This window comes from Salmo trutta, chromosome 17 (genome assembly GCF_901001165.1).
Source record: "Salmo trutta chromosome 17, fSalTru1.1, whole genome shotgun sequence".
Classification (NCBI taxonomy): Eukaryota; Metazoa; Chordata; class Actinopteri; order Salmoniformes; family Salmonidae; genus Salmo; species Salmo trutta.
Genome location: NC_042973.1, coordinates 617,756 through 684,668, shown reverse-complemented (window position 1 = coordinate 684,668; position 66,913 = coordinate 617,756). Strand labels below are relative to the sequence as shown.

The 66,913-nt window shown below is 46.4% G+C and overlaps 1 protein-coding gene across 1 annotated transcript; it reads right to left on the bottom strand.

Moving 5' to 3' along the window:
* Positions 1-7,952: 7,952 nt before the first annotated feature.
* On the bottom strand, positions 7,953-33,743 carry LOC115151409 (mitochondrial import receptor subunit TOM70). Its single transcript, XM_029695321.1, has 12 exons — positions 33,213-33,743; positions 27,417-27,590; positions 25,929-26,055; positions 24,162-24,271; positions 22,193-22,341; positions 21,680-21,887; positions 19,799-19,933; positions 18,549-18,656; positions 17,064-17,180; positions 14,653-14,750; positions 12,499-12,621; positions 7,953-9,480 (listed from the first exon to the last, which is right to left on the bottom strand). The coding sequence occupies exons 1-12, from the start codon at positions 33,444-33,446 to the stop codon at positions 9,327-9,329; spliced, it is 1,737 nt and encodes a 578-aa protein (XP_029551181.1). The 5' UTR covers positions 33,447-33,743; the 3' UTR covers positions 7,953-9,326.
* Between the last annotated feature and the right edge of the window lie 33,170 nt (positions 33,744-66,913).

The window sequence follows — 66,913 nt, the reverse complement described above, 5'->3', positions numbered from 1 at the left end:
CGGGTCAGTTGCTGGACTGACGCCATTAGTGTCATTGTAAGGGGTGACAGTCCCCCACAAAGTGGAAGGTGTATCATTGGAAGCAGAATACACTCTGTGCATCAATGTTTTTACTGCTGAGACGGCCACAGTGCTTGTGGAAGTGTCCGAAGGGCAAGAGAAGTTCATCTCAACTAACGTATTGCACGACTGCAAGGAGGAGGAAAGTTGCTCATTCACAGAGACAGCTGGCTCAAAATCATGAAAAGAATGGTCAATCGGGTTTGCTGATGGAATGTGTCGAGATATCGTAATATCTTTTTGGATCGGATTCTGCACCAAGAGGTTTCGAAACATCTTTATCCCAAGGGGTGCTTTCGACAGATACCCCTCATGAATGGCTGCATTGCAGCTAGCGTATGGGGAAGACAGTGTGGTAAGTGGAGAAGGCACTGTGGCCTGTGACCATACCTGGTTGGTTTTCCAATCCATCAGTGGGAGTAACCGATCCATCAAGTCTGCTCCAAGTAGCAGGGGTACAGTTTCGAGGCTGGTAACATACACAGGGTGGACGAGCGATACGTCCTTGAAGTGTAGTTTCAGCATGACTCTCAATGTGAGAGGCGAGGTAGTCGGAGTGACCCCTCGAAGTGTAGTGTCGCATCGTTCCACTTTTAACCAACGTTTAGTTTTTTCAAAGCCCTTTTGAGATCATCGAACAATGTTTGAGAGATGAGCGATATTGCCACACCTGAATCAATTAGCGCATGACAAGTTAAGCAGTCCTCCAGGACTGTTTCCAGGTATGGCCGTTTAGATTCGTGGTTAGTGGACATATTCCCCACAAAGTGGAGTGGTCGTTTGCAATGACGTGATGTGCCATTTCTGTTCAAGGTGAAAGCAGATCGACTTTTCAGATTTTGAGTGGGCTTGGCTTTAACGAAGCGTTTGACCTTTTTCTTCACAACCTTTGTATCAGAGTCTATAGACAAAGCTTGTTTCTTGATCAAGCTGGCCCTGGATAGGGTCTCGAGTGAAAGTGGGAGAAATTTGAATTTTAACGTCCTTGCTGGTGTCCGGTAATTCCCCGTCTAGTCCTTGTGACTTATCGTTTACCCTTTTCTCAAACTTCTGGAGAACATTGGTATACGTTTTGATCGTCCTTTAACCCTTTGTTACCCTTGTGCTCTGACACTTTGTGTGGGTTGGGTGCAGGAACGTAGCAAGGTTTTTGGAATCATGGTACAAACTGTTGTTGTGCGTCATCTCTCAACGCTCCAATACCTGATAATGCACCCTCTAACTGGAGTGAGTGCTCCTGGTCAAACTTCAAAACCGAGTGGTCAGGGCTCTTGGCGTTACGAACTTTTGATGCCTCAAAAGCTGTGCTTGTAAGCTCTCTGAGTTGTAAGATAGGCAAGCCAACGTGGGCTGCAGGACCCAAGTAGGTAATGAAGGTGGGATACATGTTCGACAGAAACATTTGTTTGAATGGTAACAGCTCTTCCATTCCTGTTTCAGTGAGTAGGCCAAAGTAAGCTGAACGAAGCCTATGATAGTAAGCTTGTGGGTGTTTGTTCCGAGCTTGTTTGACAGTGTTAGCCAGTAAGCTATCGTGTTTGTGAGTCACAGAACCACTGAATTCTAATTTCAAAGCTGTGGCAAGTTTAGCATAGTCATCTGTCAAGGTATTCTGCGCTAAAGGAGGGGAGAGGGTTCATCCTGTGGGGAAATTGGGGCCGAAAGGCCAAGAGGAGAAGCCAAGCATTGTTGTTGTTGGCCAAGAGGCTCCATATTACTCAGTGCCGAATGGCCAAGAGGAGAAGACTGAGGGACACTCGAGGGAGGCAATGTCTGAAACCTATCGTCTTCACTCCTTTGAGTACCGGACTCCGGTTGCTTGGATGGATAGTCATGTTGTAGAGCGTGACCATTCTGGACTTCCTCCAGATGGTACCTAAGGGTGGTATTCTGCTGCATTGCAGAGTCCGCTTGAGCGCTTAGAGTACTGATTTTGGACACGTGAGTGCCGCACTTGCTCCTTTCGGTCTCAAACTTATCTGTCATGGTTTGCAGATAGAGGTCTTGAGTACGGAGCGAGAGATCCAGTGAAGAGATTTCCTCCGCTTGCTAAGAAAACAATATTTCCATCACCTGAGTTCTCTCATCATTCATTTGGTCAGCGACTTCAATGAGTTCTGCTGATTTGTCATCCAACTTAGTCATTGTGTTCATTAACTTATTGTCTTTGGTCTGCAGCATTTTGAGTAGAACCGCGTTACTTTGAGTAACGTTCAACAAAACGGCATGCATGTTATCAAGTTGAACTCTCCTGTTTGTAGATAACTCGTCAGATTTGACTAAAATGCTTGCTTGCTAGCCTAACTTCCTTTCATGGGGAACGATGCGCCAGGCCAGCTAGTTAACATTAGCCTTCTACATCTAGCTACATTTCAAATCAAATTTCAAATCAAATTTATTTATATAGTCCTTCTTACATCAGCTGATATCTCAAAGTGCTGTACAGAAACCTAGCCTAAAACCCCAAACAGCAAGCAATGCACATGTAGAAGCACGGTGGCAAGGAAAAACTCCCTAGAAAGGCCAAAACCTAGGAAGAAACCTAGAGAGGAACCAGGCTATGAGGGGTGGCCAGTCCTCTTCTGGCTGTGCCGGGTGGAGATTATTACAGAACATGGCCAAGATGTTCTAATGTTCATAAATGACCAGCATGGTTAAATAATAATAATCACAGTAGTTGTCGAGGGTGCAACAGTTCAGCACCTCAGGAGTAAATGTCAGTTGGCTTTTCATAGCCGATCATTCAGAGTATCTCTACCGCTCCTGCTGTCTCTAGAGAGTTGAAAACAGCAGGTCTGGGACAGGTAGCACGTCCGGTGAACAGGTCAGGGTTCCATAGCCACAGGCAGAACAGTTGAAACTGGAGCAGCAGCACAGCCAGGTGGACTGGGGACAGCAAGGAGTCATCATGCCAGGTAGTCCTGAGGCATTGTCCTAGGGCTCAGGTCCCCCGAGAGAGCGAAAGAAAGAGAATTAGAGAGCATACTTAAATTCACACAGGACACCGGATAAGACGGATAAGCCCCCCGACACATAAACTACTGCAGCATAAATACTGGAGGCTGAGACAGGAGGGGTCAGGAGACACTGTGGCCCCATCCGATGAAACCCCCAGACAGGGCCAAACAGGTAGGATATAACCCCACCCACTTTGCCAAAGCACAGCCCCCACACCACTAGAGGGGTATCTTCAACCACCAACTTAACATCCTGAGACAAGGCCGAGTATAGCCCACAAAGATCTCCGCCACGGCACAACCCAAGGGGGGGCAGGAAGACCACGTCAGTGACTCAACCCACTCAAGTGATGCACCCCTCCTAGGGACGGCATGGAAGAACACCAGTAAGCCAGTGACTCGGCCCCTGTAATAGGGTTAGAGGCAGAGAATCCCAGTGGAGAGAGGGGAACCGGCTAGGCAGAGACAGCAAGGGCGATTCGTTGCTCCAGTGCCTTTCCGTTCACCTTCACACTCCTGGGCCAGACTACACTCAATCATAGGACCTACTGAAGAGATGAGTCTTCAATAAAGACTTAAAGGTTGAGACCGAGTCTGCATCTCTCACATGGGTAGGCAGACCATCCCATAAAAATTGAGCTCTATAGGAGAAAACCCTGCCTCCAGCTGTTTGCTTAGAAATTCTAGGGACAATTAGAAGGCCTGCATCTTGTGACTGTAGCGTACGTGTAGGTATGTACGGCAGGACTAAATCGGAAAGATAGGTAGGAGCAAGTCCATGTAATGCTTTGTAGGTTAGCAGTAAAACCTTGAAATCAGCCCTTGCCTTAACAGGAAGCCAGTGCAGGGAGGCTAGCACTGGAGTAATATGATAAATGTTGAGGGGTTCTAGGCAGGATTCTAGCAGCCGTATTTAGCACTAACTGAAGTACATTTAGTGCTTTATCCGGGTACAACCATCAAGACTAATTGTCAGATTCAACAGAAGATCTCTTTGTTTCTTGGGACCTAGAACAAGCATCTCTGTTTTGTCTGAGTTTAAAAGTAAAGTTTGCAGCCATCCACTTCCTTATGTCTGAAACACAGGCTTCCAGCGAGGGCAATTTTGGGGCTTCACCATGTTTCATTGAAATGTACAGCTGTGTGTCATCCACATAGCAGTGAAAGTTAACATTATGTTTCCGAATGACATCCCCAAGAGGTAAAATATATAGTGAAAACAATAGTGGTCCTAAAACGGAAGCTTGAGGAACACCGACATGTACAGTTGATTTGTCAGAGGACAAACCATTCACATAGACAAACTGATATCTTTCTGACAGATAAGATCTAAACCAGGCCAGAAGTTGTCCGTGTAGACCAATTTGGGTTTACAATCTCTCCAAAAGAATGTGGTGATCGATGGTATCAAAAGCAGCACTAAGGTCTTGGAGCACGAGGACAGATACAGAGCCTCAGTCTGACGCCATTAAAAGGTAATTTACCACCTTCACAAGTGCAGTCTCAGTGCTATGATGGGGTCTAAAACCAGACTGAAGCATTTCATATACATTGTTTGTTTTCAGGAGGCAGTGCGCAACAGCTTTTTCTAACATTTTTGAGAGGAATGGGAGATTCTATATAGGCCGACAGTTTTTTATATTTTCTGCGTCAAGGTTTGGCTTTTTCAAGAGAGGCTTTAATACTGCCACTTTTAGTGAGTTTGGTACACATCCGGTGGATAGGGAGCCATTTATTATGTTCAACATAGGAGGGACAAGCACAGGAAGCAGCTCTCTCAGCTCTCTCAGTAGTTTAGTTGGAATAGGGTCCAGTATGCAGCTTGAAGGTTTAGAGGCCATGATTATTTTCATCATTGTGTCAAGAGATATAGTACTAAAACACTTGAGTGTCTCCCTTGATTCTAGGTCCTGGCAGAGTTGTGCAGACTCAGGACAACTGAGCTTTGGAGGAATACGCAGATTTAAAGAGGAGTCCGTAATTTGCTTTCTAATGATCATGATCTTTTCCTCAAAGAAGTTAATGAATTTAGCACTGCTGAAGTGAAAGCCATCCTCTCTTGGGGAATGCTGCTTTTTAGTTAGCTTTGCGACAGTATCAAAAAGTTTCGGATTGTTCTTATTTTCCTCAATTAGGTTGGAAAAATAGGATGATCGAGCAGCAGTGAGGGCTCTTCGATACTGCACGGTACTGTCTTTCCAAGCTAGTTGGAAGACTTCCAGTTTGGTGTGGCGCCATTTCTGTTCCAATTTTCTGGAAGCTTGCATCAGAGCTCGGGTATTTTCTGTATACCAGGGACCTAGTTTCTTATGAGAAATGTTTTTAGTTTTTAGGGGTGCAACTGCATCAAGGGTATGCGCAAGGTTAAATTGAGTTCCTCAGTTAGGTGGTTAACTGATTTTTGTCCTCTGACGTCCTCGGGTAGGCAGAGGGAGTCTGGAAGGCCATCAAGGAATCTTTGGGTTGTCTGAGAATTTATAGCACGACTTTTAATGCTCCTTGGTTGGGGTCTGAGCAGATTATTTGTTGCGATTGCAAACATAATAAAATGGTGGTCCAATAGTCCATGATTATGAGGAAAAACATTAAGATCCACAATATTTATTCCACGGGACAAAACTAGGTCCAGAGAATGACTGTGGCAGTGAGTAGGTCCGGAGACATGTTGGACAAAACCCACTGAGTGATGATGGCTCCGAAAGCCTTTTGGAGTGGGTCTGTGGACTTTTCCATGTGAATATTAAAGTCACCAAAAATTTGAATATTATCTGCTATGACTACAAGGTCCGATAGGAATTCAGGGAACTCAGTGAGGAACGCTGTATATGGCCCAGGAGGCCTGTAAACAGTAGCTATAAAAAGTGATTGGGTAGGCTGCATAGATTTCATGACTAGAAGCTCAAAAGACGAAAACGTCATTTTTTATTTTGTAAATTAAAATTTGCTATGGTAAATGTTAGCAACACCTCCGCCTTTGCGGGATGCGCGGGGGACATGGTCACTAGTGTAACCAGGAGGTGAGGCCTCATTTAACACAGTAAATTCATCAGGCTTAAGCCATGTTTCAGTCAGGCCAATCACATCAAGATTATGATCAGTGATTAGTTCATTGACTATAACTGCCTTGGAAGTGAGGGGACTGTGCTAGTGGCAGACTCCACTAAGCTGACAGGCTGGCTAACAGCCTGCTGCCTGGCCTGCACCCTATTTCATTGTGGAGCTTGGGGAGTTAGAGCCCTGTCTATGTTCGTAGATAAGATGAGAGCACCCCTCCAGCTTGGATGGAGTCTGTCACTCCTCAACAGGCCAGGCTTGGTCCTGTTTGTGGGTGAGTCCCAGAAAGAGGGCAATTATCTACAAATTCTATCTTTTGGGAGGGGCAGAACACAGTTTTCAACCAGCGATTGAGTTGAGAGACTCTGCTGTAGAGCTCATCACTCCCCCTAACTGGGTGGGGGCCAGAGACAATTACTCGATGCCGACACATCTTTCTAGCTGATTTACACGCTGAAGCTATGTTGCGCTTGGTGACCTCTGACTGTTTCAACCTAACATCGTTGGTGCCGACGTGGATAACAATATTCCTATACTCTCTACACTCGATAGTTTTAGCTTTAGCCAGCACCGTCTTTAGATTAGCCTTAACGTCGGTAGCCCTGCCCCCTGGTGAACAGTGTATGATCACTGGATGATTTGTTTTTAAGTCTATTACTGCGGTTAATGGAGTCGCCAATGACTAGGGATTTCAATTTGTCAGAGCTAATGCTGGGAGCCTTCGGTGTCTCAGACCCCATAACGGGAGGAGTAGAGACCAGAGAAGTCTCGGCCTCTGACTCCGACTCGCTTAATGGGGAGAACCGGTTGAAAGTTTCTGTCGGCTGAATGAGCGACACCGGTTGAGCATTCCTACAGCATTTACTTCCAGAAGCCATGAGAAAGTTGTCCGGCTGCGGGGACCGTGCGAGGGGATTTATACGAACGTTACTATCTGTACTTACTGGTGACACAGACGCGGTTTCATCCTTTCCTACACTGAAATTACCCTTGCCTAACGATTGCGTCTGAAGCCGGGCTTGCAGCACAGCTATCCTCGCCGTAAGGCGATCGTTCTCCTGTATATTATGAGTACAGTGACTGCAATTAGATGGCATCATGTTAATGTTACTGCTTAGCTTCGGCTGGTGGAGGTCCTGACGAACCACGTCCAGATAAAGCGTCCGGAGTGAAAAAGTTGAATGAAAAAAAAGTTGAGTGAGGGGAAAAACTAAAAATATAAACGTTAATTAAAAGTAAAAACCATAAAGTTGTCAGGTAGCAAAGTAAGGTTAGCAACAAAACGCACAACAGCACATAAACAAGTCTGCAAGTTGTCACTGGAAATTATGTCTATTCAACTTCTATCCTCTCAGGCCAGGGGCACAACAATGTATGAATTAATGGTGAGATCAGAATCGCCATTATAATCATTGGCCAGTATGGAGAATTACTTAAAACCACAAGTCCAAACCCCTGTCTCCATCCATGGCTAATTAAGGAAAGGGACCATTTTAGGTAGCTAGCCACCAGAGGACAACACAATGAGATGCAACAATTCAAGTTTTTCTGTCAGTGAGGTATGCTCTCAATGGGATTTGATGGAAACCAAAATCTAAGCTGGCTTCCTTTCCCACTTTTTTTTGGTGCGCCGGGACTTTTCACAGTTGAGCTCAATGCTAAACTGGCTAATTTACTTTTTTTATCAAGGGAGGTCAAATGATCGCTGGCTTCCCTTGCCTTCAATGCAACAACGTCATACTCGTTTGGACCAGACAGCATCAAATACATGGCCTATACATACAGACACAGGGGGGTGCTGTTTCGCTCACTCTTTCTCTGTTGAGATACATTCAGCCTCTTTCGAATTGAAGGAAAATTATATAACACAGAGGCAAAATAAATTATGTAGTTTTTTTTATTGGTCAATTTTTTAGGGAAGCCTGGCTTCCCTTGGCATCCATGAATACACGCCACTGGGTGTGAATACTCTCTGTAGGCACTGTATGATGGCATACCTGCCCCCTGCAAAGTAAAAGTTGACTGAGCCTGAAAAAAATATTAAAATAATTGTCCCTTCTGACATTTTCGGAATCTACAAGCAGTTGGGAAAACAACCACATAAAAATAAAAGCGGTACATTTTGAGAATTGCTGAATTAAAAGGTGTCATTTTAGATCTAAATGTTCATTCTTATTCAGTCTAGCCTTTCCAAAATGGCCAGATAGTTTCAGAAACAGTATTTCAGCACGAGCATTGCATTAACATTTACTTAGAAAGAGAAATCTCACATGCTGTACAGAATATATAAAAAGGAAAAACAGGCAATCCCCCGAAATAAACAACACTTTAGGACCCGAACTTCACCTGGACTCTCCTATCCCACACACTGTCATATCAGCTGCAGCATTACATCAAACACAGACATCCATCATTACACACACACATTTCACTAACATTTTAATCCTGCATTTAAATTTGCCATCTAATGATAATGTTACGTTATCTCGAGGATATGGAGGCGTCTGGACAGAAATATTTGTTAGAGAACAAGAAGAACATATATAGTAACAAATTAACAGTCCATTAGAACTCTATACAGGTCTCTGTGTGGAGGCAACATAAAACATTTATCTTAAAAAAACGTCCAAATATGGATAAGTCAGCAATAAGATGGCAAAATCTATTGAGTGAATCCCCCTTTGATTTTAGAAGATTTAATTATTTCTGGATGGATACCTGGCCATTCACATGTTCCTGATAGAGAAAACAAGACATTCTGACTGGTACAGGAGGGCCAATAGTGGTCACGGTCCGGCTCAAACTAAATATCAGGAGACGGGGGTGTGTGGGTCAAGTGCCCTGAAGAAGAGGGGTGTGTGGGTCAAGACCACCCTATTTACCAGTGGCTTGAGGCCCTGGTTTGAATTCCAATCCAATGTGACATAAACATGATAATAATGTATGGTCAGACAGGATTGCAAAATTCCAGTTACTTTCCTAACCTTCCCTCCCTGGGTTTTCTAGAAATCCTGGTCGGCATGTTCATGGATTTCCTGCTTATTTCCCCGTAATTCCTGGATTTCAGGAAAACCGGGGAATTTTGGGAAAGTTAACGTAATTTTGCAACCCAGGTCACATATTTTTCTTTCATCTTTAACCACCGGTAGTTCTCAGGTCTTGTACAAAACTAAATGACTCAAACATCTGCAGTTATAATATGATCAGGCTCAGCAGTGGAGAGACTTGGGTAAGGTGGATCATGTGACAGGAGAGTTACAGCGTGGGTGGCTTCAACCCGTACTTCCTGGCTACCTCAGTCTGGGCGTAGGCTGCATCACACAGTGAGTAGAGGTGGGCCATCTCCATCTCTGACTTGGCCAGGTTGATGGCCTTGTTGAACATGTCTATCGCTTTTTCCAGGTTTCCCCTGTAATGAGAGGGAAGTTTATTTAAGTGATAATGCTCTCAAAGCCGGTGTTTGTAGGATATTTTGGCAAGGTAGCGGCAAACCGTACCAATATATCCTCCAAACACCGGTTTTGAGGGCATTCCAAGATATTCGCTGTTGAAAACTAAATGTTAGTCTAAAGGAAATGTGAGATAATGTCTAGATGCTTTTTATAGTGGAGATCAAGTTAATAAATTGCCTGGCTGGGCTGAGACAGTGGATTGCGCAGTCAGATGGAACTGAGTAAATAGGCATTTTAACGTCATAGATTTAACCGGTGGTAACTTGTGGAATAGACACCGGCTGGAATGCGCTTTTAACCAATCAGCATCCAGGATTAGACCCACCCGTATATTATTGGTGCGTTCGTAAATTTGTTTTGGCGATCTACTCCGGTTTCAGAGCACTCTCGTCTGAGTGTGCGAGAGCGCAGGTTAACTGATGAATTTACAAACGCTGAACACCTGTTGAATATGGCCGTTGTCAGTAAACATTGGCAAAAAATAGTAACTAAATTGTTTCCAGCAGCACAGTTACAGTCACCAACGCTCTGGATAAAATAAAAACAGCCTAACCAGCTCTGCTACGGCGAGTAAAATGATCAGTGAGGTGTTCCCTCATTTGTGTCTGGAAGTAGCTAGCAAGCTAGCCAACGTTAGCCAGTTAGTTTGGGTGCTTGACTACAGTTGTGAGGTCAAAAAGCTTGGATCAACCCTACTCCTCGGCCAGAGGGTCTAGTGTGGGCGCTCTGAACGCTCCGAGAGCGAAATTCTCTGAATTTATGAACGGACAATCTGACAACACTCTATATTTACGAACACCCAGAGCGCACTCTGGCACTCCAGATTAAATTTACGAACACACCCTATATAGTTTTTACATGTGTCTTATGTATTTTATGACATTACACTTTATGTATGTGTCTGCATATGTACAAAGATGTACTGGATGCCCCTAATCCTAACTAATCCAAGACATTCTGTATGCCCCTGATCCTAACTGAACCTAGATGTTCTGGAAGGACCCTAATCCCCAAATTTTTATTTTACCTTTGTTTAACCAGGTAGGCAAGTTGAGAACAAGTTCTCATTTACAACTGCGACCTGGCCAAGATAAAGCAAAGCAGTTCGACACATACAACAACATGGAGTTACACATGGATCCAAGACGTTCTGGATGGACCCTAATCCTAACTGATCCAAGATGTTCTGGATGGCTCTGACCCTAACTGATCCAAGATGTTCTGGATGCCCCTGACCCTAACTGATCCAAGATCTTTTGGATGCCCCTGACCCTAACTGATCCAAGATGTTCTGGATGCCCCTGACCCTAACTGATCCAAGATGTTCTGGATGCCCCTGACCCTAACTGATCCAAGATGTTCTGGATGGCAGTTACCCTAACTGATCCAAGATGTTCTGAATGGCCGTGACCCTAACTGATCCAAGATGTTCTGGATGGCAGTGACCCTAACTGATCCAAGATGTTCTGGATGGCAGTTACCCTAACTGATCCAAGATGTTCTGGATGGCAGTGACCCTAACTGATCCAAGATGTTCTGGATGGCAGTTACCCTAACTGATTCAAGATGTTCTGGATGGCAGTGACCCTAACTGATCCAAGATGTTCTGGATGGCAGTGACCCTAACTGATCCAAGATGTTCTGGATGGCAGTTACCCTAACTGATCCAAGATGTTCTGGATGGCAGTTACCCTAACTGATCCAAGATGTTCTGGATGGCAGTGACCCTAACTGATCCAAGATGTTCTGGATGGCAGTGACCCTAACTGATCCAAGATGTTCTGGATGGCAGTTACCTTAACTGATCCAAGATGTTCTGGATGGCAGTGACCCTAACTGATCCAAGATGTTCTGGATGGCCGTGACCCTAACTGATCCAAGATGTTCTGGATGGCAGTGACCCTAACTGATCCAAGATGTTCTGGATGGCAGTGACCCTAACTGATCCAAGATGTTCTGGATGGCAGTGACCCTAACTGATCCAAGATGTTCTGGATGGCAGTGACCCTAACTGATCCAAGATGTTCTGGATGGCAGTGACCCTAACTGATCCAAGATGTTCTGGATGGCAGTGACCCTAACTGATCCAAGATGTTCTGGATGGCCGTGACCCTAACTGATCCAAGATGTTCTGGATGGCAGTTACCCTAACTGATCCAAGATGTTCTGGATGGCAGTGACCCTAACTGATCCAAGATGTTCTGGATGGCAGTTACCCTAACTGATCCAAGATGTTCTGGATGGCAGTTACCCTAACTGATCCAAGATGTTCTGGATGGCAGTGACCCTAACTGATCCAAGATGTTCTGGATGGCAGTTACCCTAACTGATCCAAGATGTTCTGGATGGCAGTGACCCTAACTGATCCAAGATGTTCTGGATGGCAGTGACCCTAACTGATCCAAGATGTTCTGGATGGCAGTGACCCTAACTGATCCAAGATGTTCTGGATGGCAGTTACCCTAACTGATCCAATATGTTCTGGATGGCAGTGACCCTAACTGATCCAAGATGTTCTGGATGGCAGTGACCCTAACTGATCCAAGATGTTCTGGATGGCAGTTACCCTAACTGATCCAAGATGTTCTGGATGGCAGTTACCCTGTATGTCCCTGTCCCATAATTAATCTCTGTATTATGTATGGTACTTATTCTATACGTACTATAAATGCAACTGGGCTACAGAAAAGCCAAGAGACTTACTTTTAAAAACTGAACTAAATGGCTTTTTTTATGCTGCATAAATATAAAAAAATTATAAAGCAAAGCGAACCTTAAATGCCTGTGAAGCCTTAAATGCCTGTGAAGCCTTATGCATTTTAAATGCATATACCCCTGTGTATAAAGTTAGTATTTTTTGTTATATTTGTTGTTAATGTAAAAACATTTCTAATGTACCAAGATGTTATTTAATGCCTTCTTAACCAAACTCTAAAGTTATTACTGGGAAAAATTTGAAAAAGTAGTAAACTAACCTTTGAACTTCAATAGTTCCCATGGTTTCATAGGCAAAGTCACATTTGTTGTCGATCTCAATGGCCTTGCTGATGAGGTCCAGACCCAGGTCCAAGTCCTGCTTCCACTGGAGCTGCAACAACCTTGACACACACACACAGGAATTAGCAACTTACTGGACTAGCACTAAAACATTACTCCTGAACTACAGGCCACTTCCCCTCACAACCTCATCACACCAGGGGCCTCATTTATAACTATTGCGTAAATCTAACACTACATATCTGCGTGCATGAAACTGTGCGTACGCACGGTCTACAGTTTCCGGGACGATAAGCACATCCTCATGTCAAGTTCAGTTTTTATAAATGCCAACTTTGCCTGAAAACTGGCACACGCATGTTTTACGGCATTATTACACAAAGTTTATAAAATGAGGCCCCTAGGACGCCGCTCCCATCCACCTCATCTCAAGGACCAGGGACGCCGCTCCCATCCACCTCATCTCAGGGACCAGGGACGCCCCTCCCATCCACCTCATCTCAAGGACCAGGGACGCCCCTCACATCCACCTCATCTCAAGGACCAGGGACGCCCCTCACATCCACCTCATCTCAAGGACCAGGGACGCCGCTCCCATCCACCTCATCTCAAGGACCAGGGACGCCCCTCCCATCCACCTCATCTCAAGGACCAGGGACGCCCCTCCCATCCACCTCATCTCAGGGACCAGGGACGCCCCTCCCATCCACCTCATCTCAAGGACCAGGGACGCCCCTCCCATCCACCTCATCTCAGGGACCAGGGACGCCCCTCCCATCCACCTCATCTCAGGGACCAGGGACGCCCCTCCCATCCACCTCATCTCAAGGACCAGGGACGCCCCTCCCATCCACCTCATCTCAGGGACCAGGGACGCCCCTCCCATCCACCTCATCTCAGGGACGCCCCTCCCATCCACCTCATCTCAGGGACGCCCCTCCCATCCACCTCATCTCAGGGACCAGGGATGCCCCTCCCATCCACCTCATCTCAGGGACGCCCCTCCCATCCACCTCATCTCAAGGACGCCCCTCCCATCCACCTCATCTTAAGGACCAGGGACGCCCCTCCCATCCACCTCATCTCAGGGACGCCCCTCCCATCCACCTCATCTCAGGGACCAGGGACGCCCCTCCCATCCACCTCATCTCAAGGACCAGGGACGCCCCTCCCATCCACCTCATCTCAGGGACGCCCCTCCCATCCACCTCATCTCAGGGACGCCCCTCCCATCCACCTCATCTCAGGGACGCCCCTCCCATCCACCTCATCTCAAGGACGCCCCTCCCATCCACCTCATCTCAAGGACCAGGGACGCCCCTCCCATCCACCTCATCTCAAGGACGCCCCTCCCATCCACCTCATCTCAAGGACCAGGGACGCCCCTCCCATCCACCTCATCTCAAGGACCAGGGACGCCCCTCCCATCCACCTCATCTCAGGGACCAGGGACGCCCCTCCCATCCACCTCATCTCAAGGACCAGGGACGCCCCTCCCATCCACCTCATCTCAGGGACCAGGGACGCCCCTCCCATCCACCTCATCTCAAGGACCAGGGACGCCCCTCCCATCCACCTCATCTCAAGGACGCCCCTCCCATCCACCTCATCTCAAGGACCAGGGACGCCCCTCCCATCCACCTCATCTCAGGGACGCCCCTCACATCCACCTCATCTCAAGGACCAGGGACGCCCCTCACATCCACCTCATCTCAAGGACCAGGGACGCCCCTCCCATCCACCTCATCTCAGGGACCAGGGACGCCCCTCCCATCCACCTCATCTCAAGGACCAGGGACGCCCCTCCCATCCACCTCATCTCAAGGACGCCCCTCCCATCCACCTCATCTCAAGGACCAGGGACGCCCCTCCCATCCACCTCATCTCAGGGACGCCCCTCCCATCCACCTCATCTCAAGGACGCCCCTCCCATCCACCTCATCTCAGGGACGCCCCTCCCATCCACCTCATCTCAAGGACCAGGGACGCCCCTCACATCCACCTCCCATCCACCTCATCTCAAGGACCAGGGACGCCCCTCCCATCCACCTCATCTCAAGGACCAGGGACCCCCCTCCCATCCACCTCCCATCCACCTCATCTCAAGGACCAGGGATCCCCTCTTAACTCACCCCTTGTGGACGTATGTTGTAGCGTTGTCTGGCTCCAGGTCAATACACTTGTTGTACATCTCATCTGCCTTGCCAAACTGCTGCTGGTCAGTCAATGCCTGAACAACACAAACACAGGAGAAATGTTTCAGGATGATTCACATACTCAAGTACCTTATTGGACAAATTTGACTTAATAAAACAAATCAAATTGTAAGAAGAGATTTGAAGTTCTGTTAACCTGTTGGGGCTAGGGGGCAGTATTTGCACGACCGGATAAAAAACGTACCCGATTTAAACTGGTTACTACTCTTGCCCAGAAACGAGAATATGCATATAATTAGTAGATTTGGATAGAAAACACTCTAAAGTTTCTAAAACTGTTTGAATGGTGTCTGTGAGTATAACAGAACACATATGGCAGGCCAAAACCTGAGAAGATTCCATACAGGAAGTGCCCTGTCTGACAATTTGTTCTCCTTCTGTGGCATCTCTATTGAAAATACAGCATCTGTGCTGTAACGTGACATTTTCTAAGGCTCTCAGAAGGCGCCAGAAAGTGGAATGAAGTCTCTCCAGTCTCTGGGCGAAGAACAGCAGGAGATTTTGTGAGTGGTCAGGCTGAGAACAGTGACACTGGAGATGCGCGTTCATGTGAATTCTCCATTTTTTTCTTTCAGCCTTTGAATGAATACAACGTCGCCCGGTTGGAATATTATCGCGCGTCACCCTTCGTATACTGACCTGAACGCACGAACAAAACGGAGGTATTTGAATATAACTATGGATTATTTGGAACCAAAACAACATGTGTTGTTGAAGTAGAAGTCCTGGGAGTGCATTCTGATGAAGAACAGCAAAGGTAATCCAATTTTTCTAATAGTAAATCTGAGGGCCAAACTTGGTGGGTGTCAAATTAGCTAGCCGTGATGGCCGGGCTATGTACTCAGAATATTGCAAAATGTGCTTTCGCCGAAAAGCTATTTTAAAATCTGACACCGCGATTGCATAAAGGAGTTTTGTATCTATAATTCTTAAAATAATTGTTATGTATTTTGTGAACGTTAATCGTGAGTAATTTAGTAAATTCACCGGAAGTTTGCGGTGGGTATGCTAGTTCTGAACATCACATGCTAATGTAAAAAGCTGGTTTTTGAGATAAATATGAACTTGATTGAACAAAACATGCATGTATTGTATAACATAATGTCCTAGGAGGGTCATCTGATGAAGATCAAAGGTTAGTGCTGCATTTAGCTGTGGTTTTGGTTTTTGTGACATATATGCTAGCTTTGAAAATGGCTGTGTGATTATTTTTGGCAGAGTACTCTCCTAACATAATCTAATATTTTGCTTTCGCTGTAAAGCCTTTTTGAAATCGGACAATGTGGTTAGATTAACGAGAGTCTTCTCTTTAAAATGGTGTAAAATAGTCATATGTTTGAGAAATTGAAGTTATAGCATTTTTGAGGTATTTGTATTTCGCGCCACGCGATTCCACTGGCTGTTGACGCAAACGTCCCACCTTGCACAGGGAGGTTAAACAAGAGGTTTTTCAAGCAGCCATAATCTACTGCAGGTAAGATGTGATTTATTACTAGAACATGGGTGGTTCCAGCCCTGAAGGCTGATTGGCTGAAAGCTGTGGTATATCACAGGTACAAAACATGTATCTTTATTGCTCTAATTACGTTGGTAGTCAGTTTATAATAGCAATAAGGGTGTGTGTGATATATAGCCAATATACCACGGCTAAGGGATGTATACAGGCACTCCTCACTGCGTCGTGCAAAAGAACAGCCCTTAGCCGTGGTATATTGGCAATATACCACACCCCCTCAGAGAGACCGTGTTAATGACAGCACACCTGACAGGTGAGACGGTGTTAATGACAGAGCGTACCCCTACCTGTGCACACAGAGCGTACCCCTACCTGTGCATACAGAGCGTACCCCTACCTGTGCACACAGAGCGTACCCCTACCTGTGCACACAGAGCGTACCCCTACCTGTGCACACAGAGCGTACCCCTACCTGTGCACACAGAGCGTACCCCTACCTGTGCACACAGGGCGTACCCCTACCTGTGCACACAGAGCGTACCCCTACCTGTGCACACAGAGCGTACCCCTACCTGTGCACACAGAGCGTACCCCTACCTGTGCACACAGAGCGTACCCCTACCTGTGCACACAGAGCGTACCCCTACCTGTGCACACAGAGCGTACCCCTACCTGTGCATACAGAGCGTACCCCTACCTGTGCACACAGAGCGTACCCCTACCTGTGCATACAGAGCGTACCCCTACCTGTGCACACAGAGCGTACCCCTACCTGTGCATACAGAGCGTACCCCTACCTGTGCACACAGAGCGTACCCCTACCTGTGCATACAGAGCGTACCCTACCTGTGCACACAGAGCGTACCCCTACCTGTGCATACAGAGCGTATCCCTCGGCACACTTAGGGAACCTCCTGGTGATGTCCTCAAAGCCGTCCATGGCCGTCTGCACCTGGGACTGGCTGTTGCCAGTGTATGCCTGCCTGTACTGGACACACACAGACTAGCTGGTTAACACACATTTAGAACGCTTCATACGGCACCAACCTTAGATCGCTGACTAACTAACTTCCTCCCAGTTCATTAACAGCACCTTGGTGAGATCCAGTCTCAGCTGTATGAAGTGGATTAACAGCACATTGGTGAGATCTAGTCTCAGCTGTATGAAGTGGATTAACAGCACATTGGTGAGATCCAGTCTCAGCTGTATGAAGTGGATTAACAGCACATTGGTGAGATCTAGTCTCAGCTGTATGAAGTGGATTAACAGCACATTTGTGAGATCCAGTCTCAGCTGTATGAAGTGGATTAACAGCACATTGGTGAGATCCAGTCTCAGCTGTATGAAGTGGATTAACAGCATATTGGTGAGATCTAGTCTCAGCTGTATGAAGTGGATTAACAGCACATTGGTGAGATCCAGTCTCAGCTGTATGAAGTGGATTAACAGCACATTGGTGAGATCTAGTCTCAGCTGTATGAAGTGGATTAACAGCACATTGGTGAGATCTAGTCTCAGCTGTATGAAGTGGATTAACAGCACATTGGTGAGATCTAGTCTCAGCTGTATGAAGTGGATTAACAGCACATTGGTGAGATCCAGTCTCAGCTGTATGAAGTGGATTAACAGCACATTGGTGAGATCTAGTCTCAGCTGTATGAAGTGGATTAACAGCACATTTGTGAGATCCAGTCTCAGCTGTATGAAGTTGATTAACAGCACATTGGTGAGATCCAGTCTCAGCTGTATGAAGTGGATTAACAGCATATTGGTGAGATCTAGTCTCAGCTGTATGAAGTGGATTAACAGCACATTGGTGAGATCCAGTCTCAGCTGTATGAAGTGGATTAACAGCACATTGGTAAGATCTAGTCTCAGCTGTATGAAGTGGATTAACAGCACATTGGTGAGATCTAGTCTCAGCTGTATGAAGTGGATTAACAGCACATTGGTGAGATCTAGTCTCAGCTGTATGAAGTGGATTAACAGCACATTGGTGAGATCCAGTCTCAGCTATATGAAGTGGATTAACAGCACATTGGTGAGATCTAGTCTCAGCTGTATGAAGTGGATTAACAGCACATTGGTGAGATCTAGTCTCAGATGTATGAAGTGGATTAACAGCACATTGGTGAGATCTAGTCTCAGATGTATGAAGTGGATAAGACAGTCCATTCACCAGAGCATGTCTGTACTGCAGGCACAGCCAGTAGGATGAACCTTTTAACACATCTCCAACACATCCCAAACCTACACCTACACTAGAGGACAGGGAAACTGATCAGATTCATGTTTATAACAGATATCCATTATAGTAGTGAGCTCTAAACCTACAGTCTCCTGATCCATACTCACCAGGGCGAAGCATTTCTGAGCCTGTGCCAGAGCAGAGTCAGGTCTGAGCAGGATGCACTCATCAAAGTCTCCGACGGCTTCCTCTACCTGGTCCAGAAGGATCTTCAACTGAAGGGGAAACACTTCAGTCTGTTAGTGTAAACCAATGGCAATGATGTGACTTAATGCATCTTACTGTTTACTTGCAAGTTAACCCCAAAGGGCATCCTATTCAACCCATTCCTTATTGAGAGGCCTATGGGCGCTGGTCAAAAGTAGTGCACTAAATAGGGAATAGGGTACCATTGGGCTGTGGGCTGTGCCGTGGCGGAGATCTTTGTGGGCTATACTCGGCCTTGTCCCGGGATGATATGTTGGTGGTTGGAGATATCCCTCCAGTGGTGTGGAGGCTGTGCTTTGGCAAAGTGGGTGGGGTTATATCCTACCTGTTTGGCCCTGTCCGGGGGTTTCATCGGATGGGGCCACAGTGTCTCCTGACCCCTCCTGTCTCAGCCTCCAGTATTTATGCTGCAGTAGTTTATGTGTCGGGGGGCTAGGGTCAGTCTGTCACATCTGGAGTATTTCTCTTGTCTTTTTCGGTGTCCTGTGTGAATTTAAATATGCTCTCTCTAATTCTTTCTTTCTTTCTTTCTCTCTCTCGGAGGACCTGAGCCCTAGGACCATGCCTCAGGACTACCTGGCTTGATGACTCCTTGCTGTCCCCAGTTCACCTGGCCGTGCTGCTGCTCCAGTTCCAACTGTTCTGCTCGCAGCTATGGAACCCTGACCTGTTCACCGGACGTGCTACCTGTCCCAGACCTGCTGTTTTCAACTCTCTAGAGACAGCAGGAGCGGTAGAGATACTCTCAAAGATTGGCTATGAAAAAGCCAACTGACACTTACTCTTGTGTTACTGACTTGTTGAACCCTTGACAACTACTATGATTATTATTATTTGACCATGCTGGTCATTTATGAACATTTGAACATCTAGGCCATGTGCTGTTATAATCTCCACCCGGCAATGACAGAAGAGGAATGGCCACCCCTCATAGCCTGGTTCCTCTCTAGGTTTCTTCCTAGGTTCTGGCCTTTCTAGGGAGTTTTTCCTAGCCACCGTGCTTCTACACCTGCATTGCTTGCTGTTTGGGGTTTTAGGCTGGGTTTCTGTACAGCACTTTGAGATATCAGCTGATGTAAGAAGGGCTATATAAATACATTTGATTTGATTTGGGCAGGGCCATAAGGGATAGTGATAGAGACAGCCCTACCTGTCCCCGGTGGTGGTAGACGTCTGCGTTGCGCGTGTCGATCTCAGCGGCCATGTTGAAGTCCTGTGTTGACATCATAGGCTGCTGCTGCTGCATGTACATACTGCCACGCTTGATCAGAGCATTGGCCCTGAGCTGCAGTCCCAGGACAGAGACAGGACAAAAACAGGGTTTCAGTCAGAGCATTGGCCCTCAGCTGCAGTCCCAGAAATGAGCTGCTAATAGCGACTAACCGAGAAGAGGAGGAGCTGAGCTGCTAATAGCGACTAACCGAGAGGAGGAGGAGCTGAGCTGCTAATAGCGACTAACCGAGAGGAGGAGGAGCTGAGCTGCTAATAGCGACTAACCGAGAGGAGGAGGAGCTGAGCTGCTAATAGCGACTAACCGAGAGGAGGAGGAGCTGAGCTGCTAATAGCGACTAACTGAGAGGAGGAGGAGCTGAGCTGCTAATAGCGACTAACCGAGAGGAGGAGCTGAGCTGCTAATAGCGACTAACCGAGAAGAGGAGGAGCTGAGCTGCTAATAGCGACTAACCGAGAGGAGGAGGAGCTGAGCTGCTAATAGCGACTAACCGAGAGGAGGAGGAGCTGAGCTGCTAATAGCGACTAACTGAGAGGAGGAGGAGCTGAGCTGCTAATAGCGACTAACCGAGAGGAGGAGCTGAGCTGCTAATAGCGACTAACCGAGAAGAGGAGGAGCTGAGCTGCTAATAGCGACTAACCGAGAGGAGGAGGAGCTGAGCTGCTAATAGCGACTAACCGAGAGGAGGAGGAGCTGGGCTGCTAATAGCGACTAACCGAGAGGAGGGGGAGGAGCTGCTAATAGCGACTAACTGAGAGGAGGAGGAGCTGAGCTGCTAATAGCGACTAACTGAGAGGAGGAGGAGCTGAGCTGCTAATAGCGACTAACTGAGAGGAGGAGGAGCTGAGCTGCTAATAGCGACTAACTGAGAGGAGGAGCTGAGCTGCTAATAGCGACTAACTGAGAGGAGGAGGAACTGGGCTGCTAATAGCGACTAACCGAGAGGAGGTGGAGCTGAGCTGCTAATAGCGACTAACTGAGAGGAGGAGGAGCTGAGCTGCTAATAGCGACTAACTGAGAGGAGGAGGAGCTGAGTTGCTAATAGCGACTAACCGAGAGGAGGGGGAGCTGGGCTGCTAATAGCGACTAACCGAGAGGAGGGAGAGCTGAGCTGCTAATAGCGACTAACCGAGAGCAGGGGGAACTGAGCTGCTAATAGCGACTAACTGAGAAGAGGAGGAGCTGAGCTGCTAATAGCGACTAATCGAGAGGAGGAGGAGCTGGGCTGCTAATAGCGACTAACCGAGAGGAGGAGCTGAGCTGCTAATAGCGACTAACTGAGAGGAGGGGGAGCTGAGCTGCTAATAGCGACTAACTGAGAGGAGGAGGAGCTGCTAATAGCGACTAACTGAGAGGAGGAGGAGCTGCTAATAGCGACTAACCGAGAGGAGGGGGAGCTGAGCTGCTAATAGCGACTAACTGAGAGGAGGGGGAGCTGAGCTGCTAATAGCGACTAACCGAGAGGAGGGGGAGCTGAGCTGCTAATAGCGACTAACCGAGAGGAGGAGCTGAGCTGCTAATAGCGACTAACCGAGAGGAGGAGGAGCTGAGCTGCTAATAGCGACTAACCGAGAGGAGGAGCTGCTAATAGCGACTAACCGAGAGGAGGGGCTGAGCTGCTAATAGCGACTAACTGAGAGGAGGAGGAGCTGAGCTGCTAATAGCGACTAACCGAGAGGAGGAGGAGCTGGGCTGATAATAGCGACTAACTGAGAGGAGGTGGAGGTGCTAATAGCGACTAACGGGGAGGGGCTGAGCTACTGGACCCCCCCCACACCGACCCCAGCTCATCTCCACTACCTTGACGTTGGCGTCCTCCATGTTGATGACCCGGTCCAGGTCAGGCTGGGCGCCGGTGGCGTTGCCAATCAGGAGGTAGAAGGTTGCCCGTAGCAACAGGGCCTCAGCAGTGTACCGGCCCTCAGACTCCACCTCCTTAGTGCACTCACTGATGATCTTATCATAGTTCTCCTCCTCCATGTACTGCTTGGCCTTCAGGTAACCAGAACTATGGACAGGACAGAGGTTAGAGGTTAAGGACAGGGTTAATGTACTGGTTGGCCTTCAGGTAACCAGAACTATGGACAGGACAGAGGTTAGAGGTTAAGGACAGGGTTAATGTACTGCTTGGCCTTCAGATAACCAGAGCTATGTTGAACCCTGGTAGAGACACTAGTTCAGTATGTTGAAATCTGGTACAGACACTATGGCTGCGTTTATAGGGAATAGTGTGCCATTTGGAACGCAAATGTAGCTTTTTTTATCCAGAGCAACATACAGGACAGGAAGTGACATCACAGTGTGACCTCTGACCTTTCTGTGACCTCTGCGGCCTCGCCCTCGTTGTCCTTGTCCTCGTCCTTCTTCTCACCCTTCTGGAGCGGTTGGGAGATAATGTCATCGGTGAAGGAGCTGAAGTAGGACTTGATGAACTGAGGAGAAGGCATCAGGGGGTCACGGTTCTGGAGAGAGAGAAGACATGATGAATTGAGGGAGAAGAGAGAGACAGCGAGAAGAGAGCAGAGGGAGGGAGAGGGAGAGAGAGAGCGAGAAGAGAGAGCGGAGGGAGAGAGAGGGAGAAGAGAGAGAGGAGAAAGAGGGAGACTTGATGAACTGAGGACAAATCATCATGGCGCTCACCGTTCTGAAGAGAGGAAAAAGAGGCAGACGAAAGAGGGAGAAGAGCGGCGCGAAAGAGAGAGGAGCGAGAGATATAGATGAGAGAGGTATAGAGAAGAGAGGGGGAGAGATGGTACAGTAACTTTTTGTATTGTTTGTTGGTTTGACAATGCCACTGTCAGCCAGATAAATATGCTGAGAAGGATTATCACCACAGCAAGCAAGGTACTTGGAGTCCAACAGACAGGCCTGGATGAGATCTTTAAGGTCAGGGTCTTCCGTAAGGCTCACAAAATCATTTTAGACCCAAGCCATCCCCTGTACCCGGACTTTGAACTACTCCCCTCTGGGCGCAGGTATAGGGCACCCCTCAGCAGGAAAAACACAACTAGACAATAATTTGTGCCAGGTGTGATATCCCTCCTAAATAGCTCGGGCTAATGTTCCTATCCACCCAGTATGGCCAGCAGGCAAATGTTCCTATCCACCCAGTAAGGCCAGCAGGCTAATGTTCCTATCCACTCAGTAAGGCCAGCAGGCTAATGTTCCTATCCACCCAGTAAGGCCAGCAGGGTAATGTTCCTATCCACCCAGTAAGGCCAGCAGGGTAATGTTCCTATCCACCCAGTAAGGCCAGCAGGCTAATGTTCCTATCGACTCAGTAAGGCCAGCAGGCTAATGTTCCTATCCACCCAGTAAGGCCAGCAGACTAATGTTCCTATCCACCCAGTAAGATCAGCAGGCTAATGTTCCTATCCACCCAGTAAGGCCAGCAGGCTAATGTTCCTATCCACTCAGTAAGGCCAGCAGGCTAATGTTCCTATCCACCCAGTAAGGCCAGCAGGGTAATGTTCCTATCCACCCAGTAAGGCCAGCAGGCTAATGTTCCTATCCACCCAGTAAGGCCAGCAGGCTAATGTTCCTATCCACCCAGTAAGGCCAGCAGGCTAATGTTCCTATCCACCCAGTAAGGCTAACAGGCTAATGTTCCTATCCACCCAGTAAGACCAGCAGGCTAATGTTCCTATAGACCCAGTAAGGCCAGCAGGCTAATGTTCCTATCGACCCAGTAAGGCCAGCAGGCTAATGTTCCTATCCACCCAGTAAGGCCAGCAGGCTAATGTTCCTATCCACCCAGTAAGGCTAACAGGCTAATGTTCCTATCCACCCAGTAAGGCTAACAGGCTAATGTTCCTATCCACCCAGTAAGGCCAGCAGGCTAGGCTTTTTTTTTTTTTTTTTTTTTTTAAATGTTGTGTTTTATTTATTATATATATATATTTTTTTATTGGTATGTAACTGTTACGAAAGTTGTATTGTCAATTTTGTTTTGTATTTAAACGCCACTTTAAATGTGTACATGACACTGCAACAACATTTCCCCATTGGGACAATAAAGTCAGTAAGTTGTTATTGAGAAAGGTCGCTGTAGGCAGACCTGGCTCTCAAGAGAAGACAGGCTATGTGCACACTGCCCACAAAATGAGGTGGAAACTGAGCTGCACTTCCTAACCTCCTGCCCAAATGTATGACCATATTAGAGACATATTTCCCTCAGATTACACAGACCCACAGAGAAGGAGAACCTTTCAGAGCAGTTAAAACCCAACATTACTCAATGCCTTCAGTAAGGAGCAGCAGGAGAGCTGGGACATCCTCTCACCTTGTATTGGTCTTTGGCCTTCTCCTTCCCCAGCAGTTTGAGGACTTTGTCTGCTAGCAGCATACTCTGCTGGTTCTGGAAGGCCTCTAGGATACACACCGCCGTCACATCTACAGGAACGGAGGGGGGGAGGGGGTATATGGGGGGTCCCTTGTTACTTGACCTGCTGTGGTATCATGTGCCTTTAAAGGAGAATCATTGATCACGTTCCAACTGGCACTCTATTCCCTCAACTATAGTGCACTATATAGGGAATGGGGGCTCTGGTCTAAAGCAGTCCACTATATAGGGAATAGGGCTCAGGTCTAAAGTAGTGCACTATATAGGGAATAGGGCTCTGGACTAAAGTAGAGCACTATATAGGGAATGGGGGCTCTAGTCTAAAGTAGTCCACTATATAGGGAATAGGGCTCTGGTCTAAAGTAGTGCACTATATAGGGAATAGGGCTCTGGTCTAAAGTAGTGCACTATATAGGGAATAGGGCTCTGGTCTAAAGTAGTGCACTATATAGGGAATAGGGCTCTGGTCTAAAGTAGTGCACTATATAGGGAATAGGGCTCTGGTCTATAGTAGTGCACTATATAGGGAATAGGGCTCTGGTCTAAAGTAGTGCACTATATAGGGAATAGGGCTCTGGTCTATAGTAGTGCACTATATAGGGAATAGGGGCTCTGGTCTAAAGTAGTCCACTATATAGGGGATAGGGCTCTGGTCTAAAGTAGTCCACTATATAGGGAATAGGGCTCTGGTCTAAAGTAGAGCACTATATAGGGAATGGGGGCTCTAGTCTAAAGTAGTCCACTTTATAGGGAATAGGGCTCTGGTCTAAAGTAGTGCACTATATAGGGAATAGGGCTCTGGTCTAAAGTAGTGCACTATATAGGGAATAGGGCTCTGGTCTATAGTAGTGCACTATATAGGGAATAGGGGCTCTGGTCTAAAGTAGTCCACTATATAGGGAATAGGGCTCTGGTCTAAAGTAGAGCACTATATAGGGAATGGGGGCTCTAGTCTAAAGTAGTCCACTATATAGGGAATAGGGCTCTGGTCTAAAGTAGTGCACTATATAGGGAATAGGGGCTCTGGTCTAAAGTAGTCCACTATATAGGGAATAGGGCTCTGGTCTATAGTAGTGTACTATATAGGGAATAGGGCTCTGGTCTAAAGTAGTCCACTATATAGGGAATAGGGCTCTGGTCTAAAGTAGTGCACTATATAGGGAATAGGGCTCTGGTCTATAGTAGTGCACTATATAGGGAATAGGGGCTCTGGTCTAAAGTAGTCCACTATATAGGGAATAGGGCTCTGGTCTAAAGTAGTGCACTATATAGGGAATAGGGCTCTGGTCTATAGTAGTGCACTATATAGGGAATAGGGGCTCTGGTCTAAAGTAGTGCACTATATAGGGAATAGGGCTCTGGTCTATAGTAGTGTACTATATAGGGCTCTGGTCTATAGTAGTGTACTATATAGGGCTCTGGTCTAAAGTAGTGCACTATATAGGGCTCTGGTCTAAAGTAGTGCACTATATAGGGAATAGGGCTCTGGTCTATAGTAGTGCACTATATAGGGCTCTGGTCTATAGTAGTGTACTATATAGGGCTCTGGTCTATAGTAGTGTACTATATAGGGCTCTGGTCTAAAGTAGTGCACTATATAGGGCTCTGGTCTAAAGTAGTGCACTATATAGGGCTCTGGTCTATAGTAGTGCACTATATAGGGAATAGGGCTCTGGTGAACTGTAACAAGTCTGATCTAAGCCGCACCTTCCAGGCACTCCTTCTTGTTGTCCAGTCTCTCCAGGGCCTTGGCCCTCCTGAACAGGGCCTTGATGTAGCGTGGGTTAATCACCACAGCTTGGGTACAGTCCTGCACCACCTCTGTCCACTTCATCTGGAAACAGACGTAGTTCATGTTAACACACACAAACACACATGCATTCAACACTTCTAAACTAGAAACCAGTGGTGGCTGGTGACACTTGAAAACCAGAGGATGGGCTCATGGTCTGGATTCACTGAAACGGCATCAAACACAAGATGGTCTGGATTCACTGAAACGGCATCAAACACACGATGGTCTGGTTTCACTGAAACGGCATCAAAACACACGATGGTCTGGATTCACTGAAACGGCATCAAACACACGATGGTCTGGTTTCACTGAAATGGCATCAAACACAAGATGGTCTGGTTTCACTGAAACGGCATCAAACACACGATGGTCTGGATTCACTGAAACGGCATCAAAACACATGATGGTCTGGTTTCACTGAAACGGCATCAAACACACGATGGTCTGGTTTCACTGAAACGGCACCAAACACAAGATGGTCTGGTTTCACTGAAACGGCATCAAACACATGATGGTCTGGTTTCACTGAAACGGCATCAAAACACATGATGGTCTGGTTTCACTGAAACGGCATCAAAACACATGATGGTCTGGTTTCACTGAAACGGCATCAAACACAAGATGGTCTGGTTTCACTGAAATGGCATCAAAACACATGATGGTCTGGTTTCACTGAAACGGCATCAAACACACGATGGTCTGGATTCACTGAAACGGCATCAAACACACGATGGTCTGGTTTCACTGAAACGGCATCAAAACACACGATGGTCTGGTTTCACTGAAACGGCATCAAACACAAGATGGTCTGGTTTCACTGAAATGGCATCAAAACACATGATGGTCTGGATTCACTGAAACGGCATCAAACACATGATGGTCTGGTTTCACTGAAACGGCATCAAAACACATGATGGTCTGGTTTCACTGAAACGGCATCAAAACACATGATGGTCTGGTTTCACTGAAACGGCATCAAACACAAGATGGTCTGGTTTCACTGAAATGGCATCAAAACACATGATGGTCTGGTTTCACTGAAACGGCATCAAACACACGATGGTCTGGATTCACTGAAACGGCATCAAACACACGATGGTCTGGTTTCACTGAAACGGCATCAAAACACACGATGGTCTGGTTTCACTGAAACGGCATCAAACACAAGATGGTCTGGTTTCACTGAAATGGCATCAAAACACATGATGGTCTGGATTCACTGAAACGGCATCAAAACACATGATGGTCTGGTTTCCATGTGTTTGATACCATTCCATCAATTCCATTCTAGCTATTACTATGAGCTGTCCTCCCCTCACCAGCCTCCACTGCTATAAACCCACGCGAACACATACAGAGCATCATAATGAATGGTTGCCATGGTGATAGTTGTCACTAACCTGCTGTTCGTAGGCAGCAGCTCTGTTCTGGTAGAAAGTGGACAGGTCTGTCTGGTTTTCTCTAGGACACAGACCGATGGCCTCTGTGTAACAATGGATGGCCTGCTCATACTTCCCAGCCTTGAAGTACTTGTTGCCCTTGTTCTTAGCACCCTGGGCCCGGTCCAGAGGACTCTACAGGATGGATGGGAGGGAGACAGAGTTAGTATCACCCTGGGCCCGGTCCAGAGGACTCTACAGGATGGAAGGGAGGAAGACAGAGTTAGTATCACCCTGGGCCCGGTCCAGAGGACTCTACAGGACGGAAGGGAGGGAAACAGAGTTAGTAACACCCTGGGCCCGGTCCAGAGGACTCTACAGGATGGAAGGGAGGGAGACAGAGTTAGTAGCACCCTGGGCCCGGTCCAGAGGACTCTACAGGATGGAAGGGAGGGAGACAGAGTTAGTAGCACCCTGGGCCCGGTCCAGAGGACTCTACAGGATGGAAGGGAGGGAGACAGAGTTAGTAGCACCCTGGGCCCGGTCCAGAGGACTCTACAGGACGGAAGGGAGGGAGACAGAGTTAGTAGTACCCTGGGCCCGGTCCAGAGGACTCTACAGGACGGAAGGGAGGGAGACAGAGTTAGTAGCACCCTGGGCCCGGTCCAGAGGACTCTACAGGACGGAAGGGAGGGAGACAGAGTTAGTAGCACCCTGGGCCCGGTCCAGAGGACTCTACAGGACGGAAGGGAAACAGAGTTAGTGGTGAAACACATGAGAACAAAGATGATTGCCATGTTGTATTGTTATTTGATGGCCACATTGTTTCCACAGTAATTAAATTAAAAGCACAACCTTGTGGATCGATGTGAGGCATGTTCTGATTCACAACTCATAAGTTACCATCTACAATCAGTGGACAAAACATTAAGAACACCTGCTCTTTCCATCACATAGACTGACCAGATGAATCCATGCGAAAGCTATGATCTCTTAAATGATGTCTCTTGTTAAATCCAATTTGATCAGTGTAGATGAAGTGGAAGAGACAGGTTAAAGAAGGATTTTTTTAAAGCCTGGAAACAATTGAGACATTTCACATTTAACATTTACATTTAAGTCATTTAGCAGACGCTCTTATCCAGAGCGACTTACAAATTGGTGCATTCACCTTATGATATCCAGCGGAACAACCACTTTACAATAGTGCATCTAAATCTTTCGGGGGGGGGTAGAAGGATTACTTTATCCTATCCCAGGTATTCCTTAAAGAGGTGGGGTTTCAGGTGTCTCCGGAAGGTGGTGATTGACTCCGCTGTCCTGGCGTCGTGAGGGAGCTTGTTCCACCATTGGGGTGCCAAAGCAGCGAACAGTTTTGACTGGGCTGAGCGGGAGCTGTGCTTCCTCAGAGGTAGGGAGGCGAGCAGGCCAGAGGTGGATGAACGCAGTGCCCTTGTTTGGGTGTAGGGCCTGATCAGAGCCTGAAGGTACGGAGGTGCCGTTCCCCTCACAGCTCCGTAGGCAAGCAGCATGGACTTGTAGCGGATGCGAGCTTCAACTGGAAGCCAGTGGAGAGAGCGGAGGAGCGGGGTGACGTGAGAGAACTTGGGAAGGTTGAACACCAGACGGGCTGCGGCGTTCTGGATGAGTTGTAGGGGTTTAATGGCACAGGCAGGGAGCCCAGCCAACAGCGAGTTGCAGTAATCCAGACGGGAGATGACAAGTGCCTGGACTAGGACCTGCGCCGCTTCCTGTGTGAGGCAGGGTCGTACTCTGCGAATGTTGTAGAGCATGAACCTACAGGATCGGGTCACCGCCTTGATGTTAGTGGAGAACGACAGGGTGTTGTCCAGGGTCACGCCAAGGTTCTTAGCACTCTGGGAGGAGGACACAAGGGAGTTGTCAACCGTGATGGCGAGATCATGGAACGGGCAGTTCTTCCCTGGGAGGAGGAGCAGCTCCATCTTGCCGAGGTTCAGCTTGAGGTGGTGAGCCGTCATCCACACTGATATGTCTGCCAGACATGCAGAGATGCGATTCGCCACCTGGTTATCAGAAGGGGGAAAGGAGAAGATTAATTGTGTGTCGTCTGCGTAGCAATGATAGGAGAGACCATGTGAGGATATGACCGAGCCAAGTGACTTGGTGTATAGTGAGAATAGGAGAGGGCCTAGAACAGAGCCCTGGGGGACACCAGTGGTGAGAGCACGTTGTGCGGAGACAGATTCTCGCCACGCCACCTGGTAGGAGCGACCTGTCAGGTAGGACGCAATCCAAGCGTGGGCCGCGCCGGAGATGCCCAGCTCGGAGAGGGTGGAGAGGAGGATCTGATGGTTCACAGTATCAAAGGCAGCAGATAGGTCTAGAAGGATGAGAGCAGAGGAGAGAGAGTTAGCTTTAGCAGTGGGGAGAGCCTCCGTGACACAGAGAAGAGCAGTCTCAGTTGAATGCCCAGTCTTGAAACCTGACTGATTAGGATCAAGAAGGTCATTCTGAGAGAGATAGCAGAGGAGCTGGCCAAGGACGGCACGTTCAAGAGTTTTGGAGAGAAAAGAAAGAAGGGATACTGGTCTGTAGTTGTTGATATCGGAGGGATCGAGTGTAGGTTTTTTCAGAAGGGGTGCAACTCTCGCTCTCTTGAAGACGGAAGGGACGTAGCCAGCGGTCAAGGATGAGTTGATGAGCGAGGTGAGGTAGGGGAGAAGGTCTCCGGAAATGGTCTGGAGAAGAGAGGAGGGGATAGGGTCAAGTGGGCAGGTTGTTGGGCGGCCGGCCGTCACGAGACGCGAGATTTCATCTGGAGAGAGAGGGGAGAAAGAGGTCAAAGCACAGGGTAGGGCAGTGTGAGCAGGACCAGCGGTGTCGTTTGGCTTAGAAAACGAGGATCGGATGTCATCAGCCTTCTTTTCAAAATGGTTGACGAAGTCATCCGCAGAGAGAGAGGAGGGGGGGGAGGGGGAGGAGGATTCAGGAGGGAGGAGAAGGTAGCAAAGAGCTTCCTAGGGTTAGAGGCAGATGCTTGGAATTTAGAGTGGTAGAAAGTGGCTTTAGCAGCAGAGACAGAAGAGGAAAATGTAGAGAGGAGGGCGTGAAAAGATGCCAGGTCCGCAGGGAGGCGAGTTTTCTTCCATTTCCGCTCGGCTGCCCGGAGGCCTGTTCTGTGAGCTCGCAGTGAGTCGTCGAGCCACGGCGCAGGAGTGGAGGACCGAGCCGGCCTGGAGGATAGGGGACAGTTTCACTTTTGACTAGGATCCCCATTAGCTGTTGCGAAAGTAGCAGCTACTCTTCCTGTGGTCCACACAAAACACGACACAATACAGAACATTTAAAGACAAAAACAGCTAAATGACAGAACTACATACTTAAAAAAAAAGCACACATAGCCTACACATCAATACAAACACACAAACTATCTAGGACCAATAGGGGAGAGGCGTTGTGCCGTGAGGTGTTGCTTTATCTGTTTTTTGCTCGTCATCTGACCGTAAGGCGCTAGCGGGTAGTGCGTACAGCCCAGTCCATCACTGGGGCCAAGTCTCCTGCCATCCAGGACCTCTATACCAGGCGGTGTCAGAGGGAGGCCCTAAAAATGAGCAAAGACTCCAGCCACCCCAGTCATAGACTGTTCTCTCTGCTTCCGCACGGCAAGCGGTCCCGCGCACCATGTCTGAAACCAAAACCCTGAACAGCTTCTATCCCCCCCAAGCTATAGCACTGCTAAATAGTTAGTTAACCAATAGTTAGTTAACCAATAGTTAGTTAACCAATAGCTAGTTAACCAATAGCTACCCAGACTATCTGCATTGACCCCTTTCTGCACTAATCTCTTTTGACTCATCACATAAGCTGCTGTTATTGTTTATTATCTATCCTGTTGCCTAGGCACTTTATCCCTACCTATAAGTACATATCTACTACCTCAATTACCCGGTACCCCCTGCACATAGCCACGTTATTACCCGGTACCCCCTGCACATAGCCACGTCATTACCCGGTACCCCCTGCACATAGCCACGTCATTACCCGGTACCCCCTGCACATAGCCACGTCATTACCCGGTACCCCCTGCACATAGCCACGTCATTACCCGGTACCCCTGCACATAGCCACGTCATTACCCGGTACCCCCTGCACATAGCCACGTCATTACCCGGTACCCCCTGCACATAGCCACGTCATTACCCGGTACCCCTGCACATAGCCACGTTATTACCCGGTACCCCCTGCACCTAGCCACGTCATTACCCGGTACCCCCTGCACATAGCCACGTCATTACCCGGTACCCCCTGCACATAGCCACGTCATTACCCGGTACCCCCTGCACATAGCCACGTCATTACCCGGTACCCCCTGCACATAGCCACGTCATTACCCGGTACCCCCTGCACATAGCCACGTCATTACCCGGTACCCCTGCACATAGCCACGTCATTACCCGGTACCCCTGCACATAGCCACGTCATTACCCGGTACCCCCTGCACATAGCCACGTCATTACCCGGTACCCCCCTGCACATAGCCACGTCATTACCCGGTACCCCCTGCACATAGCCACGTCATTACCCCGGTACCCCCTGCACATAGCCACGTCATTACCCGGTACCCCCTGCACATAGCCACGTTATTACCCGGTACCCCCTGTATATAGCCATGTTATTACCTCGTACCCCTGCACATTGACTCAGTACTGGTACCCCAGTGTATATAGCCATGTTATTACCTCGTACCCCTGCACATTGACTCAGTACTGGTACCCCAGTGTATATAGCCAAGTTATCATTATTCATTGTGTATTAATTCCTTGTGTTATTCTTTTTCAAATCATTTTTATTTGTTTCTCTGCGTTGTTGGGAAGGGCCCATAAGGAAGCATTTCACTGTTAGTCTACACCAGTTGTTTAAGAAGCATGTGACAGGTAGCATTTTATTCTAATTGAAATGGGTTTGATCGCCTCCATCTTCCGGATGTTCTGGCATTCAGGTACAAAATGTAACTTTCTGATCGTTTCTTCCATGGGAACACATGTACGTAAAGTTGTTTACATCAAAAAGGGAAACTGTCAAGAAGTGACTGAATTATCAGGGGCTCCCGAGTGCAGCAGCGGTCTAAGGCACTGCATCACAGGGCTAGAGGTGTCACTACAGACCCCGGTTCGATCCTGGGCTGTATCACAACCAGCCGTGATCGGGAGTCCCATAGGGCGACGCACAATTGTGTGTGCCAGAGTGATATCTAGAGTGATATCTAGAGTGATAGCTAGGAGTGATATCTAGGAGTGATATTTAGGAGTGATATCTAGAAGTGATATCTAGAGTGATATTTTTGTACATTTTTTTAACATTTTAGTCATTTTAGCAGACACTCTTATCCAGAGCGACTTACAGTAGTGAATGCATACATTTCAATTCATTTCATACATTATTTTTTTTTTCCGTACTGGCCCCCCGTGGGAATCGAACCCACAACCCTGGCGTTGCAAACACAATTGCAAACACCATGCTTTACCAACTGAGCCACAGGGATATCTAGGAGTGATATCTAGGAGTGATATCTAGGAGTGCTATCTAGGAGTGCTATCCAGAGTGATATCTAGGAGTGCTATCTAGGAGTGATATCCAGAGTGTTATCTAGGAGTGCTATCTAGGAGTGATATCCAGAGTGTTATCTAGGAGTGCTATCTATGAGTGATATCTAGGAGTGTTATCCAGAGTGTTATCCAGAGTGTTATCTAGGAGTGATATCTAGGAGTGATATCTAGGAGTGATATCTAGGAGTGATATCTAGGAGTGATATCTAGGAGTGGTTGAGAGTCATACCATGTCCTCCTGCTCGCAACGGGCTCCTTCTTGGCCCTGGACGGGGTTCGCGCTACCTTCTGGAGTTGTCCGTTCCCCGTTGCTTTTCCCCGGTGTGTTCTTCGTCTTGTTTCGTTTCCATAGGTAAACGGCTCCTACACCCAACACTATGGGGGTTCCGACCAGGAGGGCCAGCTGCCAGCGGGGGAAACCGCTCCCGGAGTGCGGCTCGACAGGCTTTGAAGCGGCCATCATCCACCATATAATGAACAGAAGCGAGTAGAACACGCACCAGTTGTCACTAGTTACCACAACCACAAAGTCAAAATTGGCTGTATATCGTTTATTTAATTTGTATTTTTTAGAATTCCCTTTTTGGTCTTAATTTAAGGTTAGGCATAAAGTCAGCAGTGTGGTTAGGTTTAAACCCAGATTTAAGGATATACCTTGTAGAAATAGGCTAGTTTTGGTCGTAATAAGGACTTTATGGCTGTGGTAACTAGTGACGTCCAGTACCCACTCCGTAATCCGCGAGGTGAAAGCAGAAACAGCGGAATCTTGGGATACTGGCGGGCGCTGTGTTATTGCATCCAGGGCGGGGAACTCTTTACTTCCGGACTACACGGACGACGACAACATTACATGGAGTGCAATGTCCCCATCTACTGTATGTATTAAATAATGCAAGGCTTAAAACGTTGATTTCAGTAAACCTACTTTTGAGTGTTATCAAATATGTTGGGATTGGGATTGTGTATTATAGATAACATTTATTGACTATGACTGTTTATACATGTTATGAGAGTATTCTAGTGCTTTGCCATTACATGATACTGTTTTTTACACTATTTTCAAATGAACGTTGTATTACCAGTATGTTTATGTTTAACATAAATAATGGACATTCTCTGTATTTAATGACCCAGATGTGCTATCACGTGATCCCAGAGTGTGTGGCATGGCCTCGTTTCGATCTATCCTGGGTCACATTCCTGCGTGTAGCAGCCTGGTGCTGCCTGCCTGCCTGGTTGGACTGGTCTGGGTGAGCAACCGGCCCAACCACGCGATCGGATCTCTGCCCTCAGGGCCGTAAAGGCAGGCTGTCCTCAAACACTAGCCTGCCATCAAGTCAACAGGGCCTGTGTCCCAAATGGCTCCCTATTCCCTTTATAGGGGTCTACTTTTGACCAGGGTCTATACACTGTGTGCACAATTATTAGGCAAATTGTATTCCTCGGGATTCATTTTATTGTTGAACAAACACAATGCTCTCAGTCAATCCAAAATGTTATTGAACCTCAAACCTGTATGTTTAACAAAGGAAAAGTGAGTTTTGTCTTTCTCAGGGAAATATATAAGTGTGCACAATTATTAGGCAACTATTAGTGTGCAGAATATTAGGCAACTAAATTACAAAAATAATTTCTCTCAACTCACTTGTTTATTCTCAATTTTTAGAGTAAGTGTAACAGATAAGTAACACAAAATGACAATTATATAACATTTTTGGCCTTTCAAAAATATTCAGTGACCAATATAGCCACCCTTATTTTCAATAACTGCCATGAGCCTTCCATCCATGGAGTCTGTCAGTTTCTTGATCTGTTCACGATCAATTTTCACTGAAGCAGCAACTACAGCCTCCCAAATGCTGTTCAAAGAGGTGTATTGTCTTCCCTCACTGTAAATCTCACGTTTGAGAAGGGCCCACAAGTTCTCAATAGGATTTAAGTCAGGTGAGGAAGGGGGCCAGGTCATTATTCTGGCATCTTTGAGGCCCTTGCTGGCTAGCCAAGCAGTGGAGTACTTGGATGCATGTGATGGAGCATTGTCCTGCATAAAGATCATGGCCTAGAATGCTGAGGACTTCTTCCTGTACCACTGATTGACGAAAGAATCTTCCAGAAACTGGCAGTAGGTTTGGGAGTTGAGTTTCAGTCCATCTTCAACCCGAAAAGGTCCAACTACCTCATCCTCAATGATAGCAGCCCATACCAGTACCCCTCCGCCACCTTGCTGGCACCTGACTCAAAGTGGTGCCCTGTGTCCATTACTGATCCAGCCACGGGCCCATCCATTTGGTCCATCAAGAGTCACTTTCATTTCATCTGTCCATAAAACCTTTGAAAAATCTGTCTTCAGGTATTTCTTTGCCCAATCTTGACGCTTCAACTTGTGAATCTTATTCAGTGGTGGTCTTGTTTCAGTCTTCTTGACCTTGGCCATGTCTCTGAGCACTTGACACCTTGTACTTCTGAACACTCCAGGTAGGTTACAGTTCTGGAATACGGTGGCGCTGGAGGATAATGGGTTCCTGGTAGTTTGACGTTTAATTCTTCTCAAGTCTTTTGCAGTTAATTTGCGCCTTTTCTTCCCCATGCGTTTTTTGCACTTGCCTAATAATTGTGCACGCAGTGTAGAGCTATATAGAGAATAGATAGGGTATTTCTTCAGACACACCCAGGGCCTATAGAGCTACGCTACAGTTCAAAAGTTTGGGGTCACTTAGAAATGTCCTTGTTTTTGAAAGAAAAGCACATTTTTTTGGTCCATTAAAATAACATCAAAATACCAGTCTCAACGTCAACAGTGGAGAGGCGACTCCAGGATGCTGGCCTTCTAGGCAGAGTTCCTCTGTCCAGTGTCTGTGTTCTTTTGCCCATCTTAATCTTTTCTTTTTATTGACCAGTCTGAGATATGGCTTTTTCTTTGCAACTCTGCTTAGAAGCCCAGCATCCCGGAGTCGCATCTTCACTGTTAACGTTGAGACTGGTGTTTTGTGGGTACTATTTAATGAAGCTGCCAGTTGAGGACTTGTGAGGTGTCTGTTTCTCAAACTAGACACTCTAATGTACTTGTCCTCTTGCTCAGTTGTGCACCGGGGCCTCCCACTCCTCTTTCTATTCTGGTTAGAGCCAGTTTGCACTGTTCTGTGAAGGGAGTAGTACACAGCGTTGTACGAGATCTTCAGGTTCTTGGCAATTTCTCGCATGGAATAGCATTAATTTCTCAGAACAAGAATAGACTGACGAGTTTCAGAAGAAAGGTCTTTGTTTCTGGCCATTTTGAGCCTGTAATCGAACCCACAAATGCTGATGCTCCAGATACTCAACTAGTCTAAAGAAGGCCAGTTGTATTGCTTCTTTAATCAGAACAACAGTTTTCAGCTGTGCTAACATAATTGCAAAATGGTTTTCTAATGATCAGTTAGCCTTTTAAAATTATCCACTTGGATTAGCTAACACAACATGCCATTGGAACACAGGAGTGATGGTTGCTGATAATGGGCCTCTGTACGCCTATGTAGATATTCCATAAAAAATCAGCCGTTTCCAGCTACAATAGTAATTTACAACATTAACAATGTCTACACTGTATTTCTTATCAATTTGATGTTATTTTAATGGACAAAAAATTTGCTTTTCTTTCAAAAACAAAATACTTTTCTAAGTGACCCCAAACCTTTGAACGGTAGTGTATATAGAGAATAGACAGGGTGTTTCTTCAGACACACTCAGGGTCTATATAGCTCTGGTCAAAAGTAGTGTACTATGTAGGGGATAGGGAGACATTTTGGACAAGAACTGTAATGCTCCCATACCACCTTTCAGGAATAAAAATCCACCTTACCGGCAGTTTATACTATAAAAGCGTCACTCACCTAACCATGCTAGCCTCACCCTTATGTGAGTACTAACAAGCTAGCAAGCAAGTGCTACGTATCAACAGCCATCGTCAGTCAATCCAGGAGGGATTGGAAGTTATGATGAACTTCAAATAGTCTCTCACGTCGCGATATCGCAGAGGATTCTAGATAAGTTCAGTTTTCTCCAACTTTCAACCCGCCCTGTTCAGCTCCCTCGACCATGCTCGCTTCGCTCAACAGTCCCCCTGCACACTCCGTTTCTCTCGCTTTCCTTCCATTGAAAGTGAATGGCTTCCAATGTTTCACAGCGTGTAATGAAATTGGTGTAAATGGCACTTTAGATGAAACATTTCAATAAAGGCATTATATATGAGGAATACAATGTGTTGGGCTTTTCTTTATGAGGACCAAAGTAAGCAGTAGTTGTTTACATCCCACTTCTGGCTTACTTCTGAAGCTAAGCAGGGTTGGTCCTGGTTGGTCCCTAGATGGGAAACCAGATGGTGCTGGAAGTGGTGTTGGAGGGCCAGTAGGAGGCACCCTTTCCTTTGGTCTAAAAAAATATCCCACTGCCCCAGGGCAGTGATTGGGAACATTGCCCTGTGTAGGGTGCTGTCTTTTGGATTTGATGTTAAAAGAGTGTCCTGACGCTCTGTGGTCACTAAAGATCCCATGGCACTTATCTTAAGAGTAGGGGTGTTAACCCCGGTGTCCTGGCTAAATTCCCAATCTGTCCCTCATACCATCACGGTCACCTAATCATCCCCAGCTTCCAATTGGCTCATTCATCACCCCTCCTCACCCCTGAAACTATTCCCCAGGTCGTTGCTGTAAGTGAGAATGTGTTTTGTCAACTTACCTGGTAAAATAAGGGTTAAAAATATAAAATAAAAATATATATGTAGCAGTTAGGGTAGGACTGATATATCTAGTAGTAGTAGTAGTAGTAGTAGTAGTAGTAGTAGTAGTAGTAGTAGTAGTTAGGGTTGGGATGATATATGTAGTAGTAGTAGTAGTTAGGGTTGGACTGATATATATAGTAGTAGTAGTAGTAGTAGTAGTAGTAGATAGGGTTGGACTGATATATGTAGTAGTAGTAGTAGTAGTAGTAGTAGTAGTAGTAGTAGTAGTAGTAGTTCGGGTTGGACTGATATAATATCTAACAAGTAATCTAACAATTTCACAACAACTACCTTGTACACACAAGTGTAAAGGAATGAATAAGAATATGAACATATAAATATATGGATGAGCGATGGCCGAACGGCATAGGGAAGATGCAGTAGATGGTATAGAGTACAGTATATACATAAGAGATGAGTAATGTAGGGTATGTAAACATTATATAAGTGTCATTGTTTAAAGTGACTTGTGATACATTTATTACATCCAATTATTAATTATTAAAGTGGCTAGAGATTTGAGTCAGTATGTTGGCAGCAGCCTCTCAATGTTAGTGATGGCTGTTTAAACAGTCTGATGGCCTTGAGACAGAAGCTGTTTTTCAGTCTCTCGGTCCCAGCTTTAATGCAGCTGTACTGACCTCACCTTCTGGATGGAAGCGGGGTGAACAGGCAGTGGCTCGGGTGCCCTCTTGAAGCATGTGGGCACAGCCGACTGGGATAGGGATTGATTGAATATGTCTGCAAACACACCAGCTAGCTGGTCTGCGTATGCTCTGAGGACGCGGCTAGGGATGCCGTCTGGGCTGGCAGGCTTGCAAGGGTTAACACGTTTAAATGTTTTACTCACGTTGGCTGCAGTGAAGGAGAGCCCGCAGGTTTTGGTAGCGAGCCCTGTCAGTGGCACTGTATTGTCCTCAAAGCAAGCAAAGAAGTTGTTTAGTTTGTCTGGGAGCAAGACGTTGGTGTCTGTGACAGGGCTAGTTTTCATTTTGTAATCCGTGATTGACTGTAGACCCTGCCACATACATCTGGTGTCTGAGCCGTTAAATTGCGACTCTACTTTGTCTCTATACTGACGCTTAGCTTGTTTGATTGCCTTGCGGAGGGAATAGCTACACTGTTTGTATTCGGGGATGTTTCCGGTCACCTTACCGTGATTAAAAGTAGTGGTTCGCGCTTTCAGTTTTGCACGAATGCTGCCATCAATCCACAGTTTCTGGTTGGGGAAGGTTGTAATAGTCACCGTGGGCACAACATCACCGATGCACTTGCTAATAAACTCGCTCACCGAGTCAGCGTATACATCAATGTTGTTGTCTGAGGCTATCCGGAACATATTCCAGTCCGCGTGATCGAAGCAATCTTGAAGCGTGGAATCCGATTGGTCAGACCAGCGTTGAACAGACCTGAGCACGGGCGTTTCCTATTTTAGTTTCTGTCTATAGGCTGGGAGCAACAAAATGGAGTCGTGGTCAGATTTGCCGAAAGGAGGGCGGGGGCGGGCTTTGCATGCGTCGCGGAAGTTAGAGTAGCAATGATCCAGAATGCTGCCAACTCGAGTTGCGCATTCGATATGCTGATAAAATTTAGGGAGCCTGTTTTCAGATCAGCTTTGTTAAAATCCCCAGCTACAATAAATGCAGCCACAGGATATATGGTTTCCAGTTTACATAGAGTCCAATGAAGTTATTTCAGGGCCGTCGAGTTGTCTGCTTGGGGGGGGGGATATATATACGGCTGTGATTATAATCGAAGAGAATTCTCTTGGTAGATAATGCGGTCGGCATTTAATTGTAAGGACTTCTAGGTCAGGTGAACAAAAGGACTTGAGTTCCTGTATGTTGTTATGATTACACTATGAGTCGTTAATCATAAGACATACACACCCGCCCTTCTTCTTACCAGAGAGATGTTTGTTTCTGTCTTGCGATGCGTGAAGCAACTGGGTGGCTGTACTGACTCTGACAACATATCCTGAGTGAGCCATGTTTCCGTGAAACAGAGAATGTTACAATCTCTGATGTCTCTCTGGAAGGCAACCCTTGCTCAAATTTCGTCTACCTTGTTGTCAAGAGACTGGACATTGGCAAGCAGTATACTCAGGAGCGGTGTGCGATGTGCCTGTCTACGGAGCCTGACCAGAAGACCGCTCCGTCTGCCCCTTCTGCGGCGCCGTTGTTTTGGTCACCTGCTGGGATCTGATCCATTGTCCTGGGTGGTGGACCAAACAGAGGATCCTCTTCGGGAAAGTCGTATTCCTGGTCGTAATGTTGGTAAGTTGACGTTGCTCTTATATCCAATAGTTCCTCCCGGCTGTATGTAATAAGACTTAAGATTTCCTGGGGTAACAATGTAAGAAATAATACATACAACAACAAAAAAATTCTGCATAGTTTCCTAAGAATGTAAAGCGAGGCGACCATCTCTGTCTGCGCCATCTTACCAGTCACATGTTCTGACACACCTACTCATTCCAGTGGTTTTCTTTTCTTTTTTACTATTTTCCTTCTTGTGGAATAATAGTGAAGACATCAAAACTATGAAATAACACATATGGAATCATGTGGTAACCAAAAAAGTGTTAAACAAATCAAAATATATTTCAGATTTTAGATTCTTCAAAGTTGCCACCCTTTGCATTGATGACAGCTTAGCACACTCTTGGTATTCTCTCAACCAGCTTCACCTGGAATACTTGTCCAACAGTCTTGAAGTAGTTACCAGATATGCTGAGCACTTGTTGGAAAGAAAAACCCTGGAATGAGTAGGTGTGTCCAAACTTATGACTGGTACTGTATACATAAAAAAATCTTGCATATTTTCATTTATTTCCACAATTAACAAATAATATGCGTAATAATGTTGGCAGTTCATACGAAGGATTGTTCCCTATAACCAGGATTGTTATCTATATCCAGGATTGTTCCCTATATCCAGGATTATTCCCTATAACCAGGATTGTTCCCTATAACCAGGATTGTTCCCTATAACCAGGATTGTTCCCTATAACCAGGATTGTTCCCTATAACCAGGATTGTTACCTATATCCAGGATTGTTCCCTATAACCAGGATTGTTCCCTATAACCAGGATTGTTCCCTATAACCAGGATTGTTACCTATAACCAGGATTGGCATTACAAATATTACATTTTTGTCAAGCAATAATTTTTTTAACAAACAATTTTTGTGATTCATCCTGTATTGTCCCTAACATCATTACCCTATAGCAACAGATGTGGGACACACACACACACACACTCCCCACCCTTCCCCCCACAAATAACCACAAGCTCAGATGTTCAACAGTTGTTCCATCCCTGAGCCCAACTCAAGAGAAGACTTGAAGTGTGAATGCATATAGAGTTGTAGCTGTTTGAGAAGGCAGAGATTTGATTAGCCAATGTCAAGTCCTAGCTGATGGGGCTAAGATACACCCCCCTACCCTGAAACACACACACGCTGGTCCCCAGTTGTGACCATTTTTCCCAAGCATCTCTGAGCAATCAGACCTTTTGATTATTTTGTTCCACCAGGGCCACAATAATTTGCCCCCTCTCTGATTGTCTGAGTGTGACCCCCTTCCCGTGAGTTACTGAAGCTAGAGTTGCCAGCACTGCCACCAGAATCCCCACCGGCTAGGTACAAAGTCGTCAAGGTTCTCATTAGCAGCTTTGAGATTTTCCTTGTATATTATGCTCTCCCATCCGGGGCATTGACTTTGTTGGACCAAGCCTGCCTGCCAGGCTCAGACACTAGAGGAGGCAGTGCTGCTTTAGTGGGTCTCTGACTGTATTTACCTTTCTGTCTTCGCTGCATACAGGCTACTGGCAGTAGGTCTATAAAACAGATAAGGATTACTCTTTCGTGTGTGGGTCGCTCAGGTGGGTGTCTAGGGCACAGGGTTGGGGACAATAAATAGATAATAAATATAGTTTATCTATTTAAACAAAAGAAAAAGAAAAGTTCAAGGCTGATTTTTAATTCATATATACAGGAGCAGAATTAAAAAAAAAACAGTACCCTACACTTCCTTTGCATCATGTGAATACTTTAAAACAGGTTCTCCTCACCATCTCATTTCCTCCATCTGCACTGGTCTGAGGACACAGGACAGGTGGAGTATTTCATCAAACGAGACACTTAATTTAAACCAGTAGTGAATGTGAAAAGCTTTATTGAAAGAAGTTCATCACCCAAGTGTTATAAATACACAATACATGCATTATAAATATTATAATATGATATTCTAAATGCCAGTTCAATCTGAACTGGTGCATAATAAAAACAAGGAGGTGGGAGAGAGTGTCAAAGACACGAAGGGAAGAGAAGAACAGAGGAGCAGCATGTGATTAATGAATCACAGTGCTACCCTGATGTTCTCTCAGGTCATCACAATTACATAAGTCTCTCTAGTGGTGTCTCCTAAGCAGCCTTGGGCCCCCAGTTGGCCCGAGGGTTATCTTATAGCGGGTGAGGTGGCGATAACGGGACTGGGGGTTGGCATCCTTTCTCACGTCAAAACATACCTGCAGACGAGAGACGGATGGAAAGAGAGAGAGGGAGAGCGTGATTAAGCCTTGTGTTTTGTTTATTCTAACACCTTCAGTCATCATAATCATCAGGAGATGAAATGCAAAACTGACTTTGGATCATTAACTCTGGGACTACTGCATCTCTATCTGTATTTCAATGTAAAGCATCTCTTTAATAATACTTCCTGTATAATATAAACTGACCTGGGATCATTAACGCTGGGACTACTACATCTCTGTCTGTATTTCAATGTAAAGCATCTCTTTAATAATACTTCCTGTATAATATAAACTGACCTTGGATCATTAACTCTGGGACTCTACTACATCATTAACTCTACTACATCTCTATCTGTATTTCAATGTAAAGCATCTCTTTAATAATACTTCCTGTATAATATAAACTGATCTTGGATCATTAACTCTGGGACTACTACATCTCTATCTGTAATTCAATGTAAAGCATCTCTTTAATAATACTTCCTGTATAATATAAACTGACCTTGGATCATTAACTCTCGGACTACTACATCTCTATCTGTAATTCAATGTAAAGCATCTCTTTAATAATACTTCCTGTACAATATAAACTGATCTTGGATCATTAACTCTGGGACTACTGCATCTCTATCTGTAATTCAATGTAAAGCATCTCTTTAATAATACTTCCTGTACAATATAAACTGACCTCGGATCATTAACTCTGGGACTACTACATCTGCATCTGTATTTCAATGTAAAGCATCTTTTTCATAATACTTCCTGTTGACCCGACCAAGTGACCTCTCACCTCCGATCATTCTGTACCCTCTATGTGTTAGGATGTTCAGAAGGGGGAGGGGTTCACCATCACAGCTGATATAACCTAGAGGATTTAGGGAGAAGGGGGAGAGGGGTGAAGTGAAGGAGAGAGGCTGTTCTTGAGAAAATACGGTAGTTAAAGCGAGTGTTCAACAGGAATCTCTCTCTGTGTGTGAGTGTGTGTGTGTGTGTGTGTGTGTGTGTGTGTGTGTGTGTGTGTGTGTGTGTGTGTGTGTGTGTGTGTGTGTGTGTGTGTGTGTGTGTGTGTGTGTGTGTGTGTGTGTGTGTGTGTGTGTGTGGCCTCACCTAGTGTCCACACTGAGTGGCTGCAGAGTACTTTATACTGAGAAACATGCACAGACACACGAGGAAAAACAATATAGTGTCGTTACAGAAACAGAAATAATGCAGTGTCTTACTATTCTCCATGGTTGGTCCTCTTGCCTATTCTTTCAAGAGGGAAGGAGCCACAGTTATACACCTGAGCCTGCTTACTGCACAATCCATCATTCAGATTTATACACGTGTGTGTAGGTGTCTAATTGGGTGGGGTGTCTAATTGTTCACATTTCTTTCAATATGGGTGTTTTGTTTTTGCACAGACTTCACCCTTACCTGAACATCACCCTCACCTGAGAAGTAGAAATCAAAGGGAGAGAAACTGGGAATTGAACATCTATATTTTTCATAGGTATCTATATACCACCACAGACCGATGCTGGCACTAAGAACGCACTCAATAAGCAAACAGGAAAACGCTCATCCAGAGGCAGCGCTCCTAGTGGCCGGGGACTTTAATGCAGGGAAACTCAAATCTGTTTGACCTAATCTCTACCAGCATGTTAAATGTCCAACTAGAGGTAAAAAAATAATAAAATAGACCACCTTTTATTCCACACACAAAGCTTTCCCTCGCCCTCCGTTTGGCAAATCTGACCATAATTCTATCCTCCTGATTCCTGCTTACAAGCAAAAATTAAAGCAGGAAGCACCAGTGACTCGTTCAATAAGAAACTGGTCAGATGAAGCAGATGCTAAGCTACAGGACTGTTTTGCTAGCACAGACTGGAATATGTTCCGGGATTCTTCCGATTGAGGAGTACACCACATCAGTCACTGGCTTCAGCAATAAGTGCATCGATGACGTCATCCCCACAGTGACCGTACCTACACACCCCAACCAGAAGCAATGGTTTACAGGCAACATCCGCACTGAGGTAAAGGGTAGAGCTGTCGCTTTCAAGGAGCAGGACTCTAACCCGGAAGCTTCTAAGAAATTCCCTCCGACGAACCATCAAACAGACAAAGCGTCAATACAAGACCATGATTGAATGGTACTACACCGGCTCCGACGCTCGTCGGATGTGGCAGGGCTTGCAAACTATTAGAGACTACAAAGGGAAGCACAGCCATGAGCTGCCCAGTGACACGAAACTACCAGCCAAGGTAAAGTACTTATATGCTGACTTTGAGGCAAGTAACACTGAAACATGCATGAGAGCACCGACTGTGTGATCACGCTCTCCGTAGCCGATGTGAGAAAGACCTTTAAACAGGTCAACAAACATTCACAAGGCCGCAGGGCCAGATGGATTACCAGGTTGTGTACTGCGAGCATGCGCTGACCAAATGGCAAGTGTCTTCACTGACCTTTTCAACCTCTCCCTGACTGAGTCTGTAATACCAACATGTTTCAAGTAATACCAACATGTTTCAAGCAGACCACCATAGTCCCTGTGCCCAAGAACACTAAGGTAACCTGCCTAAATGACTCCCGCCCCGTAGCACTCACGTTTGTAGCCATGAAGTGCTTTGAAAGGCTGGTCATGGCTCACATCAACACCATTAACCCTAGACCCACTCCAATTTGCATACCGCCCTAACAGATCCACAGATAAAGCAATCTCTATTACACTCCACACTGTCCTTTCCCACCTGGACAAAAGGAACACCTATGTGAGAATGCTGTTCATTGACTACAGCTCAGCGTTCAACACCATACTGCCCTCAAAGCTCATCACTAAGCTAAGGATCCTGGGACTAAACACCTCCCTCTGCAACTGGATCCTGGACTTCCTGATGGGCTACCCCCAGGTGGTAAGGGTAGGTAACAACACATCCACCATGGTGATCCGCCACTCAGGGGTGCATGCTCAGTCCCCTCCTGTACTCCCTGTTCACGCATGGCTGCATGGCCAGGCACGACTCCAACACCATAATCAAGTTTTCAGATGACACAACAGTGGTAGGCCTGATCACCGACAACAATGAGACAGCCTATAAGGAGGAGGTCAGCGACCTGGCCGTGTGGTGCCAGGACAACAACCTCTCCCTCAACGTGATCAAGACAAGGAGATGATTGTGGACTACAGGAAAAGGAGGACCGAGCACGCCCCCGTTCTCATCGACGGGGTTGTAGTGGAACAGGTTGAGAGCTTCAAGTTCCTTGGTGTCCACATCACCAACAAACTAACATGGTCCAAACACACCAAGACAGTCGTGAAGAGGGCACAACAAAGCCTATCCCCCCTTAGGAGACTGAAAAGATTTGGCATGGGTCCTCTGATCCTCAAAAGGTTCTACAGCTGCACCATCGAGAGCATCCTGACGGGTTACATCACTGCCTGGTATGGCAACTGCTTGGCCTCTGACCGCAAGGCACTACAGAGGGTAGTGTGTACGGCCCAATACATCTCTGGGGCCAAGCTTCCTGCCAATCAGGACCAGGCGGTGTCAGAGGAAGGCCCTAAAAATTGTCAATGACTCCAGCCAACCTAGTCATAGACTGTTCTCTCTGCTACCGCACGGCAAGCGGTACTGGAGCGCCAATACTAGGTAAAAAAAAGACTTCTTAAAAGCTTCTACCCCAAGTCATAAGACTCCTGAACAGCTAATCAAAGGGCTACCCAGACCCCTCTTTTACGCTGCTGCTATTCTCTGTTTCCATCTACGTAACATTGCAAAAATCAGAAACTTTCTGTCCAAAAATGATGCAGAAAAATGAATCCATGCTTTTGTTACTTCTAGGCTGGACTACTGCAATGCTCTACTTTCCGGCTTCCCGGATAAAGCACTAAACAAACTTCAGTTAGTGCTAAATACGGCTGCTAGAATCCTGACTAGAACCAAAAAATGTGATCATATTACTCCAGTGCTAGCCTCCCTACACTGGCTTCCTGTTGAGGCAAGGGCTGATTTCAAGGTTTTACTGCTAACCTACAAAGCATTACATGGGCTTGCTCCTACCTATCTTTCCGATTTGGTCCTGCCGTACATACCTACACGTACGCTACGGTCACAAGACGCAGGCCTCCTAATTGTCCCTAGAATTTCTAAGCAAACGGCTGGAGGTAGGGCTTTCTCCTATAGAGCTCCATTATTATGGAATGGTCTGCCTACCCATGTGAGAGACGCAGACTGAGTCTCAACCTTTAAGTCTTTACTGAAGACTTATCTCTTCAGTAGGTCCTATGATTAAGTATAGTCTGGCCCAGGAGTGTGAAGGTGAACGGAAAGGCACTGGAGCAACAAACCGCCCTTGCTGTCTCAGCCTGGCCGGTTCCCCTCTCTCCACTGGGATTCTCTGCCTCTAACCCTATTACAGGGGCTGAGTCACTGGCTTACTGGTGTTCTTCCATGCCGTCCATGGGAGGGGTGCGTCACTTGAGTGGGTTGAGTCACTGACGTGGTCTTCCTGTCTGGGTTGGCGCCCCCCCCCCCCTTGGGTTGTGCCGTGGCGGAGATCTTTGTGGGCTATACTCGGCCTTGTCTTAGGACGGTAAGTTGGTGGTTGGAGACATCCCTCTAGTGGTGTGGGGGCTGTGCTTTGGCAAAGTGGGTGGGGTTATATCCTGCCTGTTTGGCCCTGTCCGGGGGTATCATCGGATGGGGCCACAGTGTCTTCTGATCCCTCCTGTCTCAGCCTCCAGTATTTATGCTGCAGTAGTTTATGTGTCGGGGGGCTAGGGTCAGTCTGTTACATCTGGAGTATTCTCTTGTCTTATCCGGTGTCCTGTGTGAATTTAAATATGCTCTCTCTAATTCTCTCTTTCTTTCTCTCTTTCTTTCTTTCTCTCGGAGGACCTGAGCCCTAGGACCATGCCTCAGGACTACCTGACATGATGACTCCTTGCTGTCCCCAGTCCACCTGGCCGTGCTGCTGCTCCAGTTTCAACTGTTCTGCCTGCGGCTATGGAACCCTGACCTGTTCACCGGACGTGCTTGTTGCACCCTCGACAACTACTATGATTATTATTATTTGACCATGCTGGTCATTTATGAACATTTTAACATCTTGACCATGTTCTGTTATAATATCCACCCGGCACAGCCAGAAGAGGACTGGCCACCCTTCATAGCCTGGTTCCTCTCTAGGTTTCTTCCTAGGTTTTTGGCCTTTCTAGGGAGTTTTTCCTAGGGAGTTTTTCCTAGCCACCGTGCTTCTTTCACATGCATTGCTTGCTGTTTTGGGTTTTAGGCTGGGTTTCTGTACAGCACTTTGAGATATCAGCTGATGTACGAAGGGCTATATAAATACATTTGATTTGATTTGTTGATCATCTATGCATGGTCACTTTAACTCTACCTACATGTACATATTACCTCAATTACCTCGACCTACCGGTGCCCCCGCACATTGACTCTGTACCAGTACCCCCTGTATATAGCCTCGCTTGTTATTTTACTGCTGCTGTTTAATTATTTTTACCACTCCCCAGTGTACATGGACCGCAAGGATATATAAAAACTGTATGTTCATCTTAAGAGTTTATAATGATATTAAACAGTAAAGATATAAGACAGTGTTAAAGAACAGTAATTACGATGTATCGGCTCTAACTCCATGCCCCCTTTCCCTCTGCTCAAATACAATGCACATAGATCATTCCATCTAACTCCTAACATGATCCTTATTACTTCTAAGCTAATTATACCATTATAAACGGATTAAAAAAGTCTCCAACGGTCCCTATTCTGGAACAGTGATCATTCACATATTCCACATCACCTGGAAAACATGAGCAGAGAAGAGAGAGAAAATACATGTTGATGTGAATGAGATTGAGGCATGGACCATCCATCCGATCAGTTCTATGCCAATGGGATGTTAGACCCTATTGGTTTCCCTCACACGTTCACCCAGAATTCCCCCATTGGCTTCAGATCATCAGAGACAGCTCACTCTCACTCTCTCCTACACCCTTAGGTGTCATAACAAGACAGAGACTACAAGCCCTGTAAGTCAATAGTTTGACTGTATCGTCCGGCCAGCCATAGCTATTAGTGCTCTTAGATATTAGGGTTCTGATGGCATGGTAGAACAAGGCACCTACCATCAAGATCCCAATTATGGCTAGCATTGCCCAAGCGGCATACACAATTATCCACATAATTTGTCCCTTAGTCCATGACCACAAGGTCAATACTGCACATCAAACATTTTTGGCTGTTACTGTACCTTCACACTTCCCCCCCACCACGACTGCAGTCACTATCATCGACATAGTAAATCTATTCATGACGGCAGTCGAAACTCATTACGGATTGTCAATCATCGTACCCTTCAGACAGCTGTACTCAGCTGCCACCCCTACGGGAGGGCAGTTCCAGCTCAGTCCAATCATAGCTCTTCTCTGTCCTGGTATCCCAATGGTGGAAACAGATTCCCCCTGAAGCTAGAACAGCTCAGTCCCTGCCCATCTTCTGAAATCTGATAATCCCACAGTACCCCTCCCCCCCGCAGCCCCTCCTCACGCTCTATCCCGACCCCCCCATCTCGATCCAAAAGGCTTTTGAGAACAAACACTCACACTTTTCCCGCCTTACTAGCTCTGACTTTGCTGATAGCTTCTTTATTGAGGAAAAATGTACTTACTATGACTGATATATGTGGTTGCTTAGCTATCTTAAAATGAATGCATTAATTGTTAGTCGCTCTGGATAAGAGCGTAAAATGTAAATGTATTCTGCTCCTTCATTCCATGTGAGGACAGGCTTCCAGGGTTCCCTTGGAAACCCCTCAGCCCTTTTTATGATTCAGAGTGCCGTTTTTTTCCCTCCACTTGGCAAAGATGACTTGGTTCTGTTATGGAGAGCACTCTCCATTGAGCTAGAGATCAGTTAGTTTAGTTATTCCTTACATTACTTTCTGAATCTCTCTGTCCAGAGAGAGCCCCCCTCCCTGTATCTATCCAGCCTGGTAGAAGGGATGATCTGATAGGTAGACCCCATCCCATTACACAGTGACCACGCTGTTTGGGATGGAAGAGCTGACACACCCAGGAGTGGGTGATGCCCAGTGATTTTCCAGTCTGCAGTTACCACCCTGCTTACCACCAGTCCTGACAGCTATCGTCATGCAGGGCCCTAGTGAACGAAGCAATTCTACATTTTCACCAGGATGCTTTAGCCCTCCGGGCATTGCCTGTGAGATTATCCCTCCGGGCATTGCCTGTGGCTCAGTTGGTAGAGCATGGTTTTTGCAACGCCAGGGTTGTGGGTTTGATTCCCACGGGGGGCCAGCACGGGGGAAAAAAATGAAGGAAAAAAAATGTATGAAATGAAATGAAATGTATGCATTCACTACTGTAAGTCGCTCTGGATAAGAGCGTCTGCTAAATGACTAAAATGTTTTAAAAGTCCCTCGGGGCATTTCCGATGAGATTATCCCTCCGGGCATAGCCGGTGAGATTAGCCTTCGGGCTATAGTATCCCGGCTATAGTATCCCACCAGCCCCAGGAAGGACTTGACCTGTGTCTTGGTGCGGGGAACGGGGCAATCACGAAACGCCTGGGGCTTGACATTCCCCCGTCCGATCAAATACCCCAGGTTCTCCACCTCCACGAACCCCAGCTTGCATTTCTTGGGATTCGCTGTCAACCTGGCTTGCCTGAGTGCGTCCAGTACTGCCTGGAGGCGCGTCAGGTGCTCTTGGCTGTGGATGTCATCCAAATAGTCCACTGTGTGTCGGAGAACTTGGTCCATCAGGCGCTGGAATGTGGGCGGTGCTCCATGGAGACCGAACGTGAGGACCTTGTATTGGTATAAGCCGTCCAGAGTCGAGAATGCCATCTTCTCCCGGGAGGAGGCTACCAAGGGTACTTGCCAATATCCCTTTGTCAGGTCCAGGGTGCTGATCTACCGGGCCTTTCCCAACCGGTCGAAAAGCTTGTTTATCCTTGGCATGGGGTAGGCGTCGAACAAACTGATGTTGTTCACACCCCGGAAGTCATTGCAGAAATGTAGACGACCATTCGGTTTGAATACCAACATGTTGGGGCTGCACCATGTGCTTTGGGACTCCTCGATGACTCCCATCCTCAGCATAGCCTCCACCTCCTGCTTCACAGCCTTTCTTCGGACCTCAAGGATCCAGTATGGCCTCTTTCGTACCATTTCTACAGGCCGGGTGAGGACATGGTGTTCAATGAGGGTCGTTCTCAGAAAACACGGCAGTGTTCCAATCGATGAGCTCCCGGAGCGCTTGCTTCTGGGCCAGTCCGAGGTCCTCATTGCTCTGAACCACCACTCGTCCCATCGACATCCCGGGTTTTGACCACAACACGGCCAAGGCTGTCCTCACGTGCCACCTCTTCAATAGGTTCATGTGGTAAATCTGTTGGGCCCCAATTTGTCCTGGCCGGAGGACCCGTCGAGACCTGGCTCATTCAGCAGAGGGAGCCACTGCCTTGTGATGTAGACTCCATTTGTCACCTCAACGAGTCTCCCCCTGGTGGCTTGTACGCCAAAAGTGCCAGCCCCTTATCTCATTCTCTGTTTTACAGTGTCAGCCCCTGATCATGCGCGTGTAGAAATGGTGTGACTATACAGTTTTTTCCTCCCTACACTCTGTTTTCCACTATCCTATGCCCTTGCAGGACCTTTTGGATGGAGAGAAGGTTAATCTTGTTATGGTACTTTTGCCACTTTCTTGGCCTGCCAAGGCCCCGACAGTGATGCATTTTATCAATAACTGTGGTGCAGTCCCTAAAGGGGGCATGTCGCTTACACCCAGTCTCTAAGCTGTTAGCATCCTGGGACTTTTGTGTTTACAATCCTTTAACAGCACACTTTAACTTCATCGGGGTAGGGGGCAGTATTCGGAAGTTTGGATGAATGAGGTTCCCAAAGTAAACGGCCTGTTACTCAGGCCCAGAAGCTAGGATATGCATATAATTGATAGTATTGGATAGAAAACAGTGTAAAGTTTCTAAAACTGTTAACATAATGTCTGTAAGTATAACAGAACTGATATGGCAGGAGAATCCATCTGGATTTTTTTGTTGTTGAGATCACCACTGATTATAATGGCTCTCTATGGGAATTTAAAAGGAATACTTCCCATATTGCAGTTCCTAGGGCTTCCACTAGATGTCAACAGTCTTTAGAAAGAGTTTCAGGCTTGTTTTTTGAAAAATGAGCTAGAATTTGTAGTTTTTGTAAGTGGCTCCCATTTTGGCTGTAGTGTTTTCACGCGTGTGGATGAGAGTGCGCACTTTGGTATTTATCTCCGGTAATGAACATACTATTCTCCTTGTAAAATGTTATCGCTTATTTACATATTAGTGTACCTGAGGATTGATTAGAAACGTTGTTTGACTTGTTTGGACGAGGTTTATTGGTAACTTACGGGATTCATTTGTCTGCATTTTGAATGAGGGAAACTGAGTCAGGCGCGCCAACTAAACTGACTTCTTTGGGATGTAAAGAAGGACTTTATCGAACAAAATGACCATTTGTTATGTAGCTGGGACCCTTGTGATTGCAACCAGATGAAGATCTTCAAAGGTAAGTGATTTATTTTATCGCTATTTCTGACTTTCGTGACGCCTCTGATTGGTTGGAAAATGTATGTAATGCTTTTGTGTGCGGGGCGCTGTCCTCAGATTATCGCATGGTGTGCTTTCGCTGTAAAGCCTTTTTGAAATCTGCCAAAGCGGCTGGATTAACAAGAAGTTAAGCTTTTAAATGATGTATGACACTTGTATTTTCATGAATGTTTAATATTACGATTATTGTAATTTGAATTTCCCACTCTGCAATTTCACCGGATGTTGGCCAGGTGGGACGTCCCACTTACCTCAAAAAGGATAAAGCATTTACTGTAGAAATTACAGTAAATTATTGGCAAAAAAAGTTTCCAGTAAAAGTACTGTAAAACAGCAATCATTTAATGTAAATTAGAATTACAAAATGTTGCTGTAGATGTACTACAATAACTTACTGTTTATAAATAACATCAATTTGGTGTATTCTTACAGTACCTGCACAACTTTCTAATTACAATATATTATTGTGCTTCTATTTTACAGTAATTACTTATATCTATGACATTTTAAGGATTTATAATAGAGGGCGCAATATACAGAGGGTACTGGTACAGAGTCAATGTGCGAGGGGAACCGGTGTTGAGGTAATTGAGGTAATTATGTATATGTAGGTAGAGTTATTACAATGGCTATGCACAGATAATAACAGAGAGTAGCAGCAGCGGCAGGGGGGGGGGGCACTGCAAATAGTCTGCGTAGCCATTTGATTAGATGTTCAGGAGTCTTATGGCTTGGGGGTAGAAGCTGTTTAGAAGCCTCTTGGACCTAGACTTGGCGCTCCAGGACCACTTGCCATGCGGTAGCAGAGAGAACAGTCTGTGACGAGGTTGGCTGGAGAATTTGACCATTTTTAGGGCCTTCCTCTGACACCGCCTGGTATAGAGGTCCTGGATGGCAGGAAGCTTGGCCACAGTGATGTACTAGGCCCGTTCGCACTACCATCTGTAGTACTTGCGGTCGGAGGCAGAGCAGTTCCCGTACCAGGCAGTGATGCAACCCGTCAGGATGCTCTCGATTGTGCAGCTGTAAAATCTTTTGAGGATCTGAGGACACATGCCAAATCTTTTCAGTCTCCTGAGGGGGGAAGGGTGTTGTCGTGCCCTCTTCATGACTGTCTTGGTGTGCTCAGACCATGTTAGTTTGTTGGTGATGTGGACGCCAAGGAACTTGAAGCTCTCAACCCATCTGGCCCAGCAGCCTTGTGAATGTTGCCCTGCTTATAGGTCTTACTCACATCGGCTGCGGAGAGCGTGATCACACAGTCGTCCGGAACAGCTGATGCTCTCATGCATATTTCAGTGTTACTTGCCTCGTATTGAGCATAGAAGTTATTTAGCTCGTCTGGTAGGCTTGTGTCACTGGGCAGCTATCGGCTGTGAGCGTGTGCTTTCTCATATTGTGTCTTGAATGTCTCTGACTCAAAAAGGGCACCAAGTGTTTTATTTATAGGGACATACTGGGCAAAGCACTCTTTCACGGATTCATTAGTGCCTAAATACAACATAATTTAAGGTGTTTTTAAAGATAGTCTTCTGACGCTGATCTATTGATAAAGATCCATTAGAGAAGAAGAAGAACCATTACAGAAGAAGAAGAAGAACCATTATAGAAGAAGAAGAAGAACCATTATAGAAGAAGAAGAAGAACCATTATAGAAGAAGAAGAAGAACCATTAGAGGCCTTGAGAAGGTCCTCCTTTTCGAGTTGTTCAATTACATGTTTTATATAATTCTCAGGAATGCCAAGTACACCCAACTTCTCATTGAGCTTTGAAAGAAGACGTGATTGACCAAGGTCATGAATATCTTGAAATTCTTCAAAAACAGACTGAACGACAGAGACAGGTAACAATAACTTTTCCTGAAGCTTTAAATAAAACAGTGTCAGATTGTTTAAAAAGAGAGCTTCATCAACACTGTCCAAGGGGCCATCTGCCTACAGGTCCTGGGAAAAGTCATTGTCTGTAGAAACACCAGGGGTCTCAGTAACATTTTCACTTTGTGTTTCCAACACTGTCTCATACTGTATGTCACGTCCTGACCAGTAATAGGGGTTATTTGTTATTGTAGTTTGGTCAGGACGTGGCAGAGGGTATTTGTTTCATGTGGTTCGGGGTGGTGGTTTATTTAGTAGGGCGTTTGATTTATTATTTCCGGGTTTTTGGGTAATGTTCTATGTTTGTATTTCTATGTGGTCTCTGGTCTTTTGTATTTCTATGTCTGGTTTATTGGGGTTGGACTCTCAATTGGAGGCAGGTGTTTTCTCGTTGCCTCTGATTGGGAGTCCTATATATGGGTATGTGTTTGGTTTAGTGTTTGTGGGAGATTGTTTCTTGTTTTGTGTGTGTGAGCCTGACAAGACTGTTTTGTTGTTTGTGAGTTCGTCGTTATTTTGGTGTTCACTTTATTTTAAAATAAATACAAGATGAGCATCCACATTCCTGCTGTGTTTTGGTCCTCCATTCCCGACGACAACCGTTACACTGTATGCATGTTTGACTGAGCTGTTTTTGTGTTCTGGATATATGAGACGCAAATGTAGATTTTCACATCCCATTAAAGGTCACCTCATTTCTCTGCCTTCTTGCAAATGATCCTTGAAAAGAGAAATACATTCAGTCAAATGTAAACATCTGAACTGACAAATGTCTATTGAGCAAATCAAAATGTTGTCTACTGGTTGAAATTGAGCACTTTTCATAGATCTTTGATATCCCTTGTGGTCACTGTAAGTGAGACTTAAAAGCAGTAAATTGCCTGAATGCACTGAAACATTTTAATCGTTGATTCTGGATAAGGTCTTGTGCAAGAATTCACCCTAAAAGACCGCGCAATCCCATAATACAATGGGCCTACGACTAACCGTTATTATCTGTAAATCATCAGGTCCTGCCCTGCCCTGCCCTGGCCTGGCCTGCCAGGACAACCTACCCTGCCCTACCCTGCCCTGCCAGGACGTCCTGCCCTGCCCTGCCCTTGCCTGCCCTGCCCTGGCCTGCCAGGACATCCTGCCCTGCCCTGGTCTGCCCTGCCCTGGCCTGCCAGGACAACCTACCCTGCCCTGCCCTGGCCTGCCCTGGCCTGCCAGGACATCCTACCCTGGCCTGGCCTGGCCTGCCAGGACATCATGCCCTGCCCTGCCCTGGCCTGCCAGGATGTCCTACCCTGCCCTGCCCTGCCAGGACAACCTACCCTGCCCTGGCCTGCCCTGCCAGGACATCCTACCCTGCCCTGGCCTGCCAGGACGTCCTGCCCTGCCCTGCCCTGGCCTGCCAGGACATCCTGCCCTGCCCTGCCCTGGCCTGCCCTGCCCTGGCCTGCCAGGACATCCTGCCCTACCCTGCCCTGGCCTGCTAGGACAACCTACCCTGCCCTGCCCTGGCCTGCCCTGCCCTGGCCTGCCAGGACCTCCTGCCCTGCCCTGGCCTGCCAGGATGTTCTACCCTGCCCTGGCCTGCCAGGACACCCTACCCTGCCCTGCCCTGGCCTGCCCAGCCCTGGCCTGCCAGGACATCCTACCCTGACCTGGCCTGGCCTGCCAGGACATCCTGCCCTGCCCTGGCCTGCCAGGATGTCCTGCCCTGCCCTGCCCTGCCAGGACAACCTACCCTGCCCTGGCCTGCCCTGCCCTGGTTTCAGAGGGCAGGTTTCCTGCGATACAGGAGTCAGCCATATCCCCACACGTGATACATTGAAGTAAGCATTGGAAAGAGAACTTCAGGTTACTTGCGTAACCCCGGTTCTCTGATATTATGAGTGAGATGTATCACCGCATTCCCCTACTCGCAAGAGTGTAAGGAAGAGAAGCATGCGTGAGAATAACCAGAAGGGAGGAGAGTGGATCCATTTATGGAAGTGAGGGTCTCACCTCATTCGCTACTCTACTTATCTGTCTCCAACAGACTCTTTTGATTGGTTCTTATGAGAGTAGGCGGTCCTAGCTATTCGCACATGTGATATATCTCACTCATATTATCAGAGAACTGGGGTTAGGGCTCCCGAGTGGCGCAGCGGTGTAAGACACTGCCTTTCAGTGCAAGAGGTGTCACTACATTCCCTGGTTTGAATCCAGGCTGTATCACATCTAGCCATGATTAGGAGTCCCACAGGGTGGCGCACAATTGGCCCAGCGTCGTCCGGTGTAGGCCGTCATTGTAAATAAGAATTTGTTCTTAACTGACTTGCCAAGTTAAATAAAGGTTAAATTAAATAAAAATAAATGCAAGTAACCTTAAGTTTTGTAAATAAGAAATATTGAGTCATTACCCTAGCAATAATCCCCCTACTGCCCTTCTACTGCCGCTCCCACCCTGACCTGTATTCCACCCGCCCCAGGCCACCAGCACAACAACAGCACAGGGGAGACAGAGTAGCCTGCGCTCCATAACTATTGACAGGTTTGGTTTGATGAGCCCAGCCAGTGGAAAGTATGGGAAAATTGGAGTTTCTGGGCAGTCCACCCCTCAGGGCCTGGGTCTGTAATGGAAAGATTCAAAGCAGCACCACCCAACGCTCCCTCCTCCCTCCCTCCCTCTCACTCTTCCACAGCGAGGCTAAATAGCTTACAGAGGATTCACTGGTTTAAAGACATGGGGTGAAAGCTGTGTGTGTTTAATTTTTGTCTTAGCTGAGAATACCGAACTACACTGACGAGGGTTAGAGGACTGTTGGGATGGAAGTTGAGTAACTTTACCTCTGGTTTCTGGGACAATGTGTTGGGAGGTCTGATCAGTGTAGTAGTCGATAGACGGGCAGTTTGGGAGCACGTTGCACGGCGCAGAACAGTCTGAACTGAGAGACAGCCCAGATCAGTAGACTTTCAGATTGGGAGCACAAAGCACACAGCAGAGAGCAACCTCAACCAGGAGCCTGCCATAGCCCAGAGCCCAGAACCCAGCACCATCTGACCAGACCAGGAGCCTGCCACGGCCCAGAGCCCAGCACCAACCAGACCAGGAGCCTGCCACGGCCCAGAGCCCAGAGCCCAGCACCATCTGACCAGACCAGGAGCCTGACACGGCCCAGAGCCCAGCACCATCCGACCAGACCAGGAGCCTGCCACGGCCCAGAGCCCAGAGCCCAGCACCATCTGACCAGACCAGGAGCCTGTCACGACCCAGAGCCCAGCACCATCCAACCAGACCAGGAGCCTGCCACGGCCCAGAGCCCAGCACCATCTGACCAGACCAGGAGCCTGACACGGCCCAGAGCCCTGATCCCAGAGCCCAGCACCATCCGACCAGACCAGGAGCCTGACACGGCCCAGAGCCCAGAGCCCAGCACCATCTGACCAGACCAGGAGCCTGACACGGCCCAGAGCCCAGCACCATCCGACCAGACCAGGAGCCTGACACGGCCCAGAGCCCAGATCCCAGAGCCCAGAACCATCCGGCCAGACCAGGACCAACTAAGAGAAGGATAACCTCTCTTTTCTTATTTTGCTCCCCACCTGCCAGCTGCCTGCCACAATGGCTCTGAGGCTGCTCCCGGCCTTCTCCAACGAAGACGAGGATGATGATGGGAACTTCACCAACTGGATGAGCAGCTACTGGGGTCATGGAGCTGGAGAGGGAGGCAACAGAACTTCAGAGAGAAAACGCAGCTTCAGGAGACCAGCACGGTCACAGACTGTCCGCCGAGCCTCGCTCCCCTGTATGGTAAGGACCTGGGTCGGGCACTATTTGGCTGCCTGTGGAGGGAGGGCTGGGAGTGACTAGCTGGCTGTAGGGTGGAACTGTGTTGAGGGCTGGGGGTGACTAGCTGGCTGTAGGGTGGAACTGTGTTGAAGGCTGGGGGTGACTAGCTGGCTGTAGGGTGGAACTGTGTTGAGGGCTGGGGGTGACTAGCTGGCTGTAGGGTGGAACTGTGTTGAGGGCTGGGGGTGACTAGCTGGCTGTAGGGTGGAACTGTGTTGAAGGCTGGGAGTGACTAGCTGGCTGTAGGGTGGAACTGTGTTGAAGGCTGGGAGTGACTAGCTGGCTGTAGGGTGGAACTGTGTTGAAGGCTGGGGGTGACTAGCTGGCTGTAGGGTGGAACTGTGTTGAGGGCTGGGGGTGACTAGCTGGCTGTAGGTTGGAACTGTGTTGAGGGCTGGGGGTGACTAGCTGGCTGTAGGGTGGAACTGTGTTGAGGGCTGGGGGTGACTAGCTGGCTGTAGGGTGGAACTGTGTTGAGGGCTGGGGGTGACTAGCTGGCTGTAGGGTGGAACTGTGTTGAGGGCTGGGGGTGACTAGCTGGCTGTAGGGTGGAACTGTGTTGAGGGCTGGGGGTGACTAGCTGGCTGTAGGGTGGAACTGTGTTGAGGGCTGGGAGTGACTAGCTGGCTGTAGGTTGGAACTGTGTTGAGGGCTGGGGGTGACTAGCTGGCTGTAGGGTGGAACTGTGTTGAGGGCTGGGAGTGACTAGCTGGCTGTAGGTTGGAACTGTGTTGAGGGCTGGGAGTGACTAGCTGGCTGTAGGGTGGAACTGTGTTGAGGGCTGGGGGTGACTAGCTGGCTGTAGGGTGGAACTGTGTTGAAGGCTGGGGGTGACTAGCTGGCTGTAGGGTGGAACTGTGTTGAGGGCTGGGGGTGACTAGCTGGCTGTAGGGTGGAACTGTGTTGAAGGCTGGTGTTGAGGGGAGACTAGGAGAGAGACATGGTGTTGAGGGGTGACTAGGAGAGAGACAGATTAAAAGGAGACCGTGTTTCCCTGACGTTGTCTGGGCTCAATTTCTAAATGGTCCAGGATTGGTGCAACTATAATGTTCTGAGTATGAATTGATTATTGGGTTGATTGTACTGTAACAGTTTCATCTAATGGATAAAAGCCCCTGCTATGGACGATGACTGAAAAATAGAGGATGTACAGTATATCGTTATAATACACCATAACCCCAGGCTGAATGGAAATACTGTATCTACCACATTCTGAATATGTGTCAGTTTGTGCTCCACAAAATGTTTACTGGAACAGTATGCAGGTGTCCTAAAATCAGTGTGTAAACTGAAGGGGAAATTAGATCACGTGACAAGCAGAATGACTGACATCAGAATACTGTTATAGAGTGTTTGATTAGAGGTTATGACCGTTTATCAGTTAGTGCCCTATTTCAACTCTGCATCACACAAACACATACACACACTCAAACATGCACGCACAATATCACCCATGCACGGCACACATATGTAACAGATGTTGTCGTTACTCTCTCGTGTGTTGTTTATTAAAGAAAGTCAGCCAGTTGATTTGTAGTTTATTCTGACAAAGAACAGGATGTGCAAGGCTTTATGATGTTGATGGCTGCCCGTTCAAAGGTTTTTCTGCATTTTTACTATTTTCTACATTGTAGAATAATAGTGAAGACATCAAAACTATGAAATAACACATGAAATCAGTTAGTAACCCAAAAATTGTTAAACAAATCAAAATATATTTTATATTTGAGATTCTTCAAAGTAGCCACCTTTTGCCTTGATGACAGCTTTGCACACACTTTGCATTCTCTCAACCAGCTTCATCAGGTAGTCACCAGCAATGCATTTCAATTAACAGGTGTGCCTTGTTAAAAGTTAATTTGTGGAATTTCTTTCCTTCTTAATGTGTTTGAGCCAATCAGTTCTGTTGTGACAAGGTAGGGGTGGTATACAGAAGATAGCTGTAACGGCCGTCATACAGAATGGTGCAGCGGGAAAGTGTTACTCATCTTCTTATTTATTATAAAAGAAGGAAAAACAAAAGAAAAACGTATACAAAAACGAATGAACGACACTAAACAGTCCCGTCAGGTGCAACATACACTAAACAGGAAATAACTACCCACAATTCCCATTACCAAAACACCCCTATATATAGGACCTTCAATGAGAGGCAACGAGGAACAGCTGCCTACAATTGGAGGCCAAATCAATAAACTAAACATAGAACTAAAAAGACTAGACTAGAACATAGAAATATACTAACATAGAACATTAACCAAAACCACGGAACACAATAAAAAAACACCCCCCTACAAAAACACATAGCCCAACAAACCCCGAAACACTCTAAACAAATACCCCCTGCCACGTCCTTTTTATTTATTATTTTATTTTATTTCACCTTTATTTAACCAGGTAGGCAAGTTGAGAACAAGTTCTCATTTACAATTGCGACCTGGCCAAGATAAAGCAAAGCAGTTCGACAACATACAACAACACAGAGTTACACATGGAGTAAAACAAACATACAGTCAATAATACAGTAGAAAAATACGTTGATGTACAATGTGAGCAAATGAGGTGAGATGAGGTAAAGGCAAAAGAAGGCCATGGTGGCGAGGTAAATACAATATAGCAAGTAAAACACTGGAATGGTAGATTAGTAGAAGAAAGTGCAAAGTAGAAATAGAAATAATGGGGTGCAAAGGAGCAAAATAAATAAAATAAATAAATACAGCAGGGGAAGAGGTAGTTGTTTGGGCTAAATTATAGATGGGCTATGTACAGGTGCAGTGATCTGGGAGCTGCTCTGACAGCTGGTGCTTAAAGCTAGTGAGGGAGATATGTGTTTCCAGTTTCAGAGATTTTTGTAGTTCGTTCCAGTCATTGGCAGCAGAGAACTGGAAGGAGACACGGCCAAATGAGGAATTGGCTTTGGGGGTGACCAGAGAGATATACCTGCTGGAGCGCGTGCTACAGGTGGGTGCTGCTATGGTGACCAGTGAGTGGAGATAAGGGGGGACTTTACCTAGCAGGGTCTTGTAGATGACCTGGAGTCAGTGGGTTTGGCGACGATTATGAAGCGAAGGCCAGTCAACGAGAGCGTACAGGTCGCAGTGGTGGGTAGTATATGGGGCTTTGGTGACAAAACGGATGGCACTGTGATAGACTGCATCCAGTTTGTTGAGTAGGGTATTGGAGGCTATTTTATAGATGACATCGCCGAAGTCGAGGATCAGTAGGATGGTCAGTTTTACGAGGGTATGTTTGGCAGCATGAGTGAAGGATGCTTTGTTGCGAAATAGGAAGTCAGAACCGTCCAGAGTAGTGATGCTGGACAGGCGGGCAGGTGCAGGCAGCGATCGGTTGAAGAGCATGCATTTAGTTTTACTTGTATTTAGGAGCAGTTGGAGGCCATGGAAGGAGAGTTGTATGGCATTGAAACTCATCTGGAGGTTAGTTAACACAGTGTCCAACGAGGGGCCAGATGTATACAGAATGGTGTCGTCTGCGTAGAGGTGGATCAGAGAATCACCAGCAGCAAGAGCAACATCATTGATGTATACAGAGAAAAGAGTCGTCCTGACGAAACTAATATAACAAATAACCCCTTTACTGGTCAGGACGTGACAATAGTCCTATTTGGTAAAAGACCAAGTCCATATTATGGCAAGAACAGCTCAAATATACAAATAGAAACAATAGTCCATTGTTACTTTAAGAGATGAAGGTCAGTCAATTCGGGAAATTTCAAGAACTTTGAAAGTTTCTTCAAGTGCAGTCGCAAAAACCATCAAGCGCTCTGATGAAACTGGCTCTCATAACGACCGCCACAGGAAAGGAAGACCCAGAGTTACCTCTGCTGCAGAGGATAAGTTCATTAGAGTTAACTGCACCTCAGAGTGCAGCCCAAATAAATGTTTCACAGAGTTCAAGTGACAGACAAGTGTCTTTGTGAGACGCAGAGGAAGTGAAAGGATGATCTCCACATGTGTGGTTCCCACCGTGAAGCATGGAGGTGGTGTGATGGTGCTTTGCTGGTGACACTGTCTGTGATTTATTTGGAATTCAAGGCACACTTAACCAGCATGGCTACCACAGCATTCTGCAGCGATACGCCATCCTATCTGGTTTGCGCTTATTTAAAAAATATATATTTCACCTTTATTTAACCAGGTAAGCTAGTTGAGAACAAGTTCTCATTTACAACTGCGACCTGGCCAAGATAAAGCAAAGCAGTGCGACACAAACCACAACGCAGAGTTAGACATGGAATAAATAAGGGTACAGTCAGTAACACAATAGAAAAAAAGAAAGTCTATATAGTGTGTGCAAATGGCGTCAGGAGGTCATTTAATAAATAGGCCATAGTAGCAAAGTAATTACAATTTAGCAGATTAACACTGGAGTTATAGATGAGCAGATGATGTGCAACTAGAGATAAAAGTAAATAAAAATAATATGGGGATGAGGTAGGTAGATTGGGTGGGCTATTTACAGACGGGCTGTGTACAGCTGTAGCGATCGGTTAGCTGCTCAGATAGCTGATGTTTAAAGTTAGTGAGGGAAATATAAGTCTCCAGCTTCAGCGATTTTTGCAATTCGTTCCAGTCATTGGCAGCAGAGAACTGGAAGGAAAGGCGGCCAAATGAGGTGTTGGCTTTGGGGATGACAATTGAGATATACCTGCTGTAGCTCGTGCTACGGGTGGGTGTTGTTATCGTGACCAGGGAGCTGAGATAAGGTGGAGCTTTACCTAGCAAGACTTATAGATGACCTGGAGCCAGTGGGTCTGGCGACGAATATGTAGTCATAGACTGTTCTCTCTGCTACCGCACGGCAAGCGGTACCGGGGCGCCAAGTCTAGGTCCAAGAGGCTTCTAAACAGCTTCTACCCCCCAAGCCATAAGACTCCTGAACATCTAATCAAATGGCTACCCGGACTATTTGCGTTGTTCCCACCCCACCCCCTATTTTACACTGCTGCTACTCTCTGTTTATTATCCATGCATAGTCACTTTACCTCTACCTACTTGTACATATTACCTCAATTGTCTCGGCTAATTGGTGCCCCCGCACATTGACTCTGTATCGGAACCCTCTGTACCGGAATCCCGTGTATATAGCCTCACTACTGTTATTTGTTGTTCCTTAATTATTATTATTATTATGCACACCTCTTGGAGGGAACGTAACACCCTGCTACACAACTCCCCGTGGAGTGAAAGAGATGTGACTGTAGGTGCGGGTAAGGATGACAGAGGCAGAGAATATTACCTTTAACAGAGAATTTATTTCCTTCACACGGTAATTTGAGGAAAAGTGGCTGGACGGAACCAAAGAAAGTCAAAGTTAAAAGAGCCCCCTCTCCTACCTTTCCTACCCACCCACCCACCCACTACTTACCTAACCTTCACGCCACCTGGCGCGCTAACCAAAATACAGGGGGTGGTCCGTCCAGGTCTTACCTAGTGTGCATAGACAGAGTACATACTATGGGTATATGTATGCCCGCAGGCCTCTTGCCTAAGCACTCCCAAGGTGCCTTCCCCTTCCCCCCTGGGAACAAATGAAACAGAGTAAGTCACTAAACTCTGTGAACATTTCAAATAAACCAAAAACAATAAGTCCTATGACATACACATACCTCTGCAGGACCGGCTACAAAATACTTTACAACAACTTACAGACCAACACGAAACACAGGCCAAACAAAGAAGCTCTGTTTCCTAACAAAGGAACACTGGCTTTTCAAGCTGCAGAAGTTTGTAATTGCCGACAGCTGTTTCCCCTAACGAGAGGGCGGGATCAGAGCTCCAATCTGCAATGGGGCCGACCAATCAGCTGCTTGGGGGAATCCAAGAAGCCATTTTCTGAAGTACACACATACATGAACACAAACCCACAACACAGAAACTGGGGAACGTAACAGTTATATTTGAATTTATTTTTGTTGGTTAAGGGCTTGTAAGTAAGCATTTCACTGTAAGGTCTACACGTTGTATTCGGCACATGTGACAAATAACATGTGATTTGATTTGACAATTGGTGATATCTGTGCTGCAGCGAGTTGGGGTTCCCCACATACCTTCGTGAGGTTTTATCACTTGGATGTAACTGCTCCCAACTCCTCTCATAGTGTTCATATGGCTGTCAGGTGGGTGTCAGGTGGGTGTCAGGCAGCGAGCAGGTGGCGCATTTATCCGGGTTACCACAATTTTCCTGTGGGTTTGAGCCTTGGGCTGCCATGGTTTACTGATGAGGCGCAGATGTAAAGCAGGTGCCCTGTTGTTTTGGACTTGCGGTTCCTTGTGTGAGTTCTGGCATTCCAGACTCCTTGGGTCTCTCTGTGAGCCTTATTGGAACGGGTCTATGATGGCGCCCAAGAGGGTGGCTGACGTTTTACATGCTCCTAACCAACTCTGATATTTTGATGTTTTTTTTGCGTTGTTTGTAACTTATTTTGTACATATTGTTGCTGCTACCATCTCTTATGACCAAAAATTACTTCTGGACATCAGAACAGCGATTACTCACCTCGAACTGGAAGACGCGTTTTCCTTTAATATTAGACGTAGTGCACCAGCTATTATTGACAAATAGACACACCCCCACCCCTCGTCTTACCAGACATAGCTTCTCTGTTCCAGCCAGCTCTATATTATCCGTGTTGTCGTTCAGCCACGACTTTGTGAAACATAAGATATTAGTTTTTAATGTCCCGTTGTTAGGACAATCTTAATCGTAGGTCATCAATTTTATTTTCCAATGTTTGCAGGGGAACCAATAGAACGGATGATAATGGGAGTTTACTCGCTCGCCTACGAGTTCTCAGAAGGCAGCCCGTCCTCCTTCCCCTTTTTCTCCATCTTTTCTTCATGCAAATGACATGGATCTGGGCCTGTTCCCGGGAAAGCAGTATATCCTTCTCGTCGAACTCCTTAAAACTTCTTAGGGCTAGGGGGCAGTATTGAGAATTTTGAAAAAAATATGTGCCCATTTTTAACTGCCTCCTACACCAACTCAGAAGCTAGAATATGCATATTATTGTTCAGGTTTGGATAGAAAACACTCTGAATTTTCTAAAACTGTTTGAATGGTGTTTGTAAGTATAACAGAACTCATATGGCAGTCAAAACCCTGAGACAAATTCTGACAGGAAGTGGATACCTGATGTGTTGAATTACCTTTAAGCCTATGCCATTGAAACACACAGGGGCTTATTAATCGTTGAGCACTTCCTATGGCTTCCACTAGATGTCACCAGTCTTTACAAAGTGTTTTGAGTCTTATACTGTGAGATCTGACCGAACAAGAGCCTTGGAACGGTGGTGGCCGATTAGACTCTGGCGCGCGAGTTCATGTTGGGTACTCTCGTTCCAATACGTTTTAAAAGAGAATGCAATCGTCCGCCTTGAATATTATTCATGTTCTGGTTAAAAAAGGCACTAATGATTTATGCTATACAACGTTTGACATGTTTGAACGAACGTAAATATTTTTTCCCCCCTCGTTCGTGAAGTGAAGTCCGGCGGGCATAGATCATGTGCTAACAACACGGAGCTTTTTGGACATAAATTATGAGCTTTTTCGAACAAAACTACATTCGTTATGGACCTGGGATTCCTGGAAGTGACATCTGATGAAGAGAATCAAAGGTAATGGATTATTTACATAGTATTTTCGATTTTAGATCTCTCCAACATGGCGGTTAGTCTGTATCGCAAAGCGTATTTTTCTGGGCGCAGTGCTCAGATTATTGCAAAGTGTGATTTCCCAGTAAGGTTATTTTTAAATCTGGCAATCCGGTTGCGTTCAAGAGATGTAAATCTATAATTCTTTGAATGACAATATAATATTTTACCAATGTTTTCGAATAGTAATTATTTAATTTGTTGTGCTGATTTGACTGGCGGTTATTGGAGGGAAACGATTTCCTGAACATCAACGCCATAGTAAAACGCTGTTTTTGGATATAAATAAGAACTTGATAGAACTAAAAATGCATGTATTGTCTAACATAATGTCCTAGGAGTGTCATCTGATGGAGATTGTCAAAGGTTAGTGCATAATTTTAGCTGTTTCTGCTTTTGGCGACGCCTGTCTTTGAATTGACAAAACATTACACACAGCTATTGTCAATGTACTCTCCTAACATAATCTAACTTTATGCTTTCGCCGTAAAGCCTTTTTGAAATCGGACAACGTGGTTAGATTAAGGAGATGTTTATCTTTCAAAGGGTGTAAGATAGTTGTATGTTTGAGAAATTTGAATTATGACATTTAATTGTTTTCAAATTTGGCGCTCTTGATATTTCACCTGTTGTTGATAGGGTGTACCAGGGGTGGGACGCTTGGTTTTTAACCTGTTAGGGCTAAGGGGCAGTATTTACACGGCCGGATAAAAAACGTACCCGATTTACTACTCCTGGTTACTACTCCTGGTTACTACTCCTGCCCAGTAACTAGAATATGCATATAATTATTGGCTTTGGATAGAAAACACCCTAAAGTTTCTAAAACTGTTTGAATGGTGTCTGTGAGTATAACAGAACTCATATGGCAGGCAAAAACTTGAGAAAGTTTCATGCAGGAAGTGGCCTGTCTGACAAGGAGTCGTTCTTCTTGTCTCTGTTTATTGAAGAGTGGGGATCTTAGCTGTAACGTGACACTTCCATAGGCTTCCATAGGCTCTCAGAGCCCGGGAAAAAGCTGAACGATATCGAGGCAGCCCCAGGCTGAAACACATTATCGCCTTTGCCAAGTGGCCGATAAGAGGACAAAGGAATTAGGCGCGTGCCCGAGTCGACCCCGTGCTGTATTTTCTTTCGGCTGTTTACCTAATTGCAGATTCCCGGTTGGAATATTATCGCTTTTTTACGAGAAAAATTGCATAAAAATTGATTTTAAACAGCGGTTGACATGCTTCGAAGTACGGTAATGAAATATTTAGAAATCTTTTGTCATGAAATGCGCCGTGCGCATGACCCTTATTTACCATTGGGATAGTGTCTTGAACGCACGAACAAAACGCCGCTGTTGGAACATAACTATGGATTATTTTGGACCAAACCTACATTTGTTATTGAAGTAGAAGTCCTGGGAGTGCATTCTGACGAAGAACAGGAAAGGTAATCAAACTTTTCTAATAGTAAATCGGAGTTTGGTGAAGGCTAAACTTGGTGGGTGTCTAAATAGCTAGCCCTGTGATGCCGGGCTATCTACTTAGAATATTGCAAAATGTGCTTTCACCAAAAAGCTATTTTAAAATCGGACATATCGAATGCATAGAGGAGTTCTGTATCTATAATTCTTAAAATAATTGTTATGC

Coding starts and splice junctions, on each gene's coding strand:
- LOC115151409 (XM_029695321.1), bottom strand. CDS start 33,446: ATGATGGCCGCTTCAAAGCCTGTCGAGCCGCACTCCGGGAGCGGTTTC. Junction 19,934..21,679: donor TGGAGGACGCCAACGTCAAG/GTAGTGGAGATG, acceptor CTGGGACTGCAG/CTCAGGGCCAATGCTCTGAT. Junction 17,181..18,548: donor CTCAGAAATGCTTCGCCCTG/GTGAGTATGGAT, acceptor GTGTGTGTCCAG/TACAGGCAGGCATACACTGG.